The sequence below is a fragment of the Sinohyriopsis cumingii genome, chromosome 7 (genome assembly GCF_028554795.1).
Source record: "Sinohyriopsis cumingii isolate HCF-2022 chromosome 7, ASM2855479v2, whole genome shotgun sequence".
Classification (NCBI taxonomy): Eukaryota; Metazoa; Mollusca; class Bivalvia; order Unionida; family Unionidae; genus Sinohyriopsis; species Sinohyriopsis cumingii.
The window spans coordinates 16,350,404-16,422,492 of NC_142967.1; the positions used below are offsets into that span (position 1 = coordinate 16,350,404).

The window sequence follows — 72,089 nt, forward strand, 5'->3', positions numbered from 1 at the left end:
CCCCTCGGACAGCCACAGAACTCTGGAACTATGAGTCACCAAAACCAATTTTACTTAACCTTACCCAGTGACAGTTCCATGGAGGTGTTTCCCAACAACACGTTGTGCTGTTACACGGCCAAATTACCTCAGACCATCCCATTAGATCACGAAGCCCATTGGGAAGTGGCTTTAGTAGAAATCATTCACCCGACCCAAGTCCTCAATGTCCTTCCCAATCAAAATTTTTTTGATGTGGAAGTTCATGACGAACAATTGCAACAGTACTTGGATACCCATGGCAAATATGACAAGAAAACCCCTGGCACAAAAAATCAAAAGTACACCACCTATCACTTGTTCGTTCCCCCAGGCTATTATTTTAGTGGTCAACATTTGGTGAGCACCATAGCCTCCAGGTTTAATGTCGTATTTCTGAAAGCTTTGGAAAGTGTCAAAAAAAGTGTCACCATGGAATACCACAAAGCAGCTCGTCGCATCTTGATGAACTTTGACGGGAGTAAAATCGTGTCCATTTTATTTTCTCCTGAATTGTTTGACATGTTGGGCGGAGACATGGACATGAGAAAGGCCATGATGAAGAAAAAGGAATTGCCAATCATTTACGACAACAAGTCTTTTAGCAAGTTATTTCGTGCCCCGATAGAACTGAACCAAGGACTGAATTTGATGTTTGTGTACTCCGATGTGGTGGAGTATAACATGGTGGGACACTCCTCTGTGCCGTTACTGCGTGTCATTCCTTTCAAAGTGGATTCTGCCATGGTCACTGACGAGGAAGGTGGAAACACTTACCACGTTCAACGCGAATTTGTACATCCTCATTATTTGCCTGTCAGCAAGTCGTATTTGGACACGGTCAACATTGCTATAAAAGGAGATCTGGGACAAAATATTCCATTCACCAAAGGAAAAGTCACGGTGAAACTCCATTTTCGAAAACGGTTCTCTCACGACTCGTAAGTCATGTATCCAGTGTACCGAGGGGTTGCTCGACAGCGAGGACACGGTTTGGGAGATATGTTAAAATCTTCCTTTCGTTCGGTGGCCCCGGTGTTGAAACCGATGGTGACACGCGGATTGCACGCCTTGAAAGATGTGGCACTGACACAAGGCAAAGAATTTCTCCAAAATGTCATCATCGACAAACAAAATCCTAAAGAAGCCTTCATGAGGGCAGGCAAAAATGTCTTGCTGCAAACGGGCAAAGACCTTTTGGGCTGACGAGACACACCTATAAATGTCCTGCACGTTACTGAGTCAAGCATTCAGCAAGGACAAGGCATAAAGAGACGACGAAGAAAACACCCTTTCACCAGACTGCACGCGTCTAAAGCTAGAAAGGCAAAGAAAAGAAGAGCCGTTCGAGACTTAGACGTTTTCGATTATTGAGAAAGAGAAATAAATGATGCACCGAGAGTCTTGCGCCTGTTCCAAGTCGGAACTGGATCTGTTTGCCATGCCCCCCCCCCCACCATGATGACCATGCAAGAATCCCAGTGGGTGGAATTTCATCCCGTCTCCTCTTTGACGGATTCCGCTCCCATCGAGTTTGAATTCAAAGGACAACCCGAAGATTACGTCGATCTGAATAGCAGTTACTTGTATTTGAAAGTGAAAGTGATCAAAACGGACAACACCAATCCAGGAGGCGATGCTAGAGTAGCTCCTGTCAACAATTTCATGCATTCCTTGTTCAGCGAAGTGGACTTGTACTTGAATAACAAACTGGTCAGCAGCAGCATGGATACTTACCCATATCGTGCCTACCTGGAAAATCTCTTGACGTATGGAAAAGAAGCCAAGAATACTCATCTGGATGCTTGCGTGGTATGGAAACCTGACACGGCAGGTGTAGGCACGTTTAGCGACACAGTCCTGACAGAAGATGACAATCCTCACAATGTGGGGTTTAACGACCGTCGTAAGAAAATTCTGCAAGGGCGAAGTTTAGAACTGATGGATCGTTTGCATTTGGACATGTGGTTACAAGAAAAGTATTTGCTGAACGGGGTGGATATCGTCTGAGACTGAATCGTAGCAGTGCCGCTTTCCATCTGATGGCCCATGCCAATGAATACAAAACTATCATTCAAGAAGCCCGACTTTACGTGCGTCGTGTGGAAGTGTTACCTAAAGTGGGAAACGACGTCAGTCAGACGTTGAGCAGAACGACCGCCAAGTATCCGATACGACGCGTAGAAGTGAAAACGTTCACCATTCCCGCTGGACAGCGATCTATGATTGAAGATCATCTGTTCCAAGGACAGTTACCCAAACGTTTGATTGTTGGTATCGTCAACCTTCAACGGAACCCACGATCAAAATCCTTTTGAGTTTCAACATTACAGTGTGTCCAAGATCGAAGTCAGTCGCGACGGCAAGACCTTGTGTACCCGACCCTTTGAGCCCAACTTTGGTGTCGCGAAGAATTATTTGAGATCGTACTTGTCCCTGTACGAAGCCACGGGACAGTTAGGAACCAACACCAGTCACGGTATTTCGTACGACGATTATTCAGGAGGCTACGCTTTGTGGGGTTTCGATTTCACTCCAGACCAAGGCAGCGACGAGGGACATTTCCACCCTATAAAATCGGGTCAGATTCGTGTGGAACTTCAGTTTGCAAATCCACCTCCAGATCACACAGTGAACGTCATCCTGTGTGCAGAATTTGACAATACCATAGAAATCAACAGTTTGAGAGAAGTCATTCTAGACTATTAGAAGCCATGGAAGACTCTTAACCCTCTTTACCTAGTGGAGAAACTTTGAAGATGGAATGTGAGGAGACCGGAGGAAGAAGAATCTCAAGACAAAGACGAAGAAGTTATCATGATGAAGTCAAGATGGCCAGAACAAGAAGCCCATTTAGTCTCCTGTTTTGCCAAACAATTGGTCGAAAAAATGACGGAATTGATCAAGAAAGATTGCTATGGATGTCAAAACGATCATCCCAGTCAAATTCAACACGATAAATGCCTAATGCTGAGTCAAGAAGAAAAATTGAAAGAGTATCTGGAGGAAGCTTGGAGTCTCATCTCGGACGAAGTCGTGTTGCATCAGTGGTATAAAGACTTGCGTGAACATTATTGTCCACCATTAACCACTCAAGAGATCCATCGTATCGAAGCTCTCCTGAATCAGAGTGGGGAGACGAAGTGAAGAAACGGTTATTTCTCAGACATTTTCAAGCAAAAAGTCAGGATCGAATTGATGACTTATTATTACCTGTGAAGAAGAAAAAAACACACAAAACATGGATACCTGGGAACTTTATTACCTTTTGAACCACAGTTCGTATACGGCTTCTTGGAATCCTGTCGTCTATGCTAAAGATGAACTCCCTCATCGCAAACCTCAAGACCATCTAGCTTATGTGATCAACACTGACGACAGTCATCTCCCAGGAACCACTGGGTAGCCGTCTACTTTCCTCAAGAAGGATGTGTGGAATATTTTGATTCGTATGGATTGCCCCCTTTGGAAGGCGATATCATTGACTTTATGAGAAGAAATGCTCAGACCACCCGATTCAATAATGTGAAATTACAAGGCACAGATTCCTTGGTGTGTGGACAATATTGTGTGTATTTTCTGCATCATCGCAGCCTCGGCTATTCCTTAGAACATTTAGTGACTCATTTTGATCCTCGTTCTTCTTCTGGAAACGATGTGAAAGTAGATCAATGGTTTTGTGACCATTATGCTTATCTTTTGTCTCAAGCTAGGAAACGTAGTGTCCATCAATGGCCTAATGACTTCCATCAGTGGAAATCACAATTTCATTCACAACGTTGTCAACCCTGTTTAAAGTAGAGTGTTAATTGAAAAAAATGTTTGTCATTAGAAAAAAAGTTTGATGTTATATTGTTGAGTTATTGTTAAAAAATCTTAGAGTTGTTTGTTAGTGTTAAGTGATTTTGAATATAAAATGTTTTGTTTTGAAAAAAAAATGCCTTTGTCTTTTGTTTGGCTATAAGAATGTTGATTCATGCTCTTTGACTTCTTACTATCCCTTTCATGACACTCATTGAACGTTCCGGCTCGAAAACCGTGGAGGGATGTTTTCCTTCACGTCCGCGCTTTGACTTTAAAGCCGGGGTAGCCTCCAGTCCAACCATCCATTGTCGACTCATCCTCCTACGAAGATGTGCTCCAAACTAACTAAGCTAAACGAAGCCTACGTGAATTTGCATAGGATCAGACACAGCCTGATACCGAAGCCAGAAGAGATAGAGAATGTGAGAATGCTAAAAGTCACTGAAGACCTGATAGAAGAGCTCTTCAGAGAAGAAGTGAACCGGGAGAAAGAAGAATGGACAGAGACGTACAGACTTCAGAAACAGCAGAGAGACCAGCAACAGCAGCAGCAACCTGAACCTGACAGAGGCTTTGTCGATTGTCGTATCGACACCAAAGAGTTCTTCTTCTCTTTCCGAAGAAGCAGACCTATCGTCAGAAAGTCTATCGTCAGAGGACGTCGCATTCTTAGAAACTAAAAGATTGCCATAGCAAACAAAAACAGCCCTTTTCAGGGCTACCCCAATACTCTAGAAAAGAAATAACAATCCATTTGCCAATGTGTGTATGTAGAGTAGTGTGAATATAAACACTGACTCTTTTTTATTGGCTAATGGGGAGAGTGTAATTGTTTGTGTATATGATTCTGTGTTTGTAAGTGCTCACGTACGTTTGTGTGGATAGTAGATTAAGATCATGTGTTGTTTTTTTTTGCTGTTGACGTGTGGGGAGAGTAGATTTGGGGTTTGATTGTTTTGCGTATGTGGATAGTATATTGAAGTGATTAATGAAAGTTTTTAAATTAGTAATGGGTAGTATAAAAAAGTCAGTGAGTGTTTCTTTTAGGTTCGCGCGTTGTTTGGTCATGATCTAGGTAATATCAATTTTGTTTTAGGGGATGTTTTCCTTCACGTCCGCGCTTTCACTAAAATTGAAAATCACTCGGCAGTCTAGCTACCCTTGTTGATTGATCAACACCAGAATGAACACCAGACTAGCAAAACTGCTTGAACTTCATGTACACCTGGAATATGCCAGGCGTATAGTGAATGAGCTGGCTGCAGAGGCCATAGTAGAAGAGGGAAGAATGAAAGAGGAGGAGAGAAGAAACAAAGAAGAGGAGGAGAGAAGAAACAAAGAAGAGGAGAAGAGAAGAAACAAAGAAGAGGAAGAAAAAGAGAGAGGAAATTTCAGAATCCCAGAGACAGAAAATTGGAATTCTGAAGCCCCTTATCCCGCCTCTGCTACCCCCCCCCCCCAACAAAAGAGTGAAAAGAGACCGGGGAAGAAGATATGTGTGTGGTGCCAGGCCTGGAAGGTGCCATCATTAACCAGGTGCCATGGAGTTCAAAAACAAACAGCCCTTTTCAGGGCTACCCAAACCTTTAGAAAAGAAATAACAATCGATTTGCCAATGTGTGTATGTAGAGTAGTGTGGATATAAACACTGACTCTTTTTTCCGTGTGTGTGTGTGTGTGTGTTTGTAAGTGATCACGTAGGTTTGTGTGGATAGTAGATTATTGGGTTATGTAAAAGCTTAAGTTGATTTGTGTGATAGTAAATTTGGGGTTTGATTTTAATGCTTTACGTGCGTGGATAGTAGATTTTGAGTTTGTTTATTGTTGATTAAGGTATGTGGATAGTAGATCATATAAAATGAGAAAAGTAGGGGATGGTTTCCTTCACGTCCGCACGTTTTAAGTGATGATCTAGGTAATATAACTTTTGGGCTTTAGGGGGATGTTTTCCATCACGTCCGCGCTTTTCGTAGAACCCACAGTATTCGTCGTTCAAACCATTCTACAGAGAATAAAAAAGAAGATGGCTTCAAACCAACTTGATAAAATGAAACCATTGCAAGACGTCCTGGACAATTTGGGTATGATGGAGCAATGTTAGTGAGGCTAAACGACGATCACTATTCTTATAGTCCCCATCGAGTGAAGATGGAGATCAACAATTTAAGAAAAGTAAAGGACATGATCAGTGCTCTGATGAAAGAAATAAAGGAGGAGAAGGAGGATGAAGAGGAAAGGATAAGGATGAGAGAATGGAACGAAAAAAATTGAAAAAGAAGAAGAAAATGAGAAGAGGAAGAAAGAAGAGGAGGAGAAGCAGAAAGAAGAAAAAAAGGAGGAAGAAAAGAAAGACAAGAAGAGAAAAAGTGTAGGACAGAAAATAAGAAGCTGGTGGAGAAATAGAAGAAATTAGAAGGAGAAACCCAAAGGCCCTTTTCAAGGCCACCCACATTTCTCGAAAAGAGATAGACTTTCAATTGCCTACCCTTTTTTATTTATTTTTTTTTACTTTTTAAAAAAATAGAGAATCCTCCCTGTTTCAATTTTCGTATGTTCCCTTTTCATAGACCCATCAGGTCGGAACCCTATTAAAATAGGGTCCCGACCCTGTTCCATTTTCCTTTGTCACTCAACAGACCCAAGATTTTTTTTTCCATGTTCAATTCCCCTTGAGGCTAGAGTGACCCAAGACTTTTTCCCCATGTTCAATTCCCCTTGAGGCTAGAGTGACCCAAGACTTTTTCCCCATGTTCAATTCCCCTTGAGGCTAGAGTGACCCAAGACTTTTTTCCCATGTTAAATTCCCCTTGAGGCTATATTGTCCCACGATTTTTCCCCATGTTAAATTTCCATTGAGGCTAAACGTTCCCAAGGGGTTCTGTAATGCTAATTCCCATTAAGGCTAATCTATCCACATTCATTACTCACTACACTTAACCCCGAATAGGAAATATACCATCCAACCTATTCCCAAATACATTTTTGGTCAACACTCAATTCACTCAATTTTTCAAGCTGACCCAGAAATCCCTAAACCCCTGGAGTATCAATCGATAATCATCCAGATTGACCAACTCACAAATGAAATTTTCAATTTTTATGACCCTGATAAACCATATACTGTTTCCCCACTAAACTATACTCAATTGACAAGTTCCGCAAATGAGTATATAATTTGTGGCGATTTCAATGCTCATAGCAAGCGATGTGGAGGAAATCACCAGAACAAGAGAGGCTCAATGACTGAAGAATGGGTATACAACAATAATCTAGTCATACTAAATGACGGGACCAAAACTAGGATTAGCCCAGAGGACGGTTCTTTATCAGTACTATACCTGACAATCTGCACTCCCAGTTTAGCAACCATGACATATTGGGAAGTGGATAAAGAAACCACAGTAGGTAACGACCATTTCCCAACACATATTACCATAAATCTCGCAAACCCAATAACCACCTCATCAAAGCTACCAAGATGGAGATTGGATAAAGCCGACTGGTCCAGAATACTTTCGATTCTTTACTTTCCGGCATAACTATAGCAAACCTACAAGACGATGATATCGACATATATAAAAACAGCATCCTAGAAGCGACAAATGTAGCAGCCACAAAAGCATCGTCAAAACAGGAAAAGGTATCAACACAAGTGCAAAACTATCCATCTTATGGTGGGATGACGACTGCAAAAATATTATTATGGAGAAGAAGAAAGCCCTTAACAAATTACGTCAGACAGGGCAATCATCAGACTATCTCGAGTATAAAAACAAGAAAAAACAAACAAAGGCTGTCATCCGAAGAGCAAAGAAATCGTCATGGCAAACATATTGCTCCACCCTTCAGATTAAGCAATGCAATGCAATTCCAAACAGGTTTGGGAAAAAATAAAAGGCATGAGAGACAACAATAGTAACAGAATTCTAAGTATCAAGGGTGCGGTAACTAACAAAGATAGAGCTGTTCAACTGACAAAATAATTTGCTGGAATGAGCAGCAATAGCAACCATTAAGCACAATTTCAGGCACATCGAGCAAAAGTAGAGAGAAAGTATCTCCATCGTTGCACTGACCTGGACCACAAAATCCCCCCCCCCCAAGCTGTTTTGACCATTGAAGAATGGAAAATAGCTTTCAGAAACAAGAAATATACCACTCCGGGAGAAGATAACCTAGGATATGAAATCTATGAAATATATTCCACCCAATATCGAACAACTTCTGCTAGATATGATAAATACATCTTGGAACACAGGACAAATACCCAAACAATGGAAACAAGCTATAGTTATCCAATGCCAAAAGCTGGTAAAGACCCAACCGAACGATCAAACTACATACCGATCTCACTCACTAACACTATGTGCAAGGTCATGGAGACAATGATCAACAACAGCCTTAAACATCATCTCGAAAGTAATAACCACATCTCAAAGAACCAAAGTAGCTTCCGTAAAAAAATATCCGCCCTGGACCAACTGTTAAGGCTCGAGTCCTCTTTAAATTAGCATTTAACGCTAAGCGAAAATGCGACCGACATATCAAAGCAATTTTTCTAGACCTTAAGAAAGCCTTTGATCTGGTTTGGACCAAAGGTTTCATCTCTAAACTGAAAACATTCATGAGATCAATGGACACATGTACAAATGGATTCAAAGCTTCCTAAAAGGAAGACAAATCGCAACCAGAATAGGAAAGAAATTTTCAGAAGATCACGAATTAGAAAACGGTATACCTCAAGGAAGTGTGTTTAGCCCAACCCTTTTTAATATTATGATCAACAACATAGATCGCGATGTCGACCTTAAAAAAAATCGATCTATCGCTTTTTGCATACAACAGTGGCATATGGAGAGAGCGCAACCCATATAGCTATCAATTAATCGCTGATTTGCAAACCAATCTAAGAAACATCTCGCATGAAAACACAACATTACGAAACTAGTGCGCAAATGTTATGGTGATCTAAATCTCTTCAAACACATCGAAGGTTTAAAGTAAGAAACATTGGCTAATGGGGTGACAATTGGGGGATCAAACTATACAAAGGGAAAACAACTGGGATCTTATTCTCTCCTAATACCAGATGCAAGATATAACCACCCACCCTGTACATACAAGGCGAACCAATCGTATTCGAGAAAGTAGCCAAACTCTTAGGTATGTATTTCGATCAACATCTCACATGAAAACACCATATTACGGAACTAGTGCACAAAAGTTGTAGTGATTTAAATCTCTTCAAACACATCGAAGGTTTAAAGTAAGGGAACCGACCAAGACACACTCGTAACGCTGTATATAGCCCTTATTAGGTCATAACTGGACTATGGATGCCAGGTCTACGCCTCAGCTAAACCCTCCCTCCTTAAGCGGCTGGATAAAGACAAAGTCAAAGCGTTGCGTATCAGTACAGGTTCCCTCAACAACACTCCCAAAGAAGAACTACATATACTCACAGGCGAAACATCACTAACACTAAAAAGGAAAGACATAACCATAAGATACGCAGCCAGAATCTCAGTACATGGCCACAGCAACCCAACAAGAGACATCATCAGCAGATGCAACATCCCGTTTAGCCGTAGACTCGCTCCCTTCCCACCAACAGGAAAAATAATCCACTCATTCAGGAAAGAACTCAGAATCGACAATCTACAAGCAGATCCCATCCAACACCCGGATCCCATACCATGGGCATGCAAAAAGACAAATATAAACTTTCTAGCAACAACCTTTGGCTCCAAGTAAGACCGACCGCTGGAAATAAGATCCAAAATCCTAACAATAATTGACAACTCCTATAAAGAATTTGTTAAAATCTACACAGATGGATGAAAATTAAATAAATTCCAGACAGAGCTGCTGCAGCCCTCACTATCCTGGAATTAGACAAGGAATTAGGAAGTAGACTTCCGGATAATTGTTCCATATACACAGCAGAAGTCTGTGCCATATTTGAAGCCCCAAAATAGATAAACAACCAAAAACTTCAAAAAGCGCTAATAATCAGCGCCTCACTTAGTATTTTAAAATCTTTAGAAACCGGGTATTCAAAAGGACGAGAAAACCTCCTATAGTAAACAAAGCTACTACTTAGAAACATAATGAAACAAGATCAAATTGTGGAATGCATGTGAGTACAATCCCATATTAATAAATCCGGCAATGACAAAGACGACTTGGCGGCAAAAACTAAACTCAAAGACCCAAACAACTGCCCGTATTGAGTATAGCATCCCTGAGTTATACAGCATGATATCCAAACAAATCACATCAAAATGCCACACTGAGTGGGAATCATGCCCCAAAGGTCGTACGCTCGACTCGATACAAAAAAACTTTGAGTCGCAAAATCAAATCCCCAATAACAAGCAACTAGCACAACCAGCGAGTCATAAATAGGCTCAAAACTGACAAAACTCTGCTAGCAAGAAATATGGGGAAATATAAACAAATCATTAAAGAGGAAGAAAGTGTCCCTATTGCTCTACCACAGAAGGTCTTCGGCGCGTATTCAATATTCGCCCTAGATACAAAATACGAAGGGAAAAACTTATCATTTCCCTTAAAAACATTGGATCACCTTATAACTATCCTGAGCTATTATACCAGAACAACACCAACCCCAAGCTAGCCAACGAAGCCATACTATTCTTCCTCAAAGAAATAGACAAAACAGTTATCATCTAATTTATCTCATTAAGACATTTCAAACTTTAGAACCTCAGCCAAAGAGAGTCATATGACTAATGCCGCCCCAATAAAGATAGCTACAAATTTAATAAATGCCTTAAGGAGTTCTGCCTGAGTGGGGAAGTGGGTGCGGAGGAAGCATACGGTTTACGACCCAAGTAGAGGTTTGTACCAGCCTGTGCGCGGGCGATGACACATCTGCACCCATCACCACTTAGACAATGCAGGAGGCGTGAAACATGTGATTCGTTAAGCAATGCAATACGGCGGCAAGTATACCTAAGTAATAAGTAATAAGTAACTTAGCAACTCAATGCATCTATTGGTCTCATTCCTATCAAATTAATATATGCTATTTACCCTTTTTTTTCCTTATCAACCCCGAGCCCTCCCTGTTAATTCTTTTAACAAATATAATATTGAAGCGAAAACCCCACCTAAAGCGAGTCGCATAACTAATGCCGATTCCATACTGACGGCTACAATCTTACTAGAGGCCTTCATGATTTCTGCCTAGGTGGGGAAATGGGTGCGAAGGTGGAATACGGTTTATCGCCCAAGTAAGGGTTCATACCAGTCGGTGCGCGGGCCGATTACCTTTATCTATCACCCATTACGTCAGTGCAGGCGGCGTTGGAAGTATGACTCGTTAAGCAGTGCTATACAACTACAGGTACACAAGAGTGGTTGGCAGCAATACCATCCCGATTCCTCCCAGATACAACTATTAACAAATTATTCACCCTTTCTTCTCCATCTTAGGACATAGTGGATCCTTAACATATACAGCAATCAAATCTGGCCATTAAAAATTAGTTAATATAAGGTGGTTTAAACCCCAGCCATCAGGACCAGTTGCACAATGCGGCAACGATTGGACGTACTAAATTATTAACTATAGCGTTGGACCCCAGATTAGTTTTAGAAGGTGGCTAAAAACTCAAAGCCATCAGGCCCAGCCGCACAAAGTGGCAAGAACAAAAATCATTAAGATAGAGGAATTCAAAATGTATACGTATAAGATGAATACAACTCAGCCACCAGGTCCCCCGCACAATGCAGAAAACTATACATTCTAAGTAAGGTTCCCTAACTATTAACTTTCCAAATAAATTTCCCATAAAATATCTTAAGTAGATCTACTATGCCACCTCTAATACTACAAACAGCACAAATAATGTTTTCCAAATTATAATTACGGCAAGAGGACACCATTTACCTTTAGGAAAAACTGGGAGCAAAACAAATGATTCCGGATGTAAGGCGCCTTCCTCCTAATAAGTCCGATAATATCTTCCTTCGCCGGACATCATCTTTAGAAGTGAGTGCGTGCGGGTCTATTCCCACTCAACACGTCCCTTGAGACATCAATATCTCAAGAACGGATAATTCAACCAGCACACGGTGTATGCAATAACGCTTTGGGGAATGCGGCAATATTCAGTCCCCCTCGAAACATTAATCAGCCACCTGTAGGGGCATTAACCAGTCGTACATGCCTGCATGGGCGAAAAACGACATAACTCCAATGAACGAACGAATTCCTGCTACATTCACTTGGACGACATCGAGGAAGTAACATCAGAGCTCCGGCTTGTACTGTGACCAAGTGACATGACTGGTGCATGGGAAACATGGTGCATGTGTGGACATGGGCACCAGCAGAATTGTGGAAGAAAAGATATAGATGTCCGGAGATACCTGCATGCCAACAAGTCTCCTCATATTGGATAAGAGAGGAGTGTTCTGGCGCGGTTGAAAGGAAAATTTACTCTTCAGTATTCAAGCAAATTAAAAGCAAATGGCGTTTTAGCAGTCCGATTGTCAGATGGCCCCTCAAGCGAGGTTTTTGGGTCGAACTTCCAGAGTGGAGCCAGCTGACTAATGGTGGACTGACAATAGCAGCGCTGTGAACCAAATACTGCCTTACTTTGGATGACCCCTTGCTAAACTCAGTATGGAAATGGTTGAGCTACCTACCAAAATTGCCAAAGGGAATTATGAGGTTTGCACTTTGGCTGGAAAACTGCTTTTGATGATATCTCTATTGTTTGTTCTAATTTGATCATTTAGATGACACAATCAAAGTTTTTAATGCGTGTTATTAAATAGTACTGAGTCATTTTGACTTAGCTAATTGATATTTTTTAGAGAATAGAAGTACACTCTGATAACAAAATTCAAATTTTATTAATGAATCAACAAGAAATTTATTGATTTGTTCGATTTAATTGATTGTACAGGTGGCTTACACATTATTGGTATTTTAATATTGTCAGTTAGAATAACTGGACTAGATTTGATAAAAGTACGGGCTGGCGTTTCAGGGATCTGTGCGCTTGCGCCTCCTGCCGGGTTCCTTGCCTCCCTGCCTCTCCCGGACATTCGTACCATGACAGAGATGTGGAACAATTTCCACCCGTCAAAATTCAGGTGTCCCGATGTGACGGCATATTCGCCACCAATCGCGACGGGTTTCTCATTCTGCTTTGATAGACACCTAGCTCAGTAGAACATACTGACAAAATTCTTATTTTAACATGAGTGTGTGCTGTGTCCATTCCCACTCATTAAAGCCCTACAATCAAGTCGTTAGGGACCTAAATAGCCCCACGACCTGAGGCTAAATTAGCAGTGCTCTTTGAGCACATAAATGCGTGGGGGATGTGACAGGACTTCTATACCCCACGATTAAATTATAAGCATGCCGTGAAGGCATTGACTCAACGATCATGTCCTTGCGGGCAAACACGTCGTTAATCCAACTGCAAGTAAGTAAGTCTGGCTACACAGCATTGACTAGTCAACATATAGGAAGATGAATTTGTTCAACGATTTAAAAGTCATTTGGTACTGGAGGGTGGATGCAGTCCATGTAGTGGAAAGGCTTGCAGATGATTGTGAGTATCAAGGCAGCCTCGACTTTGTGACCAGCCTGAAAATAGCGAGAGGTTTGGTGAAAAGCCTGATAGCGGAAGACGTTGAATAGTTAAGAGGGTTCATTAACACTAAGTATGTTTGAATGGGAACATTGAAGCAGGCTCTTGATGGTGTGATCAAAGTGAGGTACTTTATAGATGATATATTGAATTTTACAGAATGGTCTTTTGTGAAGTGGGGATTAGACCAATTAAAGAAAGCAGAAGAAATGATGAGAAAAATACTGAAAGAGGAGATGAAGAATATAAAATATAACTTGGCAAGGGAGAGAAAGGATATAGAAAATAGAAAGAAAAAAAGGACTTTGAAAAACTGGATCATGGTGCATGAAATGTTTAGATCAATGGGACATCCTGACTGGATGCCAGAGAAGGAAAAGAAGAAGGGAATAATAGAGAAAGTGAGGAGATGGTATAAGAAGTGGAGAAAATAGAAGAAGAACCCAAAGGCCTAAAAAAAGTTTAGTCGATTTTATATTTTAGGTTTGCCTCACAACTTATTCTCTTGCCTGCAGCTTTTTTTTAGTCGATTTTATATTTTAGGTGTGATAGATTGATGTTTATCAATCTATATATGTGTGTTATATATGTATATTTCTATATCTCTACTGTATTTGTCTATCCTTAGAGATGCGTGTATTAGGGGTTACACCCTTGCCACATTCTTGCCAAGGTCCAGTACCGTGACGTCACCTCACCTATTTCATTCCTATTAAACCCAACTTTCCCTTGTCCGTAAACAGGCCCAATATTGCCCATGTTAAATTCCCATTGTCCGTAAAGAGTCCCATGGTGATCTGAAAAACCTTGTCCGTAAACAGCCCCAAGGGGGGTCTTTAATGTATTTTCCCATTGTCCGTAAACTGCCACCCCCACCCACCTCCTTCCCTACTAACGCATAATTGTGGTAGCACACGCCTCTGCAATGACTGCTTAATTATAGGTTTCTGTAATTATGATACTAAGATCATAGTACTGACCTAAATTATACCTTTTAAGTACACAGATGCTTCGTATACTTGTTAGTCAGTCAATTTACCACCTAAACAGTCCAGGCCACTGTGGTAAATCAGACTAATTAGTGAATTTTAAATTATAAAGTCATTTGTATCCAGATTATGAAATTATTTGCATGCGAATTGCCATCTTACCAAAAAATAACCTGAATGCAAAGTATCAACAAGTCACGCTTTATTGGTTCCGTTTTTCAAACGTTTTAATTGTGGAACGAAATTCCTCTCTTGTCAGTATGCATTATTATCCAGTAAAACAAAAAAAAATTTCTTGCTTCGAGAACCTTAGAGTGAATAGAAATGTACAGAATACATTCTTACTTTTACAGACTGATTAAATCTGAAACGTAATGGTTTAAATTGATTTTGTCTGCAGTCATTGCATTACTTTAAATCTGCTTTTAAAAATTTCTAGGAAAATTTGTTGCTAAATGTGAATGGAGACAAAGTGACTAATTTCCTTATGAATGTACTTCATAAACTAAAAATGCAAAGATTGTTTTAATTGTTTTGTATGCATTCATAACAGTGAAAATAAAATGTGTCAATGAAACAATCGATGAAGGAACAATAAATGTAATTCATTCTTAATTTGCATGGAATTCACTCCAAAAATATTTGAAAATTTCTTGGAGGGATTTGGTTATAAAACTATGTTATTTGCAAATGAAGTAATTCGCTCTTTAGTTGTCGTAAACATACTTTGTTTGATAAAGTAAACGCACGCTTTAAGAATCACAAAATATAATTAGACAATACATATACGAGTGTCTCGATCACAGTATTATATAATTGTTTACCAGACAAGAAAGTCAGCACAACTGTAATTAACCCTATACAATATAGGATCTCAGATAAAAGTATAAGAGGAAAACATAATGAATAAAAAAACAAAGACTCAGATCTGCCATGGTATAATGCGCCTGTAGATCAGGGTCTTTGTTATTTGTTATACTCAGTACTCCTAACAAACTGCAAAGACCCAGATCTACCGGCGCATTATGATAAGCCAGATCTGGATCTGTGCAGATTGCAGCTGGACTATTGTTCTAAATCAAATTCTAGATCGTCAAATTTGATCGAACAAATCTTTATAAATATTTAACTACAATTTCTAAACTTTTAATATAAACTCAGATGTATAGACCAGAGTTGTCTGAGCATGACGTAAACCTGTCGAAATAGTGCAAGAAATGGTCGTGAAAGAAAATACTGATAAAAGCAACACATATATTACTAACGTTTATTTCATATGCACGTTCTATTAGGAGCAACTTAACGTGTAACTCCATGCGATATATATATATATATATATATATATATATATATATATATATATATATATATATATATATATATATATATATATATATATATATATTAGGCACCGCACTTGTCTGCATGTATAAGTCACTTGATATATACATATATACAGATAATTTCTCATAGTCTGTCAGTGACCCAAAGGCACGCCGAGGTTTACTGCATTGCAAGAAATGAGACTCGCTGACAATGAGGACACTGCCTATATGCAAAAAGGTAATTCCGTAATGAGTTTATTATCATTAGCATGTGTGTGTGTGTGTGTGTGTGTGTGTGTGTATTTAAGACACCTTTTGAACATGTGCATAGTGTAAATATCAGGTTACAATTTTCATTTGACCGAGACAGTAACATAAATAGCCACTCCGTAAGTACCGTGTCTCACTCGACCTAGTGATGCCATGATTGGTATTTACTTGTTCATGTAGATTGTAGTTTAAAATTTCAGTTCCTTCTGGGCGGATATCGACACTTTTCTCTCTTCTTTGCTTGTCTTGCTTATCATCCTTTCTTTTTTTCTTACTAATAAAGACGATATATCTTTCATGAGATAAGGACAGGCTGTAATTATAATCATACTAGAAACTTATGCAAAATTCATGTACACATATAAAGGGGGGGGGAGATGTGAACTGTGGGACAGTGTGTGTGTGTGTGTGTGTGTGTGTGTAAAATGATGAAAAAAACAATCAAAATCTAGAACGAAACCGTTATCTGTTACAACCGTGTCACTCTTGTATAAGTATAAAGTTTTATTTCATTGACATAAGGTATATAGAAGTGTGCGTGTGCAAGTGTGCAATTTTCAAAATATAGTAATCGTAACAGATGTACTGGATCTTTGAGAAATCGTTTTTGTCAAGAAACGTTCTGTAAGACACAAACGTGACAACGTTCAGTGCCACAAGTCCGAGAAGTTGACGGCAGTGGCGTCACTCGGGTTGGTGTCACCCAGTGCGGTAGCTCATGGTGTCACCCCCATGGTCATCCTTCCGTAACAGACCATACAGAATCCTTAGTAATGTCATTTTGGTGTCACCCCCTCTGATGGTGTCACCCGGTGCAGTCCGCACCCCCCCCCCCCCCGCATCCCCCTAGCGACGCCACTGCTGTGCCTGCTAGTCATGTATTTAACTATGATCGGTTATCTGCTTATGAAATCCAACTAGACCGAGCAGTGTGTGCTCTGTAAAATTTGCAATTTTTCATTTTGGTGTCACCGCTCTGAGATGGTGTCACCCGGTGCGGTCCGCACCCCCCTAGCGACGCCACTGGTTGACGGATCCCTTTTCAAGGTTTGAGACACAAACAAATACTAATCAAAAACGCAAAAACGTACAAAATAATGTATCTGTTTATGTGCATTATAAAAATAAAAATCAACGAATATGAAAGGCAAGAAACCGTGTACTATAAACTATTAATATTTATGCAAATCTGGTATTTCAGTTCGTCAAGAATACTGTTATGCATTTGACGTGCCCACATGTGGTCTATTTCAATCTCTCTCTCTCTCTCTCTCTCTCTCTCTCTCTCTCTCTCTCTCATATATGTGCAAATGCAATGATCTCAAAAATGACATTGCAGTTGTAAATGACTTGGCAATACTTGGAAGGATATACAAATGTCTTGCTACCATTACGTATGTATACCTCTTATTTAACTCATGTTCTTTTACCTCCATTGCTAAGACAGAATATGTACTTACACCGGTATGAATTGGATTATGTCCTAATTACCTACACAAATAGTACTGTCATCTGATAAATATGTGTTTGACGCTCTGTTAGTTTAAAATGAAAAATGCTTATTCTTCTAACATCACAGTATTTAATATTTTATCATAACGAGTATTTCTTTCCCATGAATACTGGCTGGATAATTGAACCTTTCCTCGACATATTGTTTCAAATTGATCATCACTATAGCCACATCATAAACAATGGCGTCTAAAGGGCCTAACATTTAAAGTTTTAAATGAGCAATTGACTCATAGCCTGCTTTTGGTATTTGATATTTTATTTATTAAAAACAGCGATTGGCGATCGAATGATAAGGAAAAATGTGGGTCGATTGACCGCTTGATTAACCTAGGAATTATTTGCTTGATAGGTTTCTTTCCTTATCATGCCAGTAAAATTAATTGTGACAGACATATTGTCAATCATTCTGTGCCTAGCACTGTATGTGAAGTGACATTTAGTATGCTCCCAATCCATTACATCTTCGCTAGCCACGGTTGGACTATCCACTTCGTTCCTCTTTGACCTTTGACAGAGGTAACTAGAACAAACAACATTTACCGTTCCACTGTCTGGCTAGATGCAGCTGATTGCGATCCAATCAAATTGCTCGTTTCATTTCCCTAAGAAAATCATTGCGAATAATCATTGCGGCATCTTTCAACAACATAAGCTGATCCATTAAATTGTTAGTTACATCGATAGACGACAATAATTGGGAATAAGGTTGCTGGATTCGTAGAAAACTTCGCTTGTCATAATTTAGTTTTCCCATTTAAATTGTTTATAAATATGTTTTCTTTTGTGTCAATACATGCAGACATCACGGAGGTCGGCATTTTGAATATCCAATAGATGTAATGTTGCTGATTGATTTCTCCTGCTATATGCAGTAATATGTGCATCCATAGTATGGCATTTGTTCAAGACACAGCAGTGTGGGTATGTGAGAAAGCATGCCGGTAGCTTCTCGTGGGTCGGTGGTTCTTTCCAGGGTTTTCCCGGGTTCTTCCTCCACCATTAATACTGGCCGCCATGTATAGCATATCGTCTGCTGAAAAATGGCGTTAAACCCAACAGCAACAACAACAACAACATCAAGACACTGTTTGGTCTACCTGCGCATGTCAAGGGTCTTCGTGAAAGAAGTGGATCTATGACTTTTGGTTAGCGAAGGTGAATTAATTACTGCTTATATGTGATAGTCTGTACCACTAACCAATCTTATTACAAGCTATGTTTGAATAGAATCTATGTTGTAAATGAAATCGGCAAACTTGTCATGTGAAATAAACTAGACGCTATGAAAGGTCCTTTAGTGAAAACCTCAAGTTGTTAAAACAATCCGTTCAGATTCCGGTCTTGATCTTCACGTTTTCGCACAGGACTAAAAAAGAAAAGAAAATGGACTCGCCTCATTTTTCCCATTGTGGTGATATAAATATATATTTCCTTGGGTAGGTTTTAAATTTTTTTTCTTAATTTTCATTTCTGAATGATGGCGTCGATTTTGGTTTGAGAGTCCACATCTAGGCTTTACTTCTGATGTGTATTTTAGAGATGTGTTGTGATATGATTTGGATTTTTAACGTCGCTTTAACAATTTTTCAGTCATATCGTTACGATGTCAGCAGTGTGGCAGTTTATGGTGATGTCTAGCACTGGGGCATCATGACGCAAACATGTAACATGATGTCCCACCCAGTTACATTATCCTGACACCAGCTCGACAAGTCCTAACACTAACCTCTTAATGCTGAACGCCAAGCGAAGCAGCTGTTAGTACCATTTATATAAGTCTTTGGTATGACTCGGCCGGGGATCGAACCCACGACCTCCCACATACGAGGCGGACGCTCTAACCACTAGGCCACCGGAGCGGTCGTATTTTAGAGACGATGCATGGCTGTTTTCATTTGTAAAATGTTTCTAAGCTTAATTAAAACCCTACCAATATGAGATTCAACGTATTTACATCAAGGAATCAAAATGTAAAGATTTGTGGCAATATGATAATATACTTCAGATTTAAGAAATTTACAAGAAGTGTTTCATGTCAATGTGCAACATTTCAATTTGACGCATCAGTTATCAAAGATATTGGACAAATGTTTAATGATTTTAAAATAAGCTGCAATGAGAAAATTATTTCATATACTTGACCATGATAACATTATTAATGAATTGAAAAGAGTATTTCATAATCAACTTAATTGGGCAGTACGATGGAAACAGCTGGATGCGGAATATATTACTAACATTTGAGAGTATACCAAAATCAGTGAAATCTATTTATAACTTTAATATCCACGTTCAAAAAAGTATTTCACTATCTGAATGGGCATAGTTTTTCAGCTAGTATTTAATTCAAATGGTTGTTGTTGTTGTAGGGTTTAACGCCATTTTTCAGCACACGATAGGCTAAATATGGCGGCCAGTATTAATGGTGGAGGATGAACCCCGGAAAACCCCGGAAAGAACAACCGACCCACGAGAAGCTACTGGCAAGCTTTCTCACATACCCACATTGGCCGAATCCGAGACTCGAACCCACGCAGACAGAGATGAGATGGCAATGATCCGTAACGGAGAGCGCTTTAGACCACTCGGCCACTCGGGGCCCTCTATTCAAATAGTAAAAACAAAAGTCTAAACCACTTTAACGTAGACTGTAATAACTACAATATTCCTCTTCATTGTGAGTTTAGATACAAGAATGGAAAATATGAACCAGTTAATAATAATAATAATAAGAAGAAGAAGAAGAAGAAGAAGAAGAAGAAGAAAAAGAAGAAGAAATCAGCGAATGCAACTAATGAAGAATAAATTAGCATATTAGGATAGTAACAATTAAGAAAATGTTTGCAATGTTTCTCTACATAAGCGGTTAGATATACTTTTTCTGCAAGATGATAACGAATTAACTGATAAAGGTATTAGAAGGTTAGTTCAAACCATCAGATAATGCGTGATTTTCGTGTTAGGGACTTCTGTTCATAGCAAAATGTATATGACACAGTCTCTTTCAACTGTTCCAGATTCAGCAAAATGTTTACCTTGGAAATTATTTTAGGCGAACCAGATTATGCCTCAGATTAAACAATGCAATAATATTTCAACAATACGTTTCAGATTTGAAAGTTAGAATAGACTGTGTTGTTAGTGGTGATGGTAGATGAATACCGTCTACTGGATACACCAAGACTCTAAAGTGTCGTCCCGTAGCGTTAAAACAGAACCGAATACTGCTATAAATACAGACGATGTAAGACAAAATAATTGCTTTCAGCAGATAATCTCAAATAATTCGTCAACAGATGGACAATTACATCAAAGAAGAGAAAGTGAGAGAGAACAAAAGCAAACCATAAGAACAAACATGGCTATTATATCATAATATTAATGTTCAGCACATGGTTTAAAATACATAGTCCTTGAACTGATCAGTCATTTATATTGATGCTGATGTTTGCCGGTGTAGGAGGGCTATTAATGGTTGTCGTATCTGTCTTCTTTAAGTGATTTGCTTTTGGTGAATTTGTTAATCTTTTCATTTGATACAATATGGTTATTTTCAATATATGAAACGGGCTTTTTCTCTGAGCGTACAATTTTGAACTTTGTTATAGTTTGTACTCATTGAGATCCAACTTTCTCTGTATTCTTACATCATACAAAACCATTTCCTGGGCCACAATACCAGCTACATTTCAACATATGCACACACCTTTTACATCCTTGGCATGTGATATTTTTCTTTTCCGTTTTATTAGTTTTGTAATGTTACATTTATAAAAATCTAAAAGCCCTGATTTATTTTGCTTCTATTGTTTAAAAATGAATCATACCTTGTAATTATCCTAACATATCCTTGTAATGATCCTAACGTATCCTTGTAATGATCCTAACGTATCAATAGTACCTTATATATCACTTACGGAGTTTAGGTCTTCCATTATCTTCGTAATTATTTTCGGTCCATACTGGATGAAATATATAAAATGTTACAATAATCTTCTTCAGCATCTTATATGACCATTTTTATTATCAATTTACAAATAAATGAAGAAACACCACTGCTAACGTTATATGCGATGATTTAAATTGTGTTATCAAAGATCTTCTTACAATACCAACTATTATAATTATTAATGGATTTATTTCAAACTATTTTCATCGTACAAAGTATCAAAACACTAAGTATTTTATTATACTTTGATCCATATTGCTTAATTTCAGTTGACCACTGTATGTTTTCTGTGTACTATTTATTGTAGTGATCCGCTAATTGTAAGTGGTTTCTAGCTCACAAATCAAACACATAATCTTTCTATTTCAACATCCAACAATATTTACCATTGATTATTAATATAAGATGACTTTCATGTTTTGTACAAGTCATCTTTTTGTCGAAGAGCGCAAACTTCACCAGGTACAAATTTCCAATCCCTAATTTCTCCACTTAAATCTTCAAATTTATATTCATCCGGGTTACACAATTCTTAACATTTTGATCAATTTTATATTTAGACGTTCCAAATGTATTAGTTTTCAGGCCATACCTGACAACTTTTTCCACACATTAAAAGGACATTTTTGTTTGCTGTAAGTTGGGTCATGTCCAGGGCTCTATGTAAATGTTTTTATGTCCCTCGATCACTTTAGTTGATAAATTCTCACTTTTGTGCAAGATCTTGCGACAATTTTGTCTTTAAAGTTATATTAAGCCTTTCTCTTGGAGATGCTTTCCTATCGAAGAAAATATTGCCTGTCCTCGTAAGCCAGCATAATTGTAACGTTTCGGTTGTAAAAGTATCGTCCTCCATGAAATTATAGCTTTCTTCATGTGACTCTGTAAAGATACTTTCATAAACAGCTTATCCCTGTTTACATCACTTTTTCAGTCCCTGTGTACTTGGTTGAAAATGTGGTTGAATGTTTTTATATCAGTTATTATCCTTCCAATATGCATGCAAATATACATATATTCCTGCTATTGAGAACCAATGGAGATGATATTGGTATAAGTGCCTAAGACATTGCTACTTTGTTATTTATTTTACAAATTCTTCTATTTGCAAACAAAGATCAATAGTGATAGATTCTACAGCATGTGGAGACGCGACTGCAAAATTTCCAGCATTAATAGCAAAGTAGTAATGTCGGTATCAAAAAGGTAATGCTTTCTACTTTCTTGCTTAGATGGGATGACGCTTTGTTCTAATATAACCATCTTGAAAAAATTTCGAGAGAGTAGAGACACAACCTGCCTTTAGCACCAGAAATGATATTTTTCATTGATTTCAAAAGATGGGAGAGTCTCAAATTACGTTCAACGATTACGATATTGAATTATATAGATTGTTTATTCTGCACAGTGGAGTCGGTAAAATCACTAAAACTGTAAAAATGGGAAAAAGTATTAATTTGATATTTGATACAATAATGTGCCATCTTTGGTGTCAGCTGAATTTGTTAAAAGCTTTGAAAAACTTATTACTATTTCTTTATCTCTAAAACAAAACACATTTAAAACTAGAGAGAGAGAGAGAGAGAGAGAGAGACTTGCAGACAGACAGACAGACACAGAGATTGTGTTCTAACACATAACATACAGGAATCCATTTTTTACTGTTTACAAATAGATGATACCGAGTTTAAACTTCATTTTACTTACGAATCGGCATAAGAAGTACGTTTGCTGACAGGCATATGAATCAATTCTTAATCGGCTGTAAACACAGCTGTTACGTATCGGCTCACACACTCTATACAACTTTCAACAAATATCAACAACACATATTTTTAAGAAATACATGATACAAAAAAGTGGTATTTTAGTACTTGCCAATTTGAAGGCAAAAATGACGCTATAGCTTTAAAACTCATTAAACCAGATACGATTCGGTTAATTGCTGGCAATCGATCAATATCGACAAGGCTGTGCGGGTCACCGCTGCATAGCTTACATTGCTAAGTGAATGCGTCTTAGTCATTTGCCATGGTCTTCAGTACAATATCTCTTTCTCTTGGTGTAACTAGTGCTTCGAAAAAAATGTTAGCGAAATATTTAATCACTTTCTAGAGCACATTTTGGTTTTAATTGTGGATATAAGCACTTTTATCTAATAATACTAATCTTTTATGTGTGGTTTTATATTTTAAACAGTAATTTTAATAATGACAATTTACGAGGGATGTGACATAGAAAGAAATACCGTATGTCGGATTTTGTTCATTGCGGTCTTAAAAAGAATATTAATGTAATGATTATAGATATTGAAGTTTATTACGCTTCGAAACTCATTTGGGTTGGGTATCAATCGTCCAATCCTCCTTAACAGAATAATAAATGTATGATTTGTTATGACTTATAACATGTTTTAATGATGTTCTTGAACACACAATGTATATAATAATAATGGCTTGAAATAATTGGATCTATAACTATTTCATAATAGTGATAGAAAACTGACATTGAATTTACTTATTCATGATATCGATGAGTCATTAGCAAAATGCATTGAAAGATCTTTTCTCATTTTAGCATAAAAGGCACATACTATGTGCAACCTATGCATCATTAATCCACGGAAATAAAAGGCGGTGCACTCGAATTTTATTGTCTGAAATTCCGCTACGTTGTTCTTTATCTGTGCTCAAGTTGTCGGTGAATTTCCAATTCCGCTAACGTCTCGAATTCGGCCACGCTAATTATTTTAGCTACCGAATACAGTTTACTAATTGTGCGGAAACTACTTTGTTCCGCTCAAGCAGTTTTGAGTACTCGCGTATTCGTGAATGTAATCGTATCGTAATTAATTTGCTAACACCACCAGAAACACCAGTTCCTGTCGATATAGGCCCAACAATAATTCTGATTTATGCACTTACGATGGTTAGTCTTGTCACACCATGACACTGTTAGCGTTGCCACATGTTTCACCTTTGCATTAGTGCAGTTTGTCTTTGGCATTTTTTCGACCTTTTATAACAGTACGAATCCATTCCTGGTCTTCACATTTAGTTTCACGGCGTCGCTTTACCATGCTTTTTTATAATATCGCTGCCGGATATTTCATGTGCTTATCGTGAATATTATGAATGTTACATTGTTTCCTCTAGACCAGTACGGTATTTTTGTGAGACATATTTGTGTTTGACTCACCTGTCTAATTCATAGTAGGAACCAATTAGACGGTTACCTTTGTGGTCCGCGCAAACTCATCCCACAAGTGTTTGTAAGACCATGGGCATTACTAACACGAACTATCATCAACATGTTACAGTTATCGCGAATTACTTTAGTTACATGTGTGTATCGTTGAGTCAAATGGACCGCGACTGTGTTTTGTGTCGACCCCGTGGGAATAATTGCCCGGGATCTGGTGCTGAAGCATTACATTTATGAGTATCATTCGATTATTTTCACTTGTATCAATGTCATCAACGGTAGTGGCTTCATCGATGTTGTAAAAGAGATCAATAGTGGACGACGCTGTCGTCTCAACTTGGCTTCTAGTGGTTAATTTAAATTTACCCAGCTGCAACCGGTATATTCGAGGCTGTTCTTGACTATAACCGGATATGACGCCGACCAAAATGCCCATTCAAAACATCTATCATTAGATCTTTTACATTTATCACAGACGGTGGTCGAACATTCTCTGGCGTTGGAAAATAATTCGAGCAACGAAATGGTTGGTATGGGAAAATATGAACTTCGACTTGTGCTCATCTGTCAAAAGTCCATATCGATTTTGTATTTGTGTATCTTCTCGACAATCTTTTCAACTCTTTTGTCGATTACATCATTTATAGCGTTTGTGTTGTTATATTTCAGAATTGTAAAACCGCAGTAAATCTAGGGTAATGTATTTTTATATTCAACCTTGTCTGGTGACTTTCCATTTAGTAGCATAATTAAATGCGCATTAAGAACTATATATGTTTTAACTCCTCCGGGGCTAGAGATTTGTAACGTGTATGTGACTCCAGTGACTCGGTTTAGGAGTTTTGCTAAATCGTTCGATTTTACAGCAAAAGCGATTCGACAACAACTCTGTTCACATGCAGGTTTCCTCAGCCACTCATTGGTGGTTCTGTGAAGGAGCTTTTACTTCCACTGAGACAGGAAGTTCCGGTCCCGAAGTTCGTGATCACTGTCATATCACTGGCGCGTACAGAGGTGTCACACACAACTCATGTAATTTCCGAATAAGAATCTACCGAAATAAAATACACAAAAATACTGTATTGCTTTATAATTTGTGTGGGTATGAAGGTCATTAAAAATGCAAGTAGTAGCATCAGCTTTAAACTAACCAGTAAGATTTACTACAAAAAACATGAAAAAATGCATGACATTTCAACTTAGCCAATTACAGTTTATTGATTCATTACAGTTTATAAATTTCTTCTTGGACTGGTTAGTGATCAAGCTGGAGCTTGATAATTACCCCTCGAAATTATGTCACCAACATTCACCTGTTAACGAGAAAAGAAGTATACCCACAAAATTACATGAGCGACTGGGAAAAGTTTCCCGAAACTCAGTTACCACCAATTGAAGCGTTTTATTCATCTCTGTCGCGTGAAGTGTTTTAGAAAAAGATGATAAACATGGAAACAAAGGTTGGCCGGCATTCGAATGCAAAAACAAAGCTGACTATCATGATCTGTATTTTCACACCTATGTGATGTTTTTCGTTGATATACTTGAAAACAACAATGGAGAAATTACTCAAGCGAAATCGAGTCGACCATGTCTTTGATAGTGAACAAGATAGGATTCGAAGGCTCAGCGTGGACCCGGAATTGGAATCTTGGAAGATCTTTGATGGTGGTTTAGTCGCAGTTCATACTAAAATATCGAACCTGAATCTCATAAACCTAATCGATGAAGGATCGTCTGTGCTGCATTTATCAAAATTGATGATGAACGAATTTTATTACAACAAGATCAAACCATTTCATTAGGATCGTGGCACAATGATTTTTACGGCTGACTGATGATGGTGCGCCTGCGCACTGAGGACCTCCACTACTCCATTAAAATAGTTCATGGAGGTAGTTATGGATTTACTGGAACGGTTTCTATTTCTTCTCGCACAAATGTCCTGCTAGGAGGTTTTGCTGCTCTTTCATTAATATACAGCTCCGGTTGCCTAGTAGTTAAAGCGTCCGCCTCGGATGCGGGAGGTCAAGGGTCGAACCCCAGCCGAGTCATACCAAAGACTTCTAAAAATGGTACTAACAGCTGCCTTGCTAGGCGCTCAGCATTAAGAGGTTAGTGAGAGGACGGGTTGGTCGGGTGTCAGGATAATGTGACTGGGTGGGACATCATGCTGCATGTTTGCGGTATGATGTCCCAGTGCTAGACATCACGATAAACTGTCACACTGCAGACATCGTAACGATATGACCGAAACATTATTAAAGCTACGTTAAAGGTATAACACACACACACACACACACACACACACACACACACACACACACACACACACATTCAAACCGGTAATGTGCGGTTTGTCTTGCAATATCAATTCGTTCCGATACTGTAAATACATAAATGGACCATTCCGAGTCAGTAGCACGGTGTTGTCCACCTTTTAATTCTCAGCATGCATACAGATATCAAACACAATGTCTGAGTACTTCACTTTCGTGAATTAAAAATCTACGACTTGCACATAGTATGCAGCTTTTATGCTAAAATTAGCGAAATGCGTGTGGGATAGCGGCTGTGACCTAGATTAAGAATAAAAACGCACAAGTACTGTCTTCACGCCAATAATGTTAGAGCCTTTATTGATTGATTTATTTATTTATTTATTGCAGATTCCTCATCTGAGTCTCAAAAAAGTTTCTTTCATATCCTTCATTCTAATGGGTCCATTGTATGTATTAATGAAACATTTATCCAAGCACGTCGACGACAATGTGCCAATGTAAGTATGTCAAAGCAGATTTTCTCTTTTTTTGTCACAAAAGTAAGAATTTAAATATTTATATTCATTTGAGTCCATATAAACTGTTGTATATCCATCCATTTGTACATCTGCTTAGTCCACCAACTCATCTATCAGCATTCGTATCCATCCTTCCATATAATCATCTATTTATCCATCCATACCCGAGTTTAATAGAAGCCCAAGGTTAAAGTGCAAGGTCAAATAGAAAAGAGAAGGAAAGGATACAGTAATAGCTTCACCGATGCTATTATCATCCTGAAATTTTAGCAGACATAATTTGCATAGCAGTTAGTCATCATTTCCATAGTCATCATTTGCATGACAATCAAAACGTCATCATTTGCATAACAGTCAAAAAGTCATTTGCATAGCATTCATCATTTGCATAGCAGTTAGTAATCATTTCCATAACAATCAAATAGCCATCATTTGCATAGCAGTCAAATAGTTATTATTTGCATAGCAGTCATCATTTTCATAGCCGTTAGTCATCATTTCCATAGCAATCAAATAGTCCACCATTTGCATAGCAGTCCTCATTTGCATAACAGTTAGTCATCATTTCCATAGCAATCAAATAGCCATCATTTGCACAGCAGTCGACTAGTCATCATTTGCTTAGCAGTCATCATTTTTATAGCAGTTAGTCATCATTTCCATAGGAATTAAATAGTCATTATTTGCACAGCAGTCATTTTCATAGCCATTAGTCATCATTTGCAGTATAATACCTCAACATCCAAAATTGTATATTGTATATATGATCCGTAACAAAATAGTGTGTGTGCAAGAATTACCTGTTTTCGTTACAGATTGACATTTTAGAGACCAGTAGTATCCTGATTCTGTGAGGTTAACATATTTTGGCACGATGTTTTATGAAGATGAAAACTTGGGGGGGGGGGGATCCTGATTCAGTTCAGAATATTTTCATCAATGAACAGTATAAAGAAAGATTTGAAACGATAGAGGCATTTAGAAATATGAAATTATTTGCTATGCGTGTGGACGAATGATATACTTATCTATAATTTATCATTTACTTTTCCAGGGTTCTCAAGCACAATACAGATTTGTACTTTAATTTTACATTGTACGGTTGCACAAAACCCTTGAGATGGTACACCTATCATCCCGAATGTTTATCCTTGATGGCGGATCCTTTGTTTGACTTCCGGCTAACCGTCGACCCCGGCAAATCTAAAGTTATTATGTTGAGTGATACGTCTAATTTGAAAATAGGAGATTCGGTGCGACTGCGCATTGACTTGTATGATGGTTATGGACATCGAAGGGATTTCGGTGGAGATGACATCAGAGTGCGAATGTATGATCCTAGCATTGATGCCAGCTCTGTTGGTCACGTGACCGATCACAAAAATGGAAGTTACTTCGTAGAGATGTTGGCGTTATGGAGCGGACGTTCGCGTATCAGCGTGATGCTTTTCTATCCAAGAGAGGCAGTCAGATCCCTGTACCACGTGCGGAGACAGGTAGAAATAATGTTTATAAAGAAAAGAAAAAGGCGCTTATATTTATTAGCTTCTTACCGCTTCCAGATCATATTTAATTGTTTGTCGTTTTTGTTTGTTTGTTTGTTTGTTTTTGTTTGTTGTTTTCTTTTCACCCTCGTGATTAGTTAACTCTTACATTTCTATTCTAATCTATTCAAATGTGCATCTGTTTCAATTTATCGTAGGATTAGTAGCTGCTGTCCTTTCTCGCAGTAGAGCATCATCCGCTGGTTTTGCGTTCCCCCAGTAATATGAACATCAGGTCATCATCCGCTGGTTTTCGTTTACCCACAAAGCTTGCACGAGTTTCTGGGGAGATGGGGATTGGGGGTAGTGCTTAATTTGAAATGACGTTAGATATGTATGTGATGTGATGTGATTTGGATTTTTAACGTAGCTTTAACAATTTTCCAGTCATATCGCTAAGATGTCTGCAATGTGGCAGTTTATAGTGATGTCTAGCACTGGGGCATCATGCCGTAGACATGTAGCATGATGTCCCACCCAGTCACATTATCCTGACACCGGGCCGACCAGTCCTAACACTAACCTCTTAATGCTGAGCGCCAAGCAGCTGTTAGTACCATTTTTGTAAGTCTTTGGTATGACTCGGCCGGGGATCGAACCCACGACCTCCCGCATCCGAGGCGGACGCTCTAACCACTAGGCCACCGGAGCGGTTTTAGATATGTAAGTTCTTCATAAAAATATATATTGAATTGAGGGTAAGTGATATGAAGATAAAGATCACGGTTTCTTAAATATTGTTTTCTCCGTTGAGTTTCATTTTTGGGCAAAGCCCTTAAGTTTTAGCGAATATAGTTCAGTGCAATTTTGTAATTTTCTTCCTCTACATATAATAGGTTTTTACAGTATTGGGTAGAAGCTTGAAGATTATGGTCATTAGTATCGAGAATAGACTTTTTCATTGCATTTAATTTCTGCACGGTATCTCAAGTTCTAATTAACAAATTTCAATAATATTTTAAATGTATGTTTTTCATCAGTAAAGAAAGAAGGTTGTCTCAATTAAAGGCAAAATATCAATATTACTCAAAACTTGACATTTCCGTCACCACTCGCAGCCTGTAAACAAACAATAACATAAGATCTAATGAATATGTTTCAATCGAATTCATTGCGTATGAATATGTTTCCATTGAATTCATTGTGTATGAATATGTTTCCATTGAATCCATTGTGTATGAATATGTTTCCATTGAATTCATTGTGTATGAATATATTTCCATTGAATTCATTGTGTATGACTATGTTTCCATTGAATTCGTTGTGTACGAATATTTTTCCATTGAATTCGTTGTATATACTAACCTTGCTAAAAAAATAAATCCATGTATATTTGTCAGCAACAGGGTACATGTTACTAGAAAAAGATATTATGACTATTCTGTGAATTTCCGCATGAAACAATAATCTGTAAATTTCAATCAAATCAGACATATATGTTTCCATTCTTCCAAAAAGACAGCTGACTTTTTTTATGAGGGGTATGACGATAACCGTCTTTGTTTCTTAGAATAGATTATGTTTTCCAATGTGCTTTGGAACGCAAAAAGGTTTTCAAAATACAGTATGTTCATTAATTTCAGCCGGAGGTAAAAGTTTGAAAAGATAATCGTAAGATTTTGTTTTATCGTGTATCTTTTGCTGTGCGATTGTTTGTCTTGTGTTTTATGCAGTGCGATGGTTTGTCATGTGTTTTATGTAGTGCTCTGGCTTGTCATGCTGCTTGTGTTATGCTTTAGTTTCCGTTATTCAATAACTTTCTTTGTTATTTGATAAATGATATCGTGTTCTTTCTCCATAGTATACCTTGTACGATGAGAAATTTGTAAGAGAGAACTATAACCTTACCTTTCAGTAACAAAATATGTTAAAGCATAATTAGTGTGTGTGTGTGTGTGTGTGTGTGTGTGTGTGTGTGTGATTTGGATTTTTAACGTAGCTTTAACAATTCTTCATATAAATTATAAATCTAAGTCAAAGTTTAAAACAAAGCTAGGTAATTGTATTGCTGATTTAAAAATACAGTACTAAAATTGTTCCTTGGAAATAGCTTAGCTGAAGTTGTTAATGATGAGAATAGACGTGTACAGAGTTGAAGTTATTATCATGCTTTGTATAATTTAGAAGACGCAAAAACGTAATTAATATCAGACCATGGATCCACATTTCCAAGATGGAAGATCTTTTTCCTGTGTTACTTTATGAGTAGATTCGGATATTTTTAATAAATTCCGTCCTGGTATTTTATAATTAAACGCCGTTTTGAATAAGGTTATGGCAAATGACTGTACCACAAGAATTGCGTTAATTAATTTGTAAATTATTTAATAAATATTAATATTTCAGTCTAAAAAATAGTGGGTCTTATGTAAAAGTGTACATGTTTTGTATATTGTAACAGACTTGAAGACCTTATATTGCATATAAATCAACTGCTCATAAAACCCCCAAAATCGATCATAAATTTTCCTGAAGGTCTGAGATGAACAATATGTATATAATGAACACAAATAAAGTAGATATTCCTTTTATGTTGTATAATCTGTGTTGAAGTTACCAAGGGATAATGTTGATAAAAAAAAATCAAAAGATAATTTATATAAATGTTGTCAGTGGTCTGATAGATGTCTCTTTAAAGTAGAATATATCTGGAAATTTGAAAATGAGTTTGGTATACCAGTAAATGTGTATGAAATATTTCTAGCGAGAGACGGTATAGCTGTGTTAACAGCAACATGCACTGGGGGAGCAACTAAAAAAAAAACTACATGAAACCAGTAATAATAACTCAAACAGAGAGAAAAATTATTATGTGATCTCAAGGATTACCAAAATTGACGTCATTATTACCTTGCTATTAAAACCTTTTAAAGAATCATACCATCAAAGATAAAGGCCAGAAATATGACAGTTGAAAATACATTACTTAAATGCACTGCTAAATCGAAACTTACTATATATATATATATATATATATATATATATATATATATATATATATATATATATATATATATATATATATATATATATATATATATATATATATATATATATATATATATATATATATTTGTTTTCTCTTCAAACGTCGTTATTGCCTTAGCACTTGAAATTGAATTAGAAATTTGCTTCTAATAGTTTTTGGATCTGAACATCAAACCGCTTTAATCTTCTGGATATTTTGCAGTCTAAACTAAAACCCATCGTCTGTTGAAATTATATTTCGACAACATTATTGTTTGTGGGCAAGCATATGTAGAACACCACATTTGTGTAAGAGATTGAGTAGTTGCACTTGGTACGTTTTCTCACTTTCATATGATTGTTAGACCGTGCTAGAATTATAGGTTATTGCATTTGTACGGGAAATTATGAACGAGTTTTTCGATTGGAAATACTGCACGACCTTGGGAGTGTGGTATATCCATCGGACAAAACGAGTTCATATTTTCCCATTTCTGAATTATCTTTTGTAAAAACAATTTACTTTTGAATGTTACTGGTTATAAAACCGCGCATTATTTTCATTCGTCGGTGAATATGTTTGTGCCCAGGAAATGAAATGCGCAGAATCTGAGGCAGAATTAACGAATCTGTTCCTCATCTTTTGTCTCTAAACTATTCCTATTAGAATAGAAACAGAATCACAAATGAGTAATGATTGAATTTTAAATGTTTGAAGCTCGTTAAAATGTTCGGCTTTTCCTAGCCAAGCCTAGCAGAAGCTGGACTTTATTCAACTTGTTGAATAAATAAATTATTTTAATATCTCTTGCATTAACATAGATTTCATATCTCTCTTTTTTTATCCATTTGTTTCAGCTCTTCTTCCGTCCGATTATACCCGTTATATCTTATTGTATAACATATTGCATTATTAAAGCCTGATTCCAGTTTGTATTATTTGGTTTCTGTCGGAATGGAGTTATTTATATTTTTGTTATTCGTCAAATCTCAATTCTTTTTCCAGTTGATTATACACACTTCATCTGGAATAACTCTCGTCCAATTGTCAAATATAAAATATTTGCTATTTTTAAAAAAAAAATACAAAATGCATGAGGGTTGTGATGAAGATTTGGCAAAATATTGAAGTCTCTATACTTACCCCAGAAATGATAATGAACACTTGGAATATATGATTAATATTAATAATGTAACAATTACTGCGACAGCTGCTATATTAAGTAGGTTACTATCAACGATTGTTATGTCTGTTGTATATTGCATCAAATATTATGTAGGTAGGTGATGGTGGAGGGGATACTTCTCCGTTAGAAGACAACGATGATTCAAACATTGACGGCAAAAATTAAAATGTTTTTACTAAATAGTGGTAACCGTATGTTTAAATTAGGCAAAATATCAGTCGAATTGCCTGGACCTATTGGTGGAGGGATACGTTGTTTGCTCAGGACAACAGTCCAAATTGTGATGCTTTGATTGTTATGGCCTTCAGTGGGTGTGTTATTTAGATTTTAATGATGTGTAAAATTAGTATAAAAATTGAGGTCGTAATTGTATCTTTCTTACACTTTAAGAGCACGTTGTTTGTTTCAAACACATTGTATTTGGATTTCTCACTGTTATGTTAGAAAGGGAGTAACAGCAGCACATGAAACTATAAAGTATCATGATATATTTTTGCTTGTATACTTCATCATCTATATTGCTTTTGTCTCTAATTGAACTTTGTCCGTAAGTGAGGTTCGCGTAAATTTTCCATAATTTTTGAGTGCCAAACGTTATCGTGCAAAGCTGTGTTTAATGCAAAGTAACTTATACAATCTGAACTCCCGAAAAAGCAACCATATTAGCGAACCTGACGTTAGGAATGTCATCATCGTAATCTTTTCTTCTACACAATTGCTCACATCTTGCTTGTCCACTGAAATTTGTGTGGTACTTTCAGCCTTAGAAATAGCACTCTTTCCTACGTTGGTATTAATAGTATTGATGAACTCCGGTTTAATGAAAATACTTAATTTGTGTAAGTTGTTATTGCATCGAAAGACACAACCTCTGTTGATGTCCATTTCACTTGCCATCAGAATTAGTACTTCGCCGCTAAAAATAAAGTCCAATGTCTCAGATAGTCGTGGAAATAAAGACTCTGTAATGCTTCTTTCGCTTCCACTTGGGCACCTATTATGAATATTTCGTATCTCCTGATATTCTGATATAGACCAGGAATGTTTTCATGTCATATAATAACAATCTTTAAAACTAAATCATTCCATTAATTTTCTCGTCTTTGGTAATCAACTTATTAAAACAAAAATGATCATTTTGCTTCAGTTTCTCAATTAAGTCAACACAATCTGTTACACTTAGTTTGACGCATCTTCTGGAGACCTAACTCTGGTGATATCTTAGTCCAGTATATTCTTGCATATTATTCTACCGATACTTTAGCCATGATGAATCTCCACTCGTGATGATGAGGAATGTTAACAATGTTGCAGATAATTGCAAATTGTGCCATTCTGGTGCTGTTACGGAATTGTATTTATTTATTAAGTACAAGCAGTCGAGTTTCGATTTTTGTGAATGTACAATGATATCCGATGGTGATTTATGTATATTGTTAAATATTTCGAAACAGTGAGTTCGGTTTATCCTATGTCGCACGTGCAAAGTCCTTCGATCTGAAAAAAAACGAATACTTCCTCCGTGTATGGTTTCATCGTCTGTGTATAAATGCCTCACCGTAAGACTAAATCTTCACATTACGGAACGTCTTGTCAGCGAACGGTCTACTTTAAGGACTTGAACATATTCAGCTGTAGAGTTATGTGAGTTATTGATTAATGTCTTGTGTATAAGTTATAATTATTGTACTACCACGATTTTATTTTTGTATATTTTCTATGTAACTCCGGCTTGCATAGTATAATGCAAATACTTTATATTCTTGTATGTGACTTAACAGGCGATTTTTATTAGCAATTAAGTTGCATTTTTAAGAAACGTTTAGTACAGTAGGATTCTTATCGGACACGGGTAGGTTCACTTCTGAACCTGTTTATTGCTTTGGAATTATTGTGCCGATATTGTAATCTGTAAAGCATACCGTATATAACGTCATTACGTGTTATCGTATATGCCCGTGTCATACAGAGTACACAGTGTTAGATGTATTTTCAGCTGATCGGAGTCAACGTGGTACCAGCTGTAGAGCTAACCATAGAAGTTGACCATAGCAGCTGTAAAACTGAACCATATCAGCCATAGAGCTGATTGAACAGTGTTGCTATTCGAGTAGCAGGTGATCGTGCGTTGCTGACCGATTGGTTGGCGCAGATTGCTTTATTCACCAAGGAATTGAATGGTGGTCAGTGACTACCTGGAATACCGACTGCTTGATTGACCAGTGGGACTGGTAGCCAAGTGCACTGGTGACGGAGTGTGTAACTCCATGCATGTAATCTTTTAGCTGTGGACTAATTTTGGGGTTTGTAATACCCAGTGTCTTTGGGATTGTCAAGATATTTTGTATGATATATATCCCTTTGTTTTCATCGTTTTACTATTTGAGTTAAATACCTCATTTTTCACTCTCTGAGTGAATTCATTTTTACTATTTGAGTAAAACACATCATATTTTAGCCGTGTGAAATTATTGTGAATCATTCACCTTTTTTCACGGTACACCTTTGTCCTTGTACTGTGTCAGGTCATTTATTTGTATTTTCATTTGTTGCATTATTAGGTTCGTGCGGATTATGTTAATTTGTCCAATAATTTGTTTGCATCAAATGATTCCTCACCAGACAAAGGTGTTCAACATTCAAAGATCAGGAAACATGAAACGTTTTGATTTGACTTAACTCCGGAATAATTTTGTCTGCAATCGGTTTCTGTTTATTTAATTCGATTAACAATTGCAGTCTTATCTGTTACAAGGGTCGCCATTTTTTAATATTAAAATGTAACTACAAAAATGTTTAATGGCTTGAAACTGAGTTTGAGTATCTTACACTTTTATGGAGCTAAATATACTTTGCATATCATTTCCTTGCAATCATACAGTCTGTAAACATCTCGGTCAGTTTAAATTATGTGCCCGATTTTAAAACTTTCCTCAATAAAGTTAGGAAGTCGTAAGTTTTTTTAAAAATATATTTATTCAAATATATATGTTGTCAGGTAACCAAACAGATTTATTCATTCATTTTTTTTTTGGATCTATTTTCTTCTTTCTTTCTTTAACATGAGTTATGTATAGTGACATGTAATGATTGTTATTGTGTTCCTCAATTGGATTTGGTCATGTTAGCCCACCGTCTAGTGTTTTACCCTGTGTTACATACCTCTTAATAATAGCCTTTAAAACTATAAGTAGCTACAAATAGCTATGCAAGAAACTGAACTTAAAGGAACGTATTATAGGTATCATAAGTAATGCTTTTCACAGTGATTCAGAACGATCTATCGAGATAATACTTTGTCTGATTAATTTTCTTTAAGTGTTATATACAAGCCAACATGAGGAGCATCAAAAACAGACACTTCAGTAATTTCTAACTTTTATTCCATCCTTTAAAGCGTATATATGATATCAAACTTATCTTAAATGTATTCGTCCCCATTGTGTAATCGTAAACAGCTGTGTGTATACTGAATCACCACGTGTGTGTGTGTGTGTGTGTGTGTGTGTGTGTATGTGTGTGTGTTTAATGGAACTTTGTTTTGTATATCTGTTTGTCTAATGGTTGTCTTTTGACCTTGTAAAATTTATCAGATGTTCAAGTTTTATCGTAAATTATGCAGACTGCATTGTATGCGATAACAGTCATCTTCACTAGCCACGGTTCCGAAATAATTACCCTATCCACACCTTGGCGTATCGAGCAGATATTTCTGTGCTTTGGGTCTATGAATGACATTGGATACGGCGGCATGCCACCGCATCCAATCTAAATTAGGTTGTTCAAATTTTAAGACTGTTCCTACATAATTGAGACATGGGGAGCACACAACTTGAGTGAACTGATAATTAAGCGATTTTCCACTGCCAGTCCGTGTTTGTACAATTACCTTTCACTCAAATACATATGTAATTGCTTCTCTCTAGTATATAGTCATAGTTTCGATGTTAAACTTACAAAGTATCCTTTTGTATTCTATTCCCTCCACCATTTCCGGCCGATGTACAATGCATCGCTGTTACACGCTATTGGTTAGTAGGCATTACATACTAAGGGAGGCAACTTATGAAATCCAGTAGATGTCGCTAGAACAAAGCGCTAAAATATCCAAGGTGTAGGTAGGGTTAACATATCGGAACCATTGCTATCGAAGACAGATAACAGTAATATAATATTGTTCCTTATTCATTATGCGGTGTTTAAACAATCGTACTATCATGATTTGTGCAACTTTTCTCGATGTTATCGTCATTAGACGTAATCTGTCAATCTTCATAGTTTTTGAAACATTGGATTATATCATTCCTATGTTACGTATCATAAGACTGACTCTTTTAATGTACTGTATGCTGCTTTGTAACAAAGTAGATTTGTTCACGCTTTTAAAATTGTAAACACGTGGGCATAATATATTGGGACTGTCATAGTTACTTTGACGCTCAACTTGTAAAATAGTTCTTCGTTTCTCTCCTAAAGCGGTTGAATTTAGTACGGTATTATTTCGTATCATTGTTTATGTTGCTTAAATGAAATTGAAATGATTTTTGAGAAATGAAACATACAAAATATATTTAACTGTTTGCATTCAGTATTTCAAAATCGCAGCATGCGGGACTGGTCGACAGCCTTCCTGAATATTTTAGTGTTTCCTATGTGTTAAGGTATATATGCGACATAGGCAACCACCAGTTTCGCACCGAGTGACTAGTATGAATGGCTTCAGAGCCGCGCTCCCCATTGACCTTTCCGACTCTCTATCATGACTGAGGCCGTGTTCACAATTGTTATTATGCTTTACCCCCCTAACGACTTGCCGATGTGCTAGAATGCTGAGCCCTGCAGTTCGACAGGTTGACAACCCACCAGCTCTGGAGACCATAAGGTATTAATTTGAAATTGGGTCTCCGCACCTAGATAGTCAGAAATGATACTTCAAATTTAGCATCCTCAGTTACTGGTTGATACAAGATTTAAAGAGATATAAGATTTCTAAGTCGGATAAGTTGGCATCTCCACAGCTATTTATAGACACTTCATCAATTGATATAAAAACATCACCTGTTTGTAGACCATGCGGATGGAATAGAAAAATTTGCATATATTGTATAGATGCTCAAACTGCACCAACCATATTCCTGTTTGCCAGCAGACAATATTCTGGTGATACACGTTGCGCTTCGTGCAAGGCCAGATTAGTATGTTTAAGGTATTGTTTGTTAGGCTTGTAGTAAGTTATTAACAAGTTTTGAAAATTCAAGATACCTAAGACTTGATTTCTGGACTCACGATCAAAACAAATCTAAGAAACTGTAACCAATTCTTTAATAAACTGTTGACATTTTCTCTAGAAAGGTTACTTATATAGTTTGCTTTCTACTAACCTTGTCTCGATAAAAATGGCAGAAAGTCCCTATTACTGATATGAATTCCGACGGTATTATATGATACACAAAGCCCAACAGACATACTGTACTGGCATCACGCTATAAGAATAATTTTGCATTAGTTAAAAACTAAATCGATAAACTACAATATAGTATGTTGTGAAATCATGGAGATTTCAACCGAAATAAATTAAGCCTTCCATATAATCATCGTGTTAATTTGGCTCATGCTTTGAAGCAAAAGCAAGGCTCCATACACTTTCTCTCTCCTAGTTTTAAACCCATTCATATTCTTCATCAAACTGTGATAGTGATAATATTTCTAAAATTTAATGAGCGTAAACGTTTTTTTTTTTTTATAGCTTACGGGCACCAGAGCCTTGTTGGGGAAATTCCAGACAGAGAGAGCAGAAGCTGTGACACCATGTCATCCTTTCCCAGTTATTCCAGGGTTTAAGGCAGTGTGTAACTTGACCAATGAAAACGGCGGGATGTCTTGGTACTGTGGAAAGCCAAATGACAACAATCTTCTCTGCCATGATTGGGTTGAAACCAAACTCCGAACACCACCTACAAAGCTCCCACTAACCGATGCTGAAAAACGACTCTTGACTAAGTTAGTATATAATCAGGAAAGTTTGAATTCCAAGATTTATGAATTTGTAGAGAATAAGAAACTCTTTTAGTCATTGGAATGGTCACGCATTCAGAATTTCGTCTGTATACCTACTGAGTCAAACCTGGTACAGCGACCATCGGAATATAAAACCAATCCATGTATTAAAGCTATGTTCCACATGGTCCCATTTATGTATACATTTAAATTACCTGCTTACGAATACCAACATCGGTATTATCTCTAGATTACATATTAAAGAGTGATTTGACTATACTTCATTTATCTTTTTAAAGCATTATGAAACGTGTATCATTTACTATTTAATAACATATTTCGCTTCATTTTTAGGGATGCCATTGGAAGAATAATTTCCGATGAAATCGTAATTTATGTTAGCAAAGGTAAGAATTGCATTTTTCTGCTTGTTAACGGACTGTAAACGCATAACCATTAAGTAAATTTGAAATGAAACTAGACAAAATTCACCCTAAAGTTGAAATGATGAGCAGTGCTTAAGAACAACAATGACGACAACAAAAACAGCAATAATAATAATAATAATAATAATAATAGTAATAATAGCAGTAAATAGCAGTAATGTAGTGTGGCACTTGGTGTACAAAAATAATTAAGGTACAAGGGAAATTACGTTAGACCACCATCTTGGACATAATGACACTTTAGGTACAAGAGAATATAACCGTAGTCCATATGTTTAGCATCAGTATGGCACTCGCCACATAAGGGGAATTTACCATTAATCCTCAGAAAGACATCCTTCATTTGTTTAATTATGTATTCAATTTATTTTGTGTGCTTCACTTTTGTCATTGAGTGTGAATAGGGTTTCTTTTTGTCATGTTTAGAAGTCATGAATAAATTATTTACTATTATTTGGGTTCAAAATCTAGCCTTATTTAGGAATTTAAAATGTTCTACAAGCCTGACCTTGTTGCTATACGTCAGGTGACAGTTAATATATAAAAATGAGGTAAACAAATTTATTCAATCCTGTTTTAATATCAGTATTTCAGAATTTATGATCAGAGATTTTAGTTGTATATGAGATGAATCACTTATTTACATTATTCACTGGAATTACAGTGTTCATTGACATTTTGCACTAAGAGACTACTTTGGATTATTGTAAATTCATTGATTCTAGATTATATCATTATCATACATCAGGAGTGGTGGTACATCAACCTTATCAAGACTATTGGTAAATCAGCATATTTATTCAATATTGTAATTCATTCGGAACACATTCTACTTTTGGACATGTGATAGAAATGTATGAATATGTGGGATTTAATTCACTATCGAAAAACAATGACTAATGTTCGAAAAATCATTTCACAAATTCAGTTAGGCCAACGTTTCTCTTGTCGGGCTTGTTTGTCGCTGATACAATGCTAGACTCACCTATGTTCGTCTGCTGGTGCAGCATTAAATCATTTCGTTTCCATGAGGAACAGATGATTTGAGTACTAAACAGTCATGACATCGCTCTCCACAATAAATATGTTGTTTCCAGTTGGTAAATCCTTTCTTACATTTGTCATAATAGTATAAGTATCCGAGAGCTATTGTGATACTGGAAATATCATTACATAATTTTCGTGATACATTTGAATGTCTTTTCCATAGGGACAATTCAGTTCTCAAAACATGGGATCTTCTTAAATGACTTGAGGGTATATTTTCAACGTATAACAAACAACTAACACATCAAATTTTTGTATTTCATTAATTCTACACAAGGTATCTTTCAAAATTCCTGCGTGTTTCAAAGGGGGTTCTGCTTCTGTCCATTGTTGGGGTAAATATGGTTTTCTATATCCCACCCACCCCCACCCCCAAAAACAATTTCTGTTCCGTTGTATCGGAATTCTTCGGCGTAACTCGAGCACCCAAATTTGTATAGGGAAATAATGCTGATTTGTATTGTTCTTACTCCGGACGATACTTCATTTGGTAATGGGAACCTGATCTAGAGAGAAATCTGTGTGCATGTATGTATGTATGTATGTATGTATGTATGCATGTATGGCATCATCCGCTAACTGAAGGTGGTTAAATGTGAATTATGTAAAGGGGAACTTTTGCATCGGTCGTGTCAAACTCATCATTGAATCGATGTTGTGGAGAAAGTTAATTCGGAAGGTGTACTAAATTCGATCCCCCAGATAACTTTAAATTGTCGCTATTAATCGACAGTCTAAAATGATCCTTTTAGCATAACATGGTCGTTTCACTGTATGGGTAACAAAATGTTACAAATAATAATGTTATGTGGCATCCGAATCATTTTCTTTCATAGTCGACCTTCGCTATGTCGGCCTTGAGGATGCGAATGGTGTTAGTTATGGATCCATCATTACCGTTTCAAAATCACAGAGGTGAATTAGTGCTAACACTTCTGTCGGCGTATTGTTGCTAAACAGAACGACGTTCGCAATTTGTTGCCATTTCATGACGATTGGCGATTAAAGTTTAATTGAATTAAGGTTACCTCTCTCCCTTGATAAAGAGAACCACCCACATCCACCTAAGACAATATACCCGCTCAGATTAAATCTGTGAAGATGAAAGAGCCAGAAGAGATTGCACTGTCAGTCAGAGATTTACGAAGCCGGCAATAGTCATATTATTATATAGATATTTTTGTGTATGTGTAAGCACTTATACTCTCTTGTGTGGTGTTATGATAATATCTTTAAGGTCAGAGTGCGTAATCATTCCTACTCCGTTTGTATATATAGCAAGCATCTTCCTACCCTTTTCAGGCTGACAGTATATGTTTGTATTTGTGTAAGCACTTCTTACTCTTTCGTTAGTTGTTCGTCAATAGATAACTAAGTATAGAGCAGTTAGACAAGGTGTTGGTCAGTAGGTGTAAGTGTTAGTCATTAGGTGATGTGTGTTCAAACATATTGACTTATTTAACATTACCATTCAACTTCTACCCATAATGTCATTTTGTACCAAGAGGGAAAAGCAAACAGAATTATTGATACAAAGGGAAATGTGGTGTTAAAGACTAATGGTATATTCCACTTTTACCACAAGTGTCAAACGAATGTTAAACGTTTAAACTAATATTATATTCCCTTTTACCTCAAGTGCCAGTTTGTACCCCAAGTGTCACGCTATACTACCAGCAGCAAAAAAAATGAAGCTAATATCCACGACCATGGTAAGAGATTTAAAATGAATTTTCTGGCCTTCAGTAATTCAGTGATAGCACCAGATATCAAGTTCAACCATACTACAGAAACTAATTTATACCCAAAAATTCGGCCATAGCTACTGAAACAAATATAGCGTGAAACCCGTTGCTAAATATACAGCTAAATATTGTAAATCTGTATCAGTGGCGTAAATCTTACACAACAGTTGCTCCAGTATAAATTTGCTGTATTCAATAAACAAACTTTGCACACTTTTTATTGTACAAATGGTTATTTCTTTTACAGAACGTAACGAAATTTTACAATGTAAGGAATGGACTTTATCATCACTTTGGAATCAAACATCACCCACTGGATTCTTCATTAGAAGGAAGTGGAATTCGTTACTTTGCATTAACGAAATGAACAAAAATGTGCATATAAAATGTATGAATGGAACAAGACTTTATCTCCTCGGAGATTCAACTTTAAGACAATGGTATATTGAACTTAAAGACTTATTGGGTTGTGAACCGAATTCAGAGGCATGGACCCAAGAGAAATGGCACAAACCAGCTTCTTGTTTTAACTCCGAACTCGACTTTGGTATGCAGTGGTTACCACACGCATTTCCATTTTTCACTGGACCAAATTACGAGTTACGGAGATACAAACGACCTATAAGAGCATATATTGATGAAATAGATAGCGACACCAAAGCAATTATTGTGGTGCATTTATATGCCCACTTTCTATCATACCATCCTGATGTGTTCCGGGACAGATTCAAATCATTTGTGGTTAGCGCAAGAAATTTACTAACAAGAAATCCTCATGCAATAATAATGATAAAAGGACCACATTCCTTCAAAGGTGCAGGAGGAGAATATGACAGATTAAATGATTTTTTTGGCTATGTGTACAAAGACATTATGTTGGAAGAAATTGGCGACCTTCGTGACAGAATTATCTACCTTGACATGAAGGATCTGACAATTGCCGAAGATATACCTGAAATACATCCTAATATGGAAATAGTGAGAGAAATGGTAAAACTAATGTTACTATTTGTTTGCTGGAAATAAAAATGCTTCTTGTGTTTTTGGCAAACATGAATGAATAAGGCATTTTATAATTTGAAGAAGAAAAAAAACATAACAAACACAATAGTCGTATTTACTATATACAGCATATCTTCTGAAACTCTGTAGTGTGCATTCTTGTGTATAGGATATATTCATATGTATACATATTGACTACACTATTTATATAATGAGTACATTCATTTTAATAATGTATCAATGCGTGACTGACTATATATACTTGAGTGTATGCACGTGATCTTTGTATTACATAACCTGTTAATATATTGAAGACCATCACGTCGCAGATGCGTCTTTTGTGACTAGATATGTAAGCTTCATTAAAGAATTATTATTATTATTATTATTATTATTATTATTATTATGTACACTTTGTATAGTTTGATGCAGATATGTTTTAGTTGATGCCAATTCTTATCTTGGAAACCAGTAGTATAATGCTGAGAAAGTTCTGCTGAACATCCATCCGAGTTACTCGTACTTTTTGTAATTGATTTTTGAAATTGTTCTAAATAAAACTCCAAAGAGCCAAAACCTCCCCCGTCCCCAATAATACGCTCAACCTACAGTATCGAACTTGTTAAAGTGATATACTATCAGTTGTTTTAGAACATTTAAAGAAAAACATATTGTCAAATATATACATATTTTTAGTTTAATTGGGCTCTGTTTTAATTTATGAATTTCTTTACATGGCTTACTAGTTTTTGTGTCAACTCTTGTTAGTAGCTTATTTCGACCTTGTTATTTTGATCAAAATTTAAAATTATAAACGACAGACATCTACAATAGTGTACTAAAATAGTTAAAAAGTGTACATTATATGTATATATGTATGCATGCATGTACGTATGTATGTATGTATGTATGTATGTATGTATGTGTAGGATTTATTTCAGCTATATTGTGCCCTTTGAATGAAAGTTACGTTTAAAAAATGTAACGGTAAGAAGTGGATGATCTTCAGGAAGATAACCCTTTCCAATTAAACGTAAAAAATATATTGCAATATAAAATTTAATAAACTCTAAAATATTCAGATTCTTTGAAAAATATATAAAATAGAAAATAAAGGTATAAAATAATAATAATAGTAGCAGTAATAATTATAATGATAATGAGGACTTGTATAGCTCCTAATCTTTAGAAGCTATAAGCGCTTTACAACATTAGACAACACCTAAAACATAAAAAAACGTATATAATGATATGATAACCAAAAAAACAACACCATGAAATTAGAAAATATAAAACGTGCTGAAAATAGTTAAAGTATGAAAATTATTAGGTCTTTAAGTTTGTTCTTGCAGTTGAAATAGGTGGGTTTTAAGAGCACTCTTGAATGAGATCGCAGTGTCTTTGTGTCTATGTTCACTGGGCAATTCGTTCCACGTTACTGAGCCCTGGTATGCAAAAGAACGTTGTCCACGTGACTTCGTTTTCATAGTGGAAATATGGAGTATACGATTGTCAGAAGAGAAGCGTAAGTATCTTGCTGAGCAGCAGGGAGGGTGAACAGACCATTTTTTAGACAAGTCCGTTCGCAAAAATAAAACTTCCTACGAAAATGAAAATTACAAGGTCAATCACGCTAAACCGAAGCCTCTAATTTCTCTAATTTGGTTGCTTTATTTTTAACGCTTGTGTTTTTTGTGTGTTTGTTTACCCACCCGGGCACTCAGTTGGTCGTCACCTTCCCTGTTGCTTTTTCTTAACCAAAATTATATCAAGACCTACACGATATCGCGACCGCGATTCATGTAAATATGTCGTGATAAATTGGTGTGGGGTAGCTTGAGCTAATTAAAAGACGTTTTTGAACTTAATCATATCCATATCCTCTGAACACCAAGTCGGATGAATACTTCGCATAATATATGTATCGACTCCATTAAACACAAGTAAACTGTTGCAGTTATCTCAGATCATTTTAGGTATACATATATATATATATATATATATATATATATATATATATATATATATATATATATATATATATATATATATATATCACTGAGTAACATATATAACATCAATATTTTTATGTCTGCCTCGAGAAATTATCCGAGCTGGATTTGATTGGTTGTCCAGCATCACATCATTGTATACTACGAGATTATTAATAATCCATCGTGATCATCAACAGATGGGGCTTCACCAATATCGGTGATAAAATCAATAATACCATTGCCGTCCTCGTCCAACAATTGTGCGTTTTCATTCAATCTTTAAGCACATCGTAGCATCGCTGATGATTTACGGATGGTGCCACTAAATATAACTTATCCCATTTGAGCCATCTCATTCTTAGATTAAGCAACAACTGCGTCTTCCCAGACCCAAATGGGCCTGTGATAATTGATCTGGTAGAATTTGATACTGCTGGATGATGTTTGACTGGCTCTTGCTTTCGTGTCGCTGAAAAATCAATTATATCCATATTGTACAAATATAATTAATAATATGGATTTATACTGTGTTCGATGCAGAGCATCCACCTCCACCAGTTGATGAACAACAATAAAAGTTCGCGTACTTACAGACAAGTGTGTGAAATATGATACACAAAAATGCAAATATATCTTCTTTCACAAGTCAAGGAAAACAGGTTGTGACATCGCTTCTTCATTCGGAAAATTACGAGGAACTCCATGGGCTAAGTATCCAGAAGAAAAACATCTTCCTGGATATAAATATTGTAGTCCTGGAACCCGATTTCATATCAACCTTAACAAGCGAGATCAGCCAAGACCTGGAGAGTATCCAATAAATGCGATTGATCAAGCATGTAACATTCATGATGTAGCGTATAAAAATAAGGATTTACAACAACAACAACATATTGCAAATGTCAAGTTGATTCACTCGTTAAATTCCATAACAAAATAAATCTCTCAGAGAAAAACGTGCTAGCCTCCTCATAAAATCTCTCAATAAAAGGTAAACTAGTATTAGGTGCCGGTAATTAATCAACCGATTATTGATATAATGGAATCGATTTATTATAGAACAAGAAGATATGGGAGAGGTAGAGCAGCGATTAGTAAACTTTCTGATGCAGCAAATGTCACACGTTCTGTTGCTGAAAATCGGTTAGCACGACAGGCAATATGGCAAATTTGACTACCACCACTTAAACGAATTCAGTACGCACATTTTGATGTCAGCACTCCCAATGAAGTTCATCAAGCAGATATTTGTGTTTTTACCACACGATGTTATTAAAATACGTAGACGTCAGTCACTTTCATATAAGTACGCGTTAACTGTCGTTGATGTTGCAAGTAGCAAGAAGCAGAACGACTATCAACTAAAACAGCAACTGAAGTTGCATCTGCTTTTGAACGAATTTATCAACAAGGACCCTTGCGATGGCGACAGTTGCTACAGGTTGATCCTGGCAATGAATTTTCTTGTGCAATATCATCTCTGTAGGAAAAAAAAAAACATAACGTCAAAATCACACGAGGATATCACGCAATTCAAACGAATTTATCAACAAGGACCCTTGCGATGGCGACAGTTGCTACAGGTTGATCCTGGCAATGAATTTTCTTGTGCAATATCATCTCTGTAGGAAAAAAAAAACATAACGTCAAAATCACACGAGGATATCACGCAATTCAAACGAATTTATCAACAAGGACCCTTGCGATGGCGACAGTTGCTACAGGTTGATCCTGGCAATGAATTTTCTTGTGCAATATCATCTCTGTAGGAAAAAAAACATAACGTCAAAATCACACGAGGATATGCCGCAATTCACCTTGATAAGGCAATTGGTGAGCGATTTAATCGAACGCTTGCTGAGCGTTTATTTGGACATCAATATGCAAAGTAAATATCTACAGAACGTAAGTCCGGGGATAAGAGATCGCGTGAATGAGTTGCAAGACTACCAAGTGTAATAGCTGCGTTAAATAATGAAATTACTCGTGCAATTTCTATGAAACCCATTAAAACGATCACAAATATCCTACCAATACAGCGACATGACTCCTTCTCCAAACAACCAGTACTAGGTAATGTGACTGTAAGAGATTTATATGAACCTGGTGAACTTTAAGAGGGTAAAAAAGAGAACCTGATCCTATAATATCCACGCGTATACCTGCAATCTACAGACTAGATTCAACTGCTCCTCAACGTGGATTTCTATGTGAACAATTACAAGCAATTCCTGAAGACACACAATTACCACCGCGTTCACATTTGTGAACTAGTTCCTCGACATCGATTATATTCAAGACAGGTCAGCGTCACATTTTCACGTGTGTGACCAATACTAGTGAAAAGTCTATCTACAATGAAACGTCTTGGATTATTATTTGAATACTGCCATAATATTACAGTAACTGTGTCACAGAACGAACAACGATTATTCTGTTGTTGTTTCAATGTCATGATAAATTCAGCATCGAGATCATAGTCGCGTTTATTTCTTTGTCACACCGTTTATAAATAATTCTTTTCTTACTACATTATTGTTGATTTCCTGAGTTTGATTATTATTATTTTCAGTGAAGTCTATGATAACCCTCCGCAGCTGAGATATTCTTCCAACTCGAGACTCTGTGGGATAAACTAAGTTTGACCATTCGATACGATCATCAACAATCCGAATATTAGTATAAAAAAGTTAACCTTGTGACGAATTCATCGTTATAGCATATTCTAGCGTCCATGGAGTTTTGTCCATCGTTAACGCGCTCTCACCAAACGCTGACAGGAACTAAAACAATTTCATTTAACACAAGAATTTTTTTAATTACCACAACCTGGAATTTCAACGTCGATATTTTGCCGTCGAGTATCTGCTGGGCGATAACACAATGGTACGGGTAGATTTGAAAATTTTACTTTATGTAACAGAAATAATTGTTGCTGAAGTGTATCACGGACTATCTTTCTACTTGTAACTGTCAAATCATCTGGTTTCCATAAATTCTAAAAATTGTTCATAGGAGTTTCTGAAATTATATTACGCATTATTCACATTGAACTTTAGTTGGTCGTAGTCTGATTAATTTTTTAAGCTCCCTTAATTATGGATCAAGCGCTCTATGATCTTCTGTTGTTTCCTCATAATATACTACGAACTTCTTTAGCCATTCGTGTAGAAACAATCCAACAAAAGGTGGCGGTTGACCATGATCACCACACATTATTACATCAGTATTTTTTGTCAACAACCAATCAAGAAATATTTTTAATATCTCCAGCGACACTGTACATATTTCATCCCAGATAATTATCTTTGGAATATATTTCTCGCCCATTCGTTCAGGAGTCCATATATCTCCCTTCTATCGGAAGACGCTGTGATAAGTATGAGATTTAACTCCTTCGTTCGCCTCTCTGGCAATTCTATGTGTAGGGTTAACACAATTATATTAAGTCCACGAAATAATTCGAGCACACGTGCTGTTTTACCAGAACCTCTCGGTCTATTGAGATAAACAATCTTATATCTGGTCACAGGATCCTATACCGATGGTGCTGATGACAATTTTGATATTTGATTATTTTTGTAATAAATATCCTTAATTTCAACGTCGGCAGTTTCAGAATAACTAAGTATATTTTCTTGTTTTCTTCTCTATTCGCTCCATGATGCACCAGCGCCGATATGTAGTTGTTCTAGCAATCCTGTGCATTTTTGATATAAAATGAATCTGTGGTGAATCTAACAGCAGCATCAGAAATATATTTATGATCGATAATAGACTTACCAAACGTAATCGAGCACTGAAGATCTTAAATGAGTAAACTGCGGTGACTCACCATCAGTGTAACTCACAACTGTACCTAATATAGTTCCATCCGATCAAGTAACATTACTTCGACTTATAAATGTGTTTCTCTCTGTTGTATCAGCAATTATACAATCGAGTTCAGCGTCATTTATAATTAATCTTGTACAATGTCGTTGATCATATGATCATCCTTGGCTAAAGTTGCCAATTATTTTTCTGCCAAGATCTTTTGCAATTTTATTTTTAAAATCATTTATATCAGGATTTTCATCATCATAATATTTCTTTGTTGTGGTAGCCAAACATGTTTCTGCGGACAATATGATATAATTGCTTCACATACAACCAACGAAATTAATATTTTTCCATCAAGCATATATCGTAATAAAACTACTGGAGCCCAGCCGCGTTCGTTAAAATGTCTTCCAAACCAAACAGCAACAATCGGATGAAGGTCTTTCGGTGCAAATTCAAATGACTCGATACGAACGAATCCAGTAAGGTCACAATCTGATAAGGGCCAGTTTCTCGCAACTCTGGCCATCTCGTGTGTTGGATGTTCAAATCTCTTAAAATATGCAGAAAACTCTCCCATTCCAAGAAAACTTCCCGAATAACATGCAACCATATCAACCGAAATAACATTCTTATAATCGTATTTAATATTCCACAATCCATCGTGTTCGTATTCAAAACAACTGCGTTGTATTTCTTCAAGAAATTCTAACCGTGATTGTTTCCATGAATTTTCCTTCTGAGCAAAATGAGCAGCAACTGACGGAACGGTAACACAATTACTCAGTAATCGTTCAGTAGCGGCATGTGTATATTTTGACACAAGATTTTTCATTTCTTCGTGGAGAAATTCTGCATGATAAATATCTCCATTAGGTCGTACGAATTAATCATAGTTTCCATCATCGGAACTTTCAAACAGCTACACGGATAGAGGATAGCTTTTACTGCTATTTCTGATAAAAATCGAACATATCACCGTTATAAAACTTAAAAGTTCGATTTCGTGGAAATAGTATTATATCCGAAGTGAATTATAACCAATAATCTCAGTCGGAGCGCCTTTCGATTTATATTTCGATTCGCACAAGATCTCTCAGGTTATTGATTTTATCATTATTAGAAATTTTAGTTTCTTTCCCAGTTCAGTGACGTCTTTGATAGACGCTACGGTATCATTAACTGTTTCTACCCACTCATTTTATTTTACGTGTTAGGTCCGTTAAACCATTTCCACGTATCGCTTTTATGATGTGTTCTGTAACTCGCTCGGTTACACAATTCAGCGTCGAAAATTCATCGGTTTGAAATCACCAACGCTAGGTTTATCATTAAGCGGATATATTGCACAAATAACTACAGTCACAGGATACACTCGTGCATAATACGGTTTGTCAATACCAATCAACATTCCTGGTTTGAATTATTTATTTAACGTAACAATATTTCCAGTGTGCTGTAATCGAACATAGTCACGTTTGTCACGGATAATCCAAGTAAGTATCGCCTACTTCCGCAATATATTTTACTCTGAACAAATATCTTTGATTGTCGAGATAATTAATAATCGTCGCCGCTCGTTGGTCATTCATTGAGGCACCGATAACATCTTCGCTGTCGCGCATGATTTGGAATGTTGACCACACATGAGCTGCACCATCGTCGCAAAATTCATTCTTGGCGTCACGATTACTTTTAATCAGAGTTTTCGTCGGTTCAACCAGAGCTCGCCTCGGCAAGTCAGAGGTTCTTCTATCAAGATCGAAACTAGTTTTAGAAGGTTCGATTGTAGATAATCACTAAAACTCCTTCATATTATAAATAAGGCAAATATATATTTAAATAGAAGTATAATTATATATAATGATTCAAACAAGCAATAACTGTAAATGGCTAATTATCGGTTCTTCAGTTCCTTGTAACAAAGCTTGCGTAAACACGTTATGTTGACTTAACATGCAAAACATGCAAAGAGGCAGTCTAGGACCGAAACCGCGTTTGAAGTGTGGTGCTGAGGTTAGAGGAGAAAAGCGCTTGTATGAGCGATGTGGTGGTAAGAAATACAGAGAGCTGAAATCATATTATGACAAAAAATTGACGCCGATGAATCTCCTATAAAAAACGCTGAAGAATATTTCGCAAGATTTTAACTTCAACCATAAAATAATTATTTAGAAAAATAAATTGTTATATAAAATGGAACAAAATTGGTTTGTTAAACATCTCATCATCAAGAATTATGAACTATCTTGAGATGGTGTAATCAGGAATTGTCGACTAAAAAGACCAGTATGTACTGTCATTAATATTGGTTATATTATATTCAATACTGGAGGGAAAAATCCATCTTTGTCATATATTTATCTACGAGTATTTTAATGGACTAATCGAAAAAGGCTTTTGTGATCGATCATATTAATGGCCGAAAACATACTAATTCCTTGGGAAATTTACGAGTTGTTACACTCAGTCAAAATAGCGAATTTGGAAATACTGGTAAGCACAAAATATTGCAACTTTATTAAATCTGTAAATACAAAAACTGGCGTAGATATAATAATAAAATCAATGATTGCAGCAGGCAAACATTTCGATATTTCATTGCGTTCTGTGCAATATATCGCAGATAATATTACCAGATAGGCGTATTCGAAGAAATATAACAACAAATATTATTTCAGTATCTCCCGCTTGTGTTAGCTGTAAACACTCCGGATGAAAGGAGATAACTCTGTCAAGCAAATCTTTATCCGGTAGATTAATTAAGCAGTTACTACGCTTGTTACTGCGTAATATATGACTTCCGCGTTTGTTTGTGTCATTGTAACTATTATACAGTAATTTAACTATCTATGTAGCAATTAGCTTCCAGTGGAGTAGCGTAATTTGTAACAGTTCAGATATGTAGAAGGATATTTGCACCTTTTAATTTCGTTCTTAATAAATTCCGACAAACAGTATGTGTACAAAATAGTTAATTTTAGATCTCTATGTAAGATAACTTTATACAGACCTAATGTACTTTAACTCGGCAGAAATATGTGCGCGATTATTTTATTCGGTGTGTTTTGGAAATCGAAATAAATCCAAGCTACAGTTTACAATAATTATGATTTATTCAGTATAATGATCATTTGTAGGAATCCATTATAGGTAGCTTCATAATAATTTCTGAAACATATATCAGCAAGGATGGTCCCTGGTGCAGTGCTAGCGTGATGGAATCTTATACTCGAGGTCAGGCGTTTTAATCCCATCACTGACAAATTTGTCAATGGAAGGGCGATAATCGCAATTTTTCATCAATAGATGTGGGCTCCGCCCCATGTTCGAACTTCAACAAACGAGGACACCTTCCTACCATGTCATCACGTGGAGGTATCCTTATGCACTCTCCCAGGGTTGATTCTGGGGGAAAGGTGTGCAGTTTTTTTAACATAAAGATCCCCGTTTGTGTTGTGCCGTCCTAAGAGCTAAGATTGTATATAATGCTTTAAATAACTCAATATAATGCTGTAAATATGCTATTATATGTTGTGCCGTCCTTAGAGCTAAGATTTTGTATACTGTAAATATTTCGTATCACCCTTTGGACCAGCTATAATGTCGTTTGGCAATCAATAGGTTCACATTTGTTATGATATCTATTAAGTTAGTGTTGTGTAAATACTTTTTCTTTTAAGTATATATTTTTATATAATGAATTTCGACAATATTAATGTTATTATTTCTGCAATTCAAAAATTACAACATGACGATAAAAAAGTTTCTGATCAACTTCATCCTGACAAATTATTTGGGATTTTGAATTATTACACCACGAAAATTTGAAGATAGATATAAACTCCCAGCAGAACACAGATTCATTAAGCTCACTCAACAACCTATGTTACAATCCTTGGCGACAAAGATACACAAGTTCAGCAATTCGTTTCTTTCCCATGCGCGATTGAAAAAATTATATCAGAATTGTCTCACCAATACGAAACAAAAAAGATTGTGAATGCGCAAGTAAGGCAGTTGAGAAAGATAATGTCCGATTGTGAAACAATCTTTTGTAAAAGTTAAAATGAAAGCACTTTCATCAGTGATTGTGAAAGTGTTAACATCGAATAAAAACACGTGCAACATTTATTCTGATTCAGATTGTTTTTTGTCGTTTGTGAAATTATTATTGTATTTAAAAAAAATTATTTGTATGCCTTATCTTTGTCCTGGCCTTTGTCAAAGGAATGAAATTTTCACTATCTTGAGTATTATTTATCCCAGCGAATTATGAAATCTGACTGATTTTCATTATTTTTGAGCATCATTTAAACCATCAAATTAACAACAATCAGCAGATAAAAATGAATTGTTACAAATCTATAAGATTTGTTTATGAAATTATTATTATACAATTTTTTCAATAAGATTTTTATTATTATGAGTAACATTTACCCCAGCAAATTATAAAATCAGTCACATAATTATTTTGAGTACCATTTACCCCAACAAATTATGAAATGTTGTCAATAATCAATGATGAATAAGATTTTTGTTTTTATTCTGATAATAATATTTATTTTTTTCGGAATCAAGATTATATTTGTTTTTATTCTGAGAATAATTATTCTGATAATAAGATCATAATATTTATTCGGATTATAATGTTTATTTTATTCAGATTATTATATTTCTTTTCATTCTGATAATAATATTTATTCTGAAAATAATTTTTATTCTGATAAAAATGTTTATCCCCGAAATGACTTCATTTTGGTCAACATTTGCAAAACTCAAAATATTAGCGATTTCATCCTTGACCTCGTGAATCAATCGTTTATGCAACCCAATGAGTACCTTTTCCAGAACTTCCATCTGGATTAATGATACCGGTTTCAACACGGTTTGGTTGTTTTGGTAATTCATCATGCATAATTTTTTTAAAAATATATTTAATCGCTTAGCAGCATCGATATTAAATCAAAATCGGACATAGGAAGTGTCCAAGAATGTCTTAAACCCTTTCTGTCCCACGAGTGGGAGTTCCTGGCAGTCTTAATCCTTTTCCTTTTATTTTGGAAGTCTTTTTTCAGTGACCTGTTGCTTTCGTTAGTGCCAACTCAGCAGCAGTTCCAACAGCTGCAGCAGCTATTAACGCTGGCATAGCTGCAAAAAGTGAAAATATATCGCCCGTCTTGACTGCATCTTTAATGGAACCCACAGAAAGATCAAGTCTAACACCGGTCTTTGATCATTTGGCATCAGGAAGTGCTTGAGCTAACGTTCAGTCAGTGATATTTTATTTTGATCACCTGTCATCTGTTCTTGTTTTAGTGTCATTTTTGTTCCAGAATTCTATTTTGTCACTGATTGTAGCTTCTTAATCTGACCAGGAGTCAGAGTAACATTACTGTGATGATATGACATTATAATATCATGAGCGATTTAATTACGTGTTTTCTACTGGGGCAGCAATGACTCTCATTCGTCCACCAACACCTTCAAGCAGCATTGTTTTGTCTGAGAGTATGACAGCGATTGCTCTATAAACACCATTGGACAGTTGAACTACACGAGCTTGAAAATGTATATCAATGACTGATTGCCTGAGCAAATCCAAATGTTCCATTGAAAAGTAATAGATCGGATACAGCGTTGCGAACTCCCGCTGATATCTGGAAGCCAGAATCAACATTCTGATCATGTCCCATAAATGTCTAGCTGCATCGTTATTATCAACATTAGGTAAGACGTCTTCAGAAGATTCTTGATATCCATTTATCCTCAAAGAAACCTCAGAAACTCCAGGTGTGTCAAGCACTTATGGATTTCATTCCTGCGAATCTACTTTGGCATTTTTCTGAAACACGATGAATATATGTTGTGGTGCTGTCACCCCCTGCTGATGCTATCTGCCATATGATTAACTCAGCAGCATTACTTTGAATTCTGTCTGTGGTCATTGTCAACTATGATTATGTTGTTTTACCACCTTGATCCATGAAAGAAAGCAACCGTTGTTCTTCGGCGAAAAATGGAGTCATTGTCAGCATCCACAATGAAAGTTTTGTTAGTATTACATTACCAGCATCAACTGTGTTGGGTCGCCAGATCTCATCATTGTCGGTGGCTTTTCTGACAAGTACCACAGTGTGTATAGTGACAAATATAACTTTTCTAACATTTCTACAGAATCCAAACATATGTGATAGTGAAATCACACATGAAAAATTTCTTCACCATTTAACATTGATCTACGTGCGGAAAATCCTTATTTGAAATTGTCATTCATTGATGCAATTGCGTCCCCAGCATCATTCAGTCTCACTTTATTGCTCTCGGGATAATCAGTGGTACCTTTAGCAAACATGGCTGATTGACAAGATGGCCTCAAGTAATCATCGGAATATCTTGCCAGACCCAGAATCGTCGTAGCAACATGATTCAACATTTTCGAGACACGATTCAATATTTTTTCCATCAATCATGTATGTGGCACTTTTAAATAACGCCATAACACCATTGTTAATAAAACCAGGTCGATCTAACATTCCGTATACTGTATCATCTGCTATCAAAAGTCTACCTTCTATCTCAATAAATGTCTCAGCGGGCAAGACATGTCAACATGTATCCTGAAGCTGTAATTCGATTATTCCATTAAAAATAATATTGATAATCACGCACAGACTCATCTTTGAGAATCAGGTACAGGTTTAAACATTTTATTATATAAAATGCTAAAATCCATTTACCTAATTTGCTGAACAAGCATAGTGTCATATATCGTTTTCAAGGTCATTTGTTCTTCTGTACATTGTGTCTATTCCATCAGCCATCTGACACATGAATGCCTGCCAGGACTGATCATCCATAGAATCAAAGATGTCCACTCTCTTGCCCAAAAGGATATGAAGTAATGAGTCATTGTCCTGACCAAAATGCCAGTCCGAGTCTAGAATGTTCATTGCATGCATTAGTTTTTCAAACATAGTAAATAATCTCTGACAAATAGCAGCTGCTTCATTGACGATTTCTGGAGAAATATTACCAGCTTGTTTTCCTCCAAGCAGAATTTCTAATCATTCAACATTGGCAAGGATGTTGCTTGGACATGGATTAATGACCACTTCCCTTAGTACCTGCACCAAGACCACTTCCATTTGCTTCTTCTTCCTCAGTATGAGGTGGGCTGAATGGCAAAACTCCAGTTAAGGATGCTCTTCTTGCTTCATTGACTTGTCTCTCAAATTCTTCAAATTTATCCTTATATTCACCAGTGATTCTAGGTATACCGTGAGACTTTTGAAATACAAAAGGAACCCAATTCTTTCCTGAAACACTGGGGATATTTTGATCTAATAATTTATCATGATGTTGATATCCTGTTGCACAAATCATTACATCATTTTCTCGAAGTAGTCTACGACATTCTTCGGTAAATCAGGCTGGTGGTTTTGGTTTTGGTTGGCGTAACAAGATCCCTTATATCACCGACCTCCTCATGGACTTTGCCAACACTATCAGGTACTTGTTATATTTCTTCTTTTAACTGTGGATGAACAGCAACTGTTTCACATAGAAGTTCTCATATAATCTTTTTTTATATAGTTCTTTCTGTTATTTTCCAGTTGTTTTACGGTTTGCTCTAACATGGGAAGAAGATCTTTGGTAGCCTTTGTAACTCCTTCGCTAGCCTTCGTAACAGGTTTAAATAATTGTTCTGCACCTTCTGCAAATTCCACCCGAGACTCCTCACGCGCTTGTAGTTGTTGCTTGACAGAATCACAGACTGGAAGATATTTATTAATTTCCTCTGGTCACTATTGAGCTAATCTAGCTGCGAGATATTCCATTATTGATATAATAACGATTTAAGTATGTACACACTACAGTAGCAGGGAGGGTGACAACCAACAATGAGTGTCTGGGTGGGTAAACAAACACAAAAAACACAAAATGTCAAAAATAAAGCATCCCAGTTAGAGAAATTTTGGTCGGTTAGAGGCTTTTGTTGGCGTTATTGACCTTGTAATTTTCATTTTCGTAGAGAGCTTTATTTTTGTGAACAGACTTGTCTAAAATGTGGTCCGTTCACCCTCCCTGCTGCTTGCGGGTGCGTACACATGGGTGAGGTCAGATAGGTATGTTGGACTGGAGTCCGTCAGTGAAACATTGCACAGAGAACAAATTTTGTGTTTGATTCTGGATTGAATGGATAGCCAGTGTAGGGTACAGAGCGGGGGGGGGGAGGTGTGCTCTGGTTGTGGTACTCTAAGGTTGATCCTCTAAGCTGTGATTTGAACTTTTTGAAGTTTTTGGAGTAGATATTGAGACAAGCCAGAGAGAATTGAGTTACAATAGTCCAGTCTTGAAAGTACTAATGAGCACAAGTGTTTTAGGGACATCAACTGAAAGATATTTGCGAATGGAGCTGATGCGCCTCATTCAAAATATGCAGCCTTTCTTATGTTCATGATATGTTGGTGCAATGTGAGAATACTGCCAAGAACAACACCTAGGTTTGGCACTGTGTGAATTTAATGTTGGTGTTGCTGTTATTTATTGTTTGAGGCAAAGGCTGTGAATGAGAAAGTCTTTGTGTTGTGATCAGAATGGTTTCAGTGTTATCAACATTCAGCAGCTTGTTACATGTCATCCATGATTTCACATCAGAAATGCACCTCTCTACACCTTGGATGTTAGCATCAACTTCAGAAGGGTGGCTAGATTTGTATATTTGGGTGTCATACATAATAAAGAAGAAGGTTAAAATGTGGTTTCTTTCAGGAAGTTCAATATCTACACAGGTCAAAAGGCTGCTTAACTGAGTCGACATCATTAAATCTTTTTCTCACAAAGTAAAGATCAATATACCCGACATAAGTATTTCACTGTCAGCAGATGCTGATAATGTAACCAGTCTTGTCCAAGTTCATCCAAAAGGAAGCATATATGGGTCAGGCATGGGTGTCCCATGCCCTATACGTGAGCATCAAAATACCTCATCATCTCTGCAATTCAAAGGTTGCCACTCTCTAAGATGTTCTTGCTCTGAAGCTTATTTACAAATATATAATTCCAAATAGTTTGCCAAGTATATAAATCATGTCGATTTATTTGAAGTCTCCATTTGAAAACTTTCATTCTAAAATGGGTGACTGGAGGGTAACTTTGGCTGCCTGACGTACCCTAAAAAGTAGTGTGACTAGACAGCCAACAGCAGAGGTTCGAGGTATTACCAGTATACTGTTTACCATGGTATTTTTACCACGGTACCATTACATCTGTACGAATCTTGTTTCAATTTAAATGATATTAGCATCATGTTTTTGTTATTTAATACAAAATAGTTCAAAAAAATTAACATTCTTTATTACAAAGCCGTTGTATCTGTCACACATTAATGGTGGTCAATTTTATTAAATACCCATTTATTCTTACACAGCTGATCTGGTGCACAATATGGATGTTCAGTCTGTGATTTTGTATTATTTAACTAAACTCTTCTTGGTGCACAACAAAGCCTGGAACTACTTTTACAACTGGAAATACTGCCACTGAGAAATTAGCTGAGGTTGAGAATATAAAGCTGTTGTTTCCAATTGATACCAACCATAACAGAGTGTAGAGCAAAGTACTTTGCCACTGAAATCTTCTGCTGAAAGTTTACAAATCCAGAAAATAAGAAAGACCTTGGGTTTTGTATCAAGATTCTAGGCATGGTTAGAAATGCCTTACCGTTCAGAGAAAACTTTACCCCTGTTTAATTAGACACTTAAAAACTGGGGCAGAGCTAGTAACCAATGAAACCGGATGATTTGTACCATATACCCGACAGAGAGATAAATTATGGACAATATATATGACTGCAGCAATTGCTAATATTAAACAAGTTTGCTATTGTCACAAAATGATGAATTCTCTAGGTGCAATGAATTAAAGAAAAAATCAAGAAATCGGAGCAAGTTTAAGTTGAGGAATCTTCAATTTGTTTATTAAAATTAAAGAGGAATCAAATTTGTTGAGTACACCTTAGGATGAAACTGACGAACATTTGCAACATGAATGTAGACGTATCACAGAACAGCAGCTGTTTTTAATATGATACAAAGTTAGAAGAATTACATCTTGTTACAAAGCTGTTGTTGAGAGATTTTGATTACTGGGGCATGTGCTGAGATTTGTATGCATGTATACATTTTACATTACTGCTGCGAGTAGAAGAAACTGAGAAGAAACATAACGGTATTGTTTAGAATTTTCATATTTAAAAATATCCACATGATTGATAACAATCTAGTCCGCTCATTAAAAAGAAATTGAATCATGTTTTCGCCAAAACAGATGCTTAAATTATCACCTTTACACTTAATGCATATTTGTTTGCAAAGGGATCATAACAATAGAGAGTTTGCATGTATTGTAAAGTAATGAGCTATTCGTATAAAATTGAAGGTATTTTATTACTACTGTTTTGTAAATTCTGTACTGAACTTTACGTATGGTATGGTGTGTGAACAATTGTACACTTACTCGTATTACGTCTCTAAGGCCTTAAACTAAGTAATAGAAAAGAGCTAAAACCAACAAGTTTCGTAAAATTCAACAAATAATTTATTATCCTAAAACATAAAGTAAACAATGTATTAAAAAAAAACAAGTATTGCAAATAATATTCCTATAATCCTAGAATTTCAAGTCCTAATAATTAAAGTTCTGAATAAACAATGGCTCTATTCCAAAGAAGTGCTGATGTGTGATGGCCTGTGTTGTAGTAATATGCCAACAGTCTTTGGTCGAATTACAATAATACAATCTAATAATATATCCTTATTCGAATATCACTACAAATCCATGTCTCTATTTCCATGAATGTTATATTTGAGCGCTTTGTAATTCAAGAGAAGAAAAACTTGAATTAATTACGTTGAATAAATTCCAGCCAATATGAATTACTGAACACAACAATAATGCCAATGATTCTGATCAGATCTTACAGCACGAATGAAGAATTTCTAGGCAAACAAGATTATATAGTCCTCTATTTGATCTTGAGTCAGAATTAGCATTTTCCACAAATTAAAAAAAACACTATTAGCTAATGGAAAATTTCATTCAGGAAGGTTCAGATGGAGATGATTACAAGATAAAATCTTAGTTATAATTAGAAGGTCTGTTACTAAGAGAATGTGGCAAGCAACAAGTAGACCAGCATTTTACATGAAATTTCGAGTGTTCTGGACTCAAACTGAGATAAACATAATATCTGCAAAACCAAACTCAATCATTCAGGCCTGGACAAGGGCAATTGGCCAAAGCATATAATGAAATAAAAAAGAAATGAACAATCAAACAATTCAAATTAAATATGCATAACATTGGTCCAAAACATATATTCCCTTAGAGAAGTAAAGAAAAATTCCACTTGCTAATGACCATGTTTTAAATCCATTCTCGTGTTCAATAAATTTTTGAAAAGTTCAAAGTTAAAGAGTAAATCACTAACTTAGCAATACTGAAACCTGATGGCATAACTGCAGAGTGTATATATATATATATATATATATATATATATATATATATATATATATATATATATATGAATATATGTATGTATGTATGCATGTATGTATGTATGCATATACATACATACAGATGTATGTATGGATATATAGATGGATGGATGCATATATGTATCTATGTATGTATGTGTGTGTATGCATGCATGTATGTATGAATGCATATATATATATATATATATATATATATATATATATATATATATATATATATATGTATGTATATATAGATTTATGTATGCATGGATGGATGCATGTATATACGTATGTATACATGTATGTACATACGCAAATATGTATGTATGTACGTACATATGTATGGATGGATGTATAGATGCATGCATGCATGTATGGATGGATGGATGTATGCATGCATGCATGGATATATATATATATATATATATATATATATATATATATATATATATATATATATATATATATATATGGATGGATGCACACATGCACACACAAATGCATGTATGTATGCATGTATGCATGCATGCATGTATGTATTTGTGTGTGTGTGGATGCATGCATGCATGTATGTATGGATGGATGGATGGATCCATGTATGTATGTATGTATGCATGCATGTATGTATGTATGTATGTATGTATGTATGTATGTATGTATGTTTGCTTGTATGGATGGATGCATGTATGTATGTATGTATGGATGAATGTATGTATGTATGGATGCATGTTGCTTGTATGTATGTATGTAATATGTATGTGTATGTATGTGTGTGTGTGTGGATGCATGCATGCATGTATGTATGTATAGATGGATGGATGCATGTATGTATGGATGGATGGATGGATGGATGGATGGATCCATGTATGTATGTATGCATGCATGCATGTATGTAGAAGGATGCATGTATGTATGTATATGTATGCATGCATGTATGTATGTATGTATGTATGTATGTATGCTTGTATGGATGGATGCATGCATGCATGTATGGACTGATGAATGTATGTATGTATCGATGCATGTTTGTATGTATGTATGTATGCATGTATGTATTATGTATGTATGTATGTATGTATGTATGTAGGGGTAGCCTCAGCTATGTACATTGCAATGTTTTAGAGGATTGTACAATATCTTTCATAAAACACCATTTGCCTAATTCATATTTGTGAAAGTATGCATTACAAAATTGAAAAGAAATGGGGATGTGCAAGAAATACAAAACCAACCACATGCTTTGCTCCAAGTCTAGAGATATAACTTGGTTGATGAATTCTATATATTCATAGTCTGCATCAAACTCGTTATTTCCACCCACTTGGCACAAAACACGTGTTTAGTTTTGTCTATATATGTATGATTCTTTAGTCACATGTTTGACACAGGTCATGTATGCCAACACAGTGGACAAAATGGAATGTTGTGAAACATATTCAGTCAAAATCTGCAAATCATCCAACGATTTTCAGGAATGCACAATATTTTCTTGTTTTCTGATTAAGTGTATTTTATGTTTACTGTTCCAGTCTGATAAACATCTTACCTGGGTGGTGTCATCCCACTCAAAGTTTCTTTTACTATTATACCAATAGTGAAGCTAGCAAATTGTTGGCTTCAGTATCAACACTTTTGCTTTTTTCAATATATACTCGAATGTATGCACTATGGGTTTAATAATATTACCTATAATATTAGCTTTATCATTCTACTTCAGTTGCAGTTTTTAGATTGCAACTTATAAAAGAATTAACATACACATAGTAGTGAATCTACTACGAGGTACTGTCAGTCACTTTTTGGAGGGGGCCTCTGATACTCTTTTGAGCTGAAATGTTTTCTTTTCTTTCATCTCAAGATAATGTTTTACAAATAATATCATGGAAATAATGTGTTATTTTATTATTGATCAGAGCAAAACATTTTTCAAACAAATTAAAGACAAAAATAAAACAAAAAGGCATCAAGCCCCTGCCCCAGAACATTGAATTGTTGGTCTCTAATTGCAATATGCCGTGGTACATTCTTTTGTTTATTTTTACACTAACGGTTATCAAAATTGGGTTTTACGTTGTTTCTGTGTGGAAAGTGATTCAGAAAAGATGATGAAATTCTTTATCAAGCAGTTTCTATGTAACTCAAAGATTTCAATTTGGTTGTAGTTCCCAAGGTACAAATGGAAGCTTTATGTGGCAACCAGTTCAAAACAGTACCAGATGTTTTGCCACGCAGGATGGAGGGGTGTATGTTTCATGGAACCCCCTTACGGAGGTCTAGAGGGCGAAGTTTCCAATTCCTAATTTTAACCATCTTACTCTCAATAAAACTTACTCAGAAAACATTCTGATCATGGGAGGGGTGCAACTCCACCTTTACCTTGATCCGACCTTGAGATCGAACCACCAGTATACACAGACACATGGAGATTCTTTCATTGAATTTGCTCTGAAAGACAAGATGACAGGTTGAGGACTTTTACAGCCAAGATCCAGGTGGTAATTTATATATGGACAAGTTGTCAATATTTATAATAATAATCTGAATGCAAAAATATGGAATTTCAGCTTTTTGAATTAGCAAGGTTAAATATTTAGGCCTAAAACACCATATATTGAATTTGATGGTTCTGAAGATAGTTCAGTTGCATACTGAAAAGCCAGTGATGGTTAATTCACCTCAAAATAAAATCTTTATGAATAGGAAACTGTATATGCTGCCAACAAGGGCTGCCTCTCAGCAAGCACCTGCACTTAAGATTTGCCAGATGATTCGTATACAGTGAAGTTATTGTCAAATTTTGCTCGTACTAAATTCCTTGAAACAAAGTACTACAAAACAGATCAATATTTGTACCTATACAAATATAATCAATGACACTAATAAATAGATTTTACAAAGAAATGAACACCATAAATTTTGGACAAAATTACAGTCATTTTAAGTAACATCACACTTTACCAAAATACTGAAAGAGATAAATTTTAATTTCATTACAATGCAACCTGAATATATTCCACTATAAAAATCTTCAATTCTAGTTGTTGTACATTTTCCTTTTGTCTTTTCTCTCGTTGAGTAATTACAGATAAATGCTGTTTCTGAAACGGATTAAATTCATTATCTTGCTAGCACGTTAGCATCTGGAATGTAAACATTTTGTGCATCTCTTGTCCTGTGAGGAAAAGAATGATTCTTTACAGGTATTAAAAATACTTAAATAGGCAAAAAGCTCATAGCTAAAAATCTCTAACCACTTATGAAACTGTAAACACAAAGAGCCAAAACTCATCAAGGGAGACTCATTCAGTAAGTATAGCTTCTTGATGACAGTTATCCTGGCAGTCAATTTAAGTTATTTGTTGACCACTTAATACATTTTTCACAAATGAATAGTCAAAATTCGTAAAAGAAGCAAGTATAGCTCTTGAATGAACCAACAATTTTGAATCCTTGTGTAAAATTTCTTTTTCACAAAAAATAAGCTTGTCTAAATGGTTATGAATTTTCCTGAAGCTGGAATATTGATATGCAAAACAGAGGGTTGAATAAAAAAGAATGATAAGAGAGAAGAAGAGAAAAAATAAAAGAAAAAAGAGAAAAGAAAACTGTTCAGTGTAGGTTTGGAAAAAATGTTTTTAAGAAATCATTCAATGAAAATTAAATGTTTTTAAAAAAGTTACTTAAATGGAAAGATATAGTTCATAATGCAGCTGGAATTCAGAGCAAAGTTGAAGTGTTTCTCATTCATATATATATATATATATATATATATATATATATATATATATATATATATATATATATATATATATATATAAAAGGGTATTTACAAAAGATGGATAATATGGTTACAAGTTGGAATAGTATTTACATGCCAGTATTGAAGAAATGTCCACTATGTAATCAAGATATTTAATGGAGAGGGATAGTATGGTTACAAGATTTTTAAAAAAAGGTTTTCAAGCCAATATGAAAGAAATTTCCCATATATAAATCGATTTTTAACAGAAATCGGCTCTACAGTGAAAAGATGGAATAATTTTCCCTCCTAATGACTTCGGTTACTATAGGTACACCTGTTGGTTCTGTGTACATTGGAAACAAAATATTGACGCCATAGACACTTGGTAAATTTATACATGGGATATCAGCTGATATATCATGAACTTACCACAAGTGATCCTTTTATAATCATCAACTCCCAAGGAAAGACATCACATTATTTAGAAGGATGTCTGAACAAATGCAAAGCAAAAGCCAAAATCATATACAAGTAGAACCTAAGACAACGAACAGGATTTTACAACAAAGACTAGAATGGCATATAGCTCAACAGGAAAGGACATAAATGGAACACGAATTTCAGAGACAATGGAATAGAAGTGATTGATATGCAAATTGAATATTATTGACCAAACAAGCAATATTGCAGACAACGATTTAGGTAACTATATATTTTGTCATATATAACAGGATTCAGTTAGACTTGAAAGGAAAGACCTATCTGGCAAAACAAAATTGCAAAATAAATTTCCTAATGGCAATGATTAAGACCTCATTATAGTTTTTGGTCCACATAAAGAAAACAACATAAAAATGATTCAGGACATCTTCAAATGGCACAATAATTATTTAAGGTAAGTGTCATAACTAGATGAAGGAATTCAATGGATAATTTCAGATTAATCATACACAAACTTGACAGGGATTTCACTCAACTCACTGTTTCATGCTACCACTCCACTGATCTAGTGGTTAGACCATCCGCCTTGGATGCGGGAGGTCGTGGATTCGATCCCCGGCTGACTCATACCAAAGACTTACAAAAATTGTACTAACAGTTGCCTCGCTTGGCTCTCAGCATTAAGAGGTTAGTGTTAGGACTGGTCAACCTGGTGTCAAGATAATGTGACTGGGTGGGACATCATGCTACATATCTGTGGCATCATGCCCCAGTGCTAGACATCTCTATAAACTGCCACACTGCAGACATCGTAGCGATATGACTGAAAAATTGCTAAAGCTACGTTAAAAATCCAAAGCACACACACGCACTGTTTCATGAAAAGTGACAAATCTGTTGACAAATTTGGTTAATCAGTTAAGGTGTATGAGATAGTGAAAGATAAACACATTAGACTTAAGAGGGTGTTAAAAACTGGAAAATAAAACAAGGAGATATATTCATCATTTTTTATCTAGAGAATGATGATGTTGTCCCAGAAGGACCTTGCATTTTGCAGTAGCTACGAATGACAGTGAAAAAAAAGATTTGCAAAACTGATGTCAAGTCCGTTAAATCGAGGGACGAAACAATTCTCTGCAAAATGTGATTGGATTGCGCTGATGCACCAGAAAAAGTATAAGCACAAAAGATTATGTTATAATTTAATGATCAATGTAATGAATGAAGAAAAAAAAACATCACAAATTACAGGAACTAAAGATATCAATTAAAGTGTCCATTTATTTGACTTTTTAAAAAGCATTTTCATTAAGAATAAAGTGGACGCAATTGAGAATACATAAAATTCAAGTAAACACAATCCAGTGGGGTTATGTTTGCATCTGAAAGCAATTTACACGAGTTAAAAACAAATTGTTTACAGAGGTACAGGCTACATTGAGGTATTTTAGTACACATAGCATAATACTGGTGTTAAATGAGGTACAGGCTGCATTGAGGTATTTTAGTACACATAGCATAATACTGGTGTTAACTGAGGTACAGGCTGAATTGAGGTATTTTAGTACACATTGCATAATACTGGTGTTAAATGAGGTACAGGCTGCATTGAGGTATTTTAGTAAACACAGCATAATACTGGTGTTAACTGAGGTACAGGCTGCATTGAGGTATTTTAGTACACATAGCATAATACTTGTGTTAACTGAGATACAGGCTGCATTGAGGTATTTTAGTACACATAGCATAATACTGGTGTTAACTGGGGAAGATGAAACACATTTCAACTCAACCAACATGTGCAATATTTGGGAAATAGAAATCGTAGCAGGGTGTAATACAGCACACCATTACAGAACACATGCACACAAAGTACCTGATTATAACTGCATAGCATGTAAGTACTTAGGTCCTCCTCTTAATGAATATGATGTAAACCAATATCCCAAATACATGCCGCTATTAATTCATAACTTGTCTGGTTATGACAGCCACATTTCAAGCAGTTAGACAGGATCCTGATATCTGATTATGACAGCCATATATTTATCAAGGCCTTTGACAAGATCCTGATATCTGATTATAACAGCCATATATTTATCAAGGCCTTAGACAAGATCCTGATATCTGACTATGACAGCCATATATTTATCAAGGAGTTAGATAAGATCCTGATGTCTGGTTATCATAGCCACATATTTATCAAGGCATTAGACAAGATCCTCATATCTGATCATGATAGCCACATATTTATCAAGAAGTTAGACAAGATCCTTATATCTGATTATGACAGCCACATATTTATCTAGGAGTTAGACATGATCTTGATGTCTGGTTATGACAGCTGCATATGTATCAAGGAGTTACCCAAGATCCTGATGTTGACTATGACAGCCACATATTTATCTAGGAGTTAGACATGATCTTGATGTCTGGTTATGACAGCTGCATATGTATCAAGGAGTTACCCAAGATCCTGATGTCAACTATGACAGCCACATATTTATCTAGGAGTTAGACATGATCTTAATGTCTGGTTATGACAGCTGCATATGAATCAATGAGTTAGATCAGATCCTGATGTCTGACTATAAAAGCCACATATGTATCAAGGAGTTACCCAAGATCCTGATGTCTAACTATGACAGCCACATATTTATCAAGGAATTAGACATGATCTTTATGTCTGGTTATGACAGCTGCATATGAATCAAGGAGTTACCCAAGATCCTGATGTCTGACTATGACAGCCACATATTTATCTAGGAATTGGACATGATCTTTATGTCTGGTTATGACAGCTGCATATGAATCAAGGAGTTAGACAAGATCCTGATATCGGACTATGACAGCCACATAATTATCAAGGAGTTAGACAAGATCCTGATATCTGACTATGACAGCCACATATTTATCAAGGAGTTAGACAAGATCCTGATGTTTGGTTATGACAGCTGCATATTCATCATGGAGTTAGACAATATTCTGATTAGGTGATAATGATCATACTAAACAATCATGAAAGACATATTGCAGTAAGCAAGGCTACAATAGTCAATAGGCTCATGAAAAAGAGAAAGATATAAAATAGAAGAAAAGAAAGCTTTGTAGATAGTTTAAGAGAAATCGAACAATTGTTGGAAAAATCAGTAAATAAATTAAGTGGCATGAAGCTTGCATAATCTGTTGGACAACCTCCACATTGCAACCTAAATATCTGAGAAATTACATTTATCGAAATGAATACACTGAGAGCTTTAAAATTATTGAGTGAGGGTTTGAAGACATAGCTATACCACAGATGGACATCTTTTACGTAACTATATTCAACTTGAAAATATCCAAAGACAACTATCGATATGTTCAGAATATCATGGAACATTTTAAAATGAAAACACTCTGCAACCATGGAACATTTTAAACTGAAAACACTCTGTGAGCTTCAAGACTAATATGTAAAGAGATGCTGGTGTTATGAAATATTTTTGAGGGCTTTAGAATTGTATGTACAACAGCTTCAAACTTGATACTGACCACTATTACACTGCTTTTGTTTAGCTTATGATGCAAGTTTGAAGAGAGAAGGAGTGAAATTCGATTTGGCAACAGCATAAAACATGGTATTGATAACTGCGAGTGGAAGTGAAATTAGTACAATGCCGCAAATCTTGCTTCTTTAATAATAAGGAAATAATGATAAAAAGCTTTAGATGACGGAAAATAAAAGAAGTCTAAATCAAAATCCATTATCATGTACCTAGATGCTAAGAACAAAATCCATAATTATGTACCTAGATGCTAAGAACAAAATCCATAATCATGTACCTAGATGCTAAGAACAAAATCCATCATCATGTACCTAGATGCTAAGAACAAAACCATAATCATGTACCTAAATGCTAAGAACAAAATCCATCATGTACCTAGATGCAAAGAACAAAATCCATCATCATGTACCTAGATGCTAAGAACAAAATCCATAATCATGTACCTAGATGCTAAGAACAAAATCCATAATCATGTACCTAGATGCTAAGAACAAAATCCATCATCATGTACCTAGATGCTAAGAACAAAATCCATCATCATGTACCTTGATGCTAAGAACAAAATCCATAATCATGTACTTAGATGCAAAGAACAAAATCCATCATCATGTACCTAGATGCTAAGAACAAAATCCATAATCATGTACCTAGATGCTAAGAACAAAATCCATAATCATGTACCTAGATGCTAAGAACAAAATCCATCATCATGTACCTAGATGCTAAGAACAAAATCCATCATCATGTACCTTGATGCTAAGAACAAAATCCATAATCATGTACCTAGATGCTAAGAACAAAATCTATAATCACGTACCTCGATGCTAAGAACAAAATCCATAATCATGTACTTAGATGTTAAGAACAATGTCATGTTTACCCCGACCCAGAGTAGCCCAGTTGAAACATGTATAATCAAAGTAATTCTGACAGGCCATTGTTTGATGTCAAACATTGCCAAAGGCTAGCACTAATCCGTTACGTAAGATTGTTGTGGCTAGAATTGAAGAGCCGTACATAGGAGTTGCGAGGCCGCCCGATAGCCAATTATCACCTAAGTGTCGAAATGTTTTCCAAGATCAAAAGAAGTTGCCTGAAGAAGTGGGAGTGTCTTAACTTCTTTCCCTGCAAACAGACAGACAGGTTGAACTGGCCGCTAAGACGATTGGACAGGGGCACAGCGCCACCCAATCAGAATCGAGATAGGGAAGAGACCTTGAAAAACAGTTTGATGACAGAATTGAAGTTTTAAAAGATTCATTTGTGCATCTATACTGAGACTGACAAACATTCAAAGTGACACGAAGAACACAACTATACGTTCTTTGACAACAAAAATTATGCAAATGACATACTGAGCATACCGAATATGTTATTGAGGCAAATTAAGTAAAGTGCTTTGCCCAAAGACACATCATGGCAACTGAACTGATTGGATGGTAAGATTGTAGCAATGATTACTGTTCAAACTGTTTTGGCCTCAAGTTGGGTAAGGTAACCACTAAGCCACTGTGGCTCCTGCCCTCATTTATCACATTTTATGCCATGCAGGAGAGCAAATCGGGTTTATTTTATATTTTTTATGAAACTTAATCTTTGTAATATTAGAAAATTTGACTATTTATGCACAGTGTGACAAGCAAATAAAGCTATTTGAAAGCAAGAAGAGGAAATTTATAAGCCCATCAGAATGGATAGTTTGAATTTATGAAGATTTTTCAAGGATTTGCAGTAGCTATTGTCAAACTATTTCAAAAGTACTGAGCAAAATCTTGAAACTGGTGCCATGAAGTGGTGAGGTATGTAGACTCTGTGTGTGTGTGTGTGATTTGGATTTTTAACGTAGCTTTAACAATTTTTCAGTCATATCGTTACGATGTCTGCAGTGTGACAGGTTATAGTGATGTCTAGCACTGGGGCATCATGCTGCAGACATCATGTATGTAGACAGAAAAGAATAGTGGTAATTTTTCATCTTCTGAGATGGTTTGATTCAGGTGGAAGCAAGCTTACTTTTCTAACAGGGAATGTATTCAAAGTAGAGACAACATCCTGCTTCACATTATTTACTAATCCCAGCCTAGACCTTTGAAAACTACAATTTTTACTCTGAATTCTGGTTTTTGGATGACTAAAGACTTGTACTGCCAATATATTTCTCATACACCTTTGATAAACTGTCTATCACAGTCTCTGAAATCAGACCCATGGGAAGAAGGTGCTAATTTCTGGGTACATACTAAAAATAAATCAAATATGTAAAATGACTTGAATGCAACCCATTAGAACTGTCCAGGATTGTTATAACTGAGAAAATATCCAATGCGATGATTATAAGCCATAAGATTCTGATCTGTACTGAAAAGACTGAAACTGGTAAAAGTATATTTTTGGGAAGCCATGACAGTGTTGCTTCTAGTCATCTACTAAAACATCATGTTTGACACTGTGTTTTTGATGCTCAGATTACATAAGAATACTGCTGTCCACATTTCAAATACACTCTTCCCATACTTGTCAGGCCATAAAGCATGTAAATCGCAACAAAAGGGTTGTGGCTTAGGTATCCACTCACTCCTGCCTGATTCAGCTGCCTCAGTGTGACTTCAGTATCCACCCAGGTCTGCCTGACTCGACTGCTTCAGTGTGACTTTGGTATCCACCCAGGCCTGCCTGACTTGACTGCTTCAGTGTGACTTCGGTATCCACACAGGCCTGCCTGACTCGACTGCTTCATTGTGATTTCGGTATCCACCCAGGCCTGCCTGCCTCGACTGCTTCAGTGTGGCACTTTGTACCCATTTCCTCAGCATGATATATTCAAAAAATTGTTAAAAGTGCCGTTAAAATTGACCAACAAACTACTTGCCTCAAACAAGAAACAAAAGCAACAGATATCTTTTGTCTAAATTACAAGTTCTGTCTTAATCACTTTTTGCATATAAAGTCTGGGGTATCCATAAAGTTTGCAAATCAAGGCCAAGATTACCTTAGCAGTTAGCGCAGGTTTTACTAGACACTAAAATATCCATGATATTATTAATATAAACCAACAGAGAAAAGCATCAACAAGAAATGTATCAGTTTATTCAAAAAAGTCTTTACAGCATCAACAAGAAATATTATTATTCGCAAATAAAAACCATTCAGCACTGACAAAGAAACCGCTGACAGACAAAACACAATGAAAAATCCATTCCATCAGCTCAGAGAAGCTCTAGCCTGGTAAGCTCAGGACAAGCAACATGAAACTTTTCATTTTAAATTTAGTTCTATTCACCAGAATTCTTTAGAAATTGAATATCATTCTATCCAGGTAGAGAAAGTGTTGATATTAGAGGTACATGATCTGATGCTGCCTCCAATCTGAAAAATAAAAATAATTAGGACAGAATAATAATTACTTAGAATTAAATCTATAACTCATGAAAGCTCTGATAAAGAACTCCATAAATCAACTCAAACTTCAAAAGAATTATATATATATATAGTAAACTTAATAAAAGAAGTACCTAAATATAGATATTATGGCATCAATATGCATAGCTG

The 72,089-nt window shown here is 36.1% G+C and overlaps 2 protein-coding genes across 4 annotated transcripts in view; one reads left to right on the plus strand and one right to left on the minus strand.

Moving 5' to 3' along the window:
- Window positions 1-15,925: 15,925 nt before the first annotated feature.
- Window positions 15,926-43,826, plus strand: LOC149794776 (NXPE family member 4-like). Its single transcript, XM_089964421.1, has 6 exons — window positions 15,926-16,012; window positions 27,382-27,491; window positions 28,567-29,008; window positions 38,957-39,210; window positions 39,562-39,614; window positions 42,693-43,826. The coding sequence occupies exons 1-6, from the start codon at window positions 15,986-15,988 to the stop codon at window positions 43,469-43,471; spliced, it is 1,665 nt and encodes a 554-aa protein (XP_089820547.1). The 5' UTR covers window positions 15,926-15,985; the 3' UTR covers window positions 43,472-43,826.
- A 27,781-nt stretch (window positions 43,827-71,607) lies between these two features.
- The window catches only part of LOC149794777 (uncharacterized), a 48,353-nt gene continuing 47,871 nt past the window's right edge, over window positions 71,608-72,089 (minus strand). For all 3 annotated transcript variants that reach the window (XM_089964423.1, XM_089964424.1, XM_089964422.1), the window contains one exon: window positions 71,608-71,906. In XM_089964423.1, coding sequence (XP_089820549.1) covers window positions 71,849-71,906 — 58 coding nt within the window. In that variant the 3' untranslated portion in view covers window positions 71,608-71,848. The remainder of the gene's footprint in view (window positions 71,907-72,089) is intronic.

Excerpts from the sequence above, each read along its gene's own strand:
- LOC149794776 (XM_089964421.1), top strand. The coding sequence starts at position 15,986 with ATGAGGACACTGCCTATATGCAAAAAG. Across the intron at positions 16,013-27,381 it reads CACTGCCTATATGCAAAAAG|ATTCCTCATCTGAGTCTCAA; the intron begins GTAATTCCGTAA and ends TATTTATTGCAG. Across the intron at positions 39,211-39,561 it reads GAAAAACGACTCTTGACTAA|GGATGCCATTGGAAGAATAA; the intron begins GTTAGTATATAA and ends CTTCATTTTTAG.